The following is a 72,089-nucleotide window of genomic DNA, read 5'->3' as shown; positions in this document are numbered from 1 at the left end:
TTAACTTCTTGAAGTTTTTTAGTTTTTGTACACGAATTGTGAGATACTCATATTTTCCTACCTACTTCCCTGGGTGGCAAAGAATTACAAGCAAGAAGATATATGTGGAAGTATTCTGAAAACTACAAAGTACTATAATCTAAAATATCTTTATCTTCTTCATGTCAAGTCAACATCCTAAGTTGAAAGTGTGTGCAGAGTCAGCAGAGTGCCTGGGACACGGTAAACCCATAAAAGGAAATGTTAGATGGTATTTTGATAATTCTTTTTTATATTATTCTTAGTTTAGAATTAGATCATCCCTCTACTGGTATATTATGCTATAAACTAATACATAAGTAAAAATTAACCATTGTGTTATAACCATCTGTGAAACCACAATACAAATATGCCTTCCAAAATTGCATAAAGTACCTTTTTTTCACTTCTCCATTTCCTTGTTCTCTCCTTCCTGGCCTGATTCGTGGAAGTCAGCCTACATGGATAAAGTGCACTGTACCCCCACGAGGCTGGAAGTCAGTGGTTAAGCAAATGCCACCGGGTTTGTGGTACAGGGTAGATGTGGGAGTGCGACAGGGGCAGGGCTCCTGGACTCTGCACGGTACCTTATCTTGAGAGCTGGGTTTCTCATGCTATCTATGTATAGTGACTCTTGGCTTATTTTAGGCTTTTTGTCATTGGTAGATTAGCTTAGCTGGACACACAGGTTGAAAGTTCAATTCATTTCATCTTAATACAATCAGAATAGAAGGTGTCTGGGGCTCCTTCTGATACAAAATATCAAACCTATACTCAAAGGAAGCTCAAGCAAGCTAGTAAATGTGCTGTTTCAGAGAACTGGGAGTCCGAGATTGCTCTGCCTTCAGGCACAGCTAGCTCTGGGGGCACACGTGCAGGTTTTTTCCTTCTCCTCCCTCTCTATCAGCCTGGCTTCCCCCTTTGTGTTGTTCTCTCGTGAAAGATCAGCCTCCTTTGTACACCCAGGGAACTGGTCTTTAATAGGCTCAGACTCCTCTTCTTTCAGTTTATTAATCCCAGTGAAAAGAAAACTTTCACTTTTCAGTTGTATAATTAAATTCTAGAAGGACTGCTATTAGCCTTCCTTTCATCATGTGCTCACCTCTGAAGTAAGTGCCGTTCCCAGGGAAATTACTGTGGCGCTGTTTGGCTAGTCTGAGTCAAATACCCTTCCTGTTAGTCCAGTGGGTGGGATGGGGTGTGAACGGGGATTGACAATCTCATTAGAGCAACCTGAAATAGGCTATGTCATGTTCTGCAAGGGAACAGATCCTGTGTGAGAGCATCAATATGTGCCTCTCACAAGCAGAAACACCACGTAATCATGTCTCTGAAACACTATCAGCACACTCATATTATGCTGGATAACTGTCAAATTGCTTCCTTTGTGCCTTTACTTCTGCTAGGAGCATAATCATCCCTCTTAGGGTAACTATTCTCTCTCTCCCCAACCCTGCGGTTAGCACGGGAGCTGCATTTTTCTATAGATCCCACCCATGTTGCTGCATTAATTGGTCTCACAATGGGCACCTGACTTATGCAGGACCAATCAGAGATCTTTCCTACAATTCCTGTATGTGGGACCAGTGAGGGCATAAATTAGTTACTTAGCAATGACAGGTATGACAAAATGTAAGAGTGGAAATGTGTTACTGTGTTCTCTGTGGTGTCAAGATGAAGCGGATACACAGGAAAGTCTAAGTTAAAGTGGAAGCCCTGTGACATTAGAACAGTTGGCTTCAGTTGTTGCCAAGGCTCAGCCATGTCTTTGCCCTTCCTACGCTTCCATTCTTTCAAATGACTAGAAGAGATGCTCTAGCATCTTTGCAGTTTTTGCTGAGGCTGGTTCTTGTTTGTTCAATTTGCACACAAGACTCCTGGCTAATTTACGTGTGGGCTAATCAGTCAGAGGTTGAAGAAAAATCTCTGTAAAGACAGATGGTGTCCCTAAGGCTATTTCAAGACCAGGCCCAAAGGTGGGCCTTTGAGAGGATCTAATTTAACACATTAGTTTTTTTTTTAAACTATACCAAGGAATAAACAGTGGCTTCAATAGGTTGAATGGTTTTCCTTGTTCAAAAGTAAAACAGTAAGCTAGTGGGGTGGGTTAATCACTTGACTCCTGATCTTTGCCATAGTAAGACTGCCATTTCCCACAACTGGGAGTTCTGGAACCTGAATAGTATTGTCCGATGGAAATCCAGTGCACACCATAAATGTGAACCTCAGATGGAATTTTAATTTTCTTAATGATATATTTAGATACATAAAAAAGTAAAAAGACACAGATGAATTTGATTTTTATAATGTATTTTATCTAAGCCACCAACTATTATTTCAAAATATAATGAATATAGAGTACCACTGACACAGTTTACATTTCTTTTTTCATACCATCCTCAGTCTTTGCATGCATTTGACCTTTATGGTACATCTTTGTCTGGATTAGTCACATTTCAAGCACTTAGCAGCTGCATGTGTTTACTAGACAAGATGGCACAATTCTAGAGATGGGTCCAGAAAGATGAGGATGCTCCGTGAGACATTGCAGGCAAATGTTTACGTCCCCTGACATCCTTCCTGTTATCAATACATTTGTCAAATGCCTACAAAATAATTTCTTTTTTTTTAAGATGAGAAATATGTTGATCCTCTTTTCATTGTTTCTTAATATTCTAGAGTGTAAGAGCTATTTTGTTGTTTTGTAACTTTTGCTGCTTTACATTTTCAATAGCACTTACTTACAATTTCCCCATTGCTTCAATGCCTGCCATTACACACATTTTAGAAAATGATAACATGATAATAACTGTATAAAGAGTTTCTTTTTAAGATTGAAAAAGACACTGAGAGCAATATTTCTTCCTTTTTAGTGGTGAATATTTACTGGAAGGTATCTTAATACATGACAGTTTAACCATTTAATAATTTTTTTATTTATACAATATTTAATTGGCTTTTTACCACCTCTCATGAAAATGTGGAATTGCAGTTAAAAAAGTTGTAAAAATTGTTTTTCTTTCCTCTTACCACTTAAAGGGAAAAGAGTATCTTAGCTAATGCTGCTTTATGTCACGGTAAGCGAGGCATTATGTAATGAGAGCTGAATTATCTAATGAGAGCACAGTATCTGCTGTGATACCTTCAAAAGGACCTACTGTAGCTTAATGACCAAATCCACCTATTTCTTTTCATTCACCCATAATTCTTTGAAGCAGAGCTTAGGACAAAATGTCATGGAAGTTTTAGTTTATTCATTCATTCATTAAGAAAAAAGTAGCCTTCCATAGGTACCCTGAGAAAGGGTAATTTGTCCCTTTACTCTATATCCCAAATGTCTAGAACAGTTTATAATCAAAAGAAGACATTCATTACATATTTGTTGAATGAATGCAATAAGTATAAATAAAAGGCTTATGTAAAAGTGTAAGTGGAAAAGAAATACTATTATTATTATCATCACTATTGTTATTTTGTAGTAGGGAGATTGAACCCAAGTGTGTTCTACCTCTGAGCTACATCCTGGCCCTTTTTATTGTTTATTTTGAGATAATCTCTCTCTAAGTTGTCAAGATTAGCCTCAAATTTGCATTCTCCTGCTCAGCCTCTCAAGTTGCTGGGATAATAGGTGTGCACCACAGTGTGCAAGAAGTTATCACCTGTGAGCACATACTGTGCCAGGCTCTCTGTGAAGTCTATAATGCACGCTATAAATGAAACTCTTCCGAAAGTCCTGTGAGACAACTTTTATCCTCATTTTACAGATAAGCAAACTGAGACATAGAGAAGTGAATCAATTTCCCAAACTTATGTAATTGAATGTTGAAATAAGGATTGACTTCAGTTTCATCTGATCTTAAGCTTTACTCTTTCATTCAGTTAGTTTCTTAGGGCTCTAAAACATATCACAAATTAGGTGGCTTAAAATGGCTGAATTGTATTTTCTCATAGTTCCAGAGACAGAAGACCAAGGTCAAGGGCCATGTTCCCTCATTTATTGCTGTCATCCTTGGCCTCTGTTGGTCTGAAATGCAGCACTCCTGTCTCTGCCTCCAACTTCAGTGTCGTTCTTCTTCGTGCCTGCCTCTCTTCTTCTTATAAAGGTGGTAGGCATGTTGGATGAAAGGGCCATCCTACTCCAGTATGATATGGACTCATTATATCTATAATGACACTATTTCCAAATAAGTTCACACTTTGAAGTCCTGGGGGTTAAGGCACCCAGATTTATTTTTAGGGGACACAATTCTCTCTTAGCAATCACCACACTTGATATTTGTCTAACAGATTTTTATTAAACCTGAGAAGTCCATGGCACTGGGTTGCTCACTGGTGAGATATCCAAAAAAGCATACTGCACCATTGCTTCAGTTTATTTGGGGGAAAGATGTTACCATAAAAATAAATGTCATTGATAGACAGTCTAGACTTGTTGAATTGAGGTAACATCAGTAGATGAGGTAACATCTTGCAGAGGTCTAGAACTTAACTGGAAATTGAGTTTGGGAGAAGTGAACACAGAGGGCAGAGTGAAGCAGTGAGAACTGGTAGCCCCAGTGGTCAGTCAGAAGAGAACTAGGCTTCTATCAAGAGAATCAAAGCAGAGTCAGTCTTGGAGGAGAGAGGCCACAGCACAGACAAGTTCAAGTGTGGCAGCTTCCATGAAACAGAGCAGAGGAGGATGAGGAAAAGAGACCACTGGACGTTAGAATATTTGGGAAACTTTTAATTGCAGGGTTTCAGTGGCATAACAGGGCAGGAAGTTAGATTGCTTTGAATTCAGGTTGTTGTGGACAAAAGTGAGCTTCGGAAGTCCACCAGATAATGGTATTGAGCCTGGGCTTCCTCCTAAAGAGCTGCTCTAAGTGTGATCTCCATCGTCAATGAGGTTTGAGTCTACCCTTTAAAATTCCGACTGTGAACGGATGAATTAGTTTTTCAAGTGTTGTTGAGCACCAGTAAGGTGCAGGCATTCTTGTTGCAACTGTAACAGGGAACAAGGGGGGCACTATTCCTGCCATCACCGCACTTCTGTTTCCGTGAGGGAGATAGACACTGGTCAAGCAACTGAATAGAAGGTAATAGAATTTTCTATCCTAATCAGAGCTAGGAAAAAGAAATAGAGCAAGAGTGTCAAGTTCATGAGTGACAAGGGAGATGACAGGAAATAATGAGCTATGATTCAATTTTTCCAGTTATGAGTTAAACGCAACATATATATTTAGTTCAGACTTGCATCCAGGTCACAAAGGAAATACCAGAACAAATTCAGAAGACTTATTGTGTGATTTTGGTCAGTTTATTCAAACAATTTTTCTGTATCTTCTAGGAGAAATGATGCAGGCTGGATGAACTCTGATTACCTGTTTTAATTGTATCATAATATTTTTTACTGTTCATCCCATCTTGGTGCCAATCACAAATTCAGTGTGTGTCTTTTGTATACTAGTCCAAAAGTATTATGAAAATAAACCTTGAGAATTTGTGAAGTAAAATAATTGTCATGCTTTAAATCTAAATGATTAAATATAAATATCATTTTGAATAATTATGAACTCAGGGTGAGGGAAGTGGAATATTAACACTACCTTTATGTAATAAGCTAAGGCCTAATGTAATGGAAGAATAAAACATTGTAAGGAAAGTAACTTTTTTTAAAAAGTATTTTTGTTGTTTGTTTTCCAGTGACATCCTTTCTCCAGAAATGGCTGGTATGTTGACTTTAAAGCCACTGCAGGCTTTGCCGTGATCCTCAAAAGGATGTCTCTTTGCATGTGTGGAAGTGACACCTGTTTAAAACTCATTGTTACAGGGTGTCTTTGTTGAAGAAAAGGGCTGTAGTGTTTCAGTTCAAACGTTTGTGGGTTTCTGATTCTGGAGAATTATTTTGATGTCAGAGACATTTGTTGCTTTGAAAAACCTGGCTGACAAATACTTTATGAAAAACAAAATCATTACTTGGTTTTTATGTCTAACGGGTGATAAATTATGTCTAGATATTTCATTGCTTACAGCTTCCCATTTTAAAGTTTTGATATAAACTGGTTTGCAAAGGCCATCTCCAGCATGCATGGTGATATTGTGATGAGGACAGAAGAGGTGGCCAGTGGCTCTGCCCTACTGAATGCAGTGGAGAGGATAAAGCTAGACAGTGTGCTGGGCATCCCCCACTCCCTGGATCCTCCAAAGGAACTTACTCTCACACAACAGTGCCAAGGAAACAAGGTCAATATGCATCTAAATAAATGACCAAGGACCCTACTGTGCAGTAAGCAACCAAGCAGCCAAGCCTGGAGGAGCCGTGCTGGAATGGAGTTATCACCACATGCACTGGCTCTGGGGGAGGACTGCCTTCTATTCTTTGCTGTGGAGCTGCTGCTCTTCCACTGCCATCTTTGCTGACAAGATTCAGAGTGACGGTGGCCTGTGGCTTCATCAATTGAGAATGAGGCAGAGTCAATTGGCAGTGACTGTAATGGGGAGCATGTTTGCTTCCCTGCCTGACTCCTCGTGGAAAAGAACAGGAGTCCATGGTCATGTGTGCCTTGTTCTCTGACTTAAATGGTCAAATGCACCTTGTCTATTTACCTGTTGATGATGTTGGTTGTGTCTCCCTTGATTGCCTCGGTCTGTGGTGATAGGGATCTTAAAGACAGAGAGAAACACAAAGTGAGATGCAGGCACTCACTCACATAGCCAAGGTTGACCGTCCAAAGTACCAGACAGATCACATTTGACTTTGTAGTAAGGTTTTATGTGTAATCATGACAGATGTTCAGGGAGATTATCCTTTTCCATCTCTACCCTGCCTCCTTGCAACTAGCTCCCATATGACTCGCTCTAAAATAGCCTCTCATATAAATAAACAGAGCTTGCGGCCTTCAACAGGACGGAGACAACATCTTGCTCATCAAGCATTTGTTTCTCCAACAGATAGATACTCCTGTCCTTCAGGCCAGGAGCAGAAGTGCTGTTTGGCTTTCTATGCCAAGAGCTAACTGATGCCAACCAGAGGCAACTTCAAAGCTACTTTATGTCATAACAAAACTTTAAGAACTTGTCCCCTGTAACAATTGCATACTAGATAGTAAAGATTTTTTTGATGTGTATTTACTTTGTCGCTAATCTCCCTCCAGGGGTTTAAAAGTGAACAGGCATAATAAAATGCTTCTTGCTGTTTCACTTCAAATTTAAGGATTGACTGCACCACATGCCTCCTCCAGAGTTATTTGGTTATCTCTAAGTAAGGCTTTTCTCCCCCAAATTCTCAATTCCCAGTGATAGTTGAAGACTGTTCTGTTTGACAGAGGCATTTCTCAGTCAAATCGTGACACCTTATGACACCATCTAATGTCAGATGCATCTCTGTAAGACTGGAAAAAGGGGAAAGAACAAGGACATAAAGATCTCTTTGGAAAATTCCTTAAGGCAGGGAGTTATGGAGCTATTTGGGCTGGTAAATAATGCCTCTATTCTTTTTCTATTTTGTATTGATTATTATTCCTTTTAAAAAATTCCCTGTTTTGTGGCATTTTCTTGTCTTTTGCATTTTGTTAGTTAAGGAAAAGGTACACCTAGTGCTTATCTAAAAGACATACACATTTAAGTATTTAAAAATTTCCTTATGCAAACAAATTTAGGATATGAGGAAAAAATAGACTATTGAGAAACAAGGAATGCTTTCATAATTTTGGTGTGGTCCTTATGGGGCTAAGGAAGCAAATTAAGAACATCTCATTGCTTCTGTGGGCAATCACCTGAAATACAGAGCTGAGAGAAACTGGAAGTACGAGGTAGGACCCTCGTCAATGGTCTGAGTCCTGTCTCCATGAAGCACCCCAGCTGCCATTCATGCACAACACTGTACAAGTTTCTAAAGTGTGAGTGAGGTTAGGAATCCTGTGCTTGGGAATTTAAAGTTCTGTGAGCTTTTCTCAGTTCAGTTCAGATGACAACGAAATGTAAAGGGACTGAGGCATTCATACACAGACACAGAACAAATTAGTAACTGTATTAGGAAACTGTAACCTCAGATTCCTTGAGTTTCTTCCTTCAAATATCAAAGGAAATTATTCCTAGATTTCTTTTTTTTAATTTTGAGGTCTCAGTACCATGCCATTTAATATCTGACATTTTCTGAACTGATAAATTATATGGTAAAATAAGAGATTCATATAAACCCAATTTGATTGATAATTTTTTTTCCCTATGAAATCTCTTCATTCTTGATTGACTTTCTCATAAATTAAGCACAACTTGATTCTAAGTAAAATCAAGCTGTAGGGAACATTTCTTAAGCTTATTTGTCAGTAGTTGCTGACACCATGGTCTAAATAAACCAAACAGTCTGGATGGAGAAATTGAGGAAGTGATAAAGACTCGCCATGGATTGGAGGCCTTTGCAGTTACTGAGGCTGAGCTACGAGCTGGGGAAGCCTCGCTCAGCAGGCATCACAGCAAACTGTGGTCTGAGTTCCCCCAGCTCCTGGCCTCATGCTGTGTGCTGGAGCTTGCCCTTCCCCCAGTCCTTTGTCTCAGACTTGTTGCCGGACAGAATCACTTAGGGATACTTGGTTTGTTTACATTAGTACAATGTATAACTTACGTATAGGTTGGTTCTATTATATTTTAACAAGCGTCTTAACCTGATTGATAATGTGCCTATATATGTCTTGTACCATTCTAAGCATAATTAGATCTGTGCCTTCCGAGCCTGGTCCCCGATGACTGTTTACTGGGAGGCATCGTTCGTCCTCACTCTCAGCAGACCCCCCTCTCCAATAACAACATCAAGCCATCTGTTTTTGGCTTCTAAGTATCTATAGTGGAGCCCACATTCTAGGAAGATACTGTATTACCTGGTCTTTGGGGGAGACAGGATTAGATGTCATGAATTCTATCCTAATGACTTCCTAATTTTAGGAAGTGATAAACTTTTGAGAAACAATTAAGTGGTAATCCAAGATGACATGTAGCAAATGCTAGACTCACGGAAGTCTTCATGGAGAAGATGTAACTTAGGTAGATTTTAAAGAAAATGAAAGAGTGGACCAGAAAAGAAAGAATATTATGTGGTTAAAGGTGGCCCACAGGACCCAAGTGTGGTTCTACAGTCTTTATGGTCTGATTTTCCTTTGTTCTAGCTCCAAATTTCAAAATCGATTACTGTGTACTGAGTTCTTAGGAATATTATCAGACAAACCAATCTGTAGGATTGTTTAAATACTATATGCTTAGCATTTGGATTAAATTAAATTAAGAATAAATTATATTCAAAGTTCTCTGATGGAATGAAAGACTTTGAGGTCCTCTCTCTTTTTATAATTTATGATTTATATTCATTGGCTGTGATGATGTGTCTTTAAGAGTGTTGATCTAATTAAGAAAGTTAGTTCAATCTTTACATGACTAGTTGGTTTCCCTTGATTTTATGGCCATTGTTTTTAGGTCAAATGTCTTATCAACATGTACTCTTAATTGCAGTGGACTTTAGATGGCAGGTACAAATGACTCAATGAAAAGGAATTATCACTGTTACAGATAGTTCCCAGCAGTAGGATGTGAAGAGAGAAAATAGGACACAATGAGATAAGCAGGCAATAATGTTCCTCCTAAGAAATAAAAAGGAAAAACCATAAAGAATTCAAATGTTTTACAACATACTTTATATATTGACGACCCCTGATGTTGTCAAGGGTTTGAAGTTCTCTTGAGTCTATTTACTCTTGAATAATGGGCTCGGTTTCCATGTCTTTAAAATCCTTGTGGTATCCTGGAGGACATCATTAACCTGAGAGTAAGAACAGCTGGCCAATCCCCTTTACCAGTAGATCAATTAAATGAAGCCCTCTTCATGTCCAGCCTGCTTAAGAAGTCTGTTTATTGAATAATCAAATAGGAAAGTTGACTTTTTCTCCTTTCCCTTCTTCCAGTCCCTACAGGCCCTATTTTGAATAGTGCCTGGGGCTTCCCTCTAGTATGACCCCCAAAGATCCCTATGGCCTACGGCCTAGGACTCAAGCCCTGTGTAATCATCTCCACTTAAGTGTGTGTGGGACCTGTGACTTGCTTCCAAGTCATAGAATACAGCAAAGATGATGGATGTCACAGAAGATTGTAACTTCTGTTTTGCCAGCGGACTCTCTCTTGCCAGTGTTAATGACACAAGAGCAAGAATGGGCCCTGTTTTATGGTGAGACCCATGTGGCAAAGCTGAGGGCAGCCTTTGACTGACAACCAGCAGAGAACTGAGGCCCTGACTCTAGCAGTCCAGGAGGAACTGAATTGTTCCAACAGCTGTGAGAGTGTGAAAGAGGGTGCTTCCTCATTTGAGCCTGAGGTGAGGCTTCAGGCCCAGCTTACATCTTGATAGCAGCCTTTTGAGAGGCCCTGAAACAGAGGACCCAGCTAAGCCCTGCCTGGTTCCAGATGCATGGAAACTCTGAGATAATGAATATGTGTGATTTTAAGCCAGTTTATGGTAATTTGTTACACAGCAATAGATAACTAACGCATTCCTTGTTATCAGTTGAGAATGAATTGGTAGCTGCCCTTCTGAGTTATTTGCATGCTATGCTGGATCCCTTTATAATCATTCTTAGGCAGAGGCAAAAGAGCCAACTCAGGTCTCTATACAGCTTCCCAAAAGCAGGAAACTATCTTAGAAGCTCCCTTTTGTCAGTTTTAGCTGTGTGCTTTCAGTGTTCCACCTCCAATGACTGAGGCTAGAGAATGAAGCAGTCCTGCAGGTGGGGACAGAGGAACTGGGGGCTTAGCTTTAGGGGTCTGAGAAGAAGGGCAGGTTTCTCCTGGCAAACACAAGAGGAAGCACTAGCAGAAGAGAGAAAGTCCACTTAATTGTGAAATTCACATGTCTGTGTCTTAAAATGTTCCTCCTGTGACCTCACTGGCTTTTACTACTTCTGCAAGTAGGAGATACCACAAGCTTATGAAGAGCAGAGGAATGCATTTAGCATAGTACACCTCATTTATAAGCTAGGAACTGGAAACTTCAGCTCTCACAATAAACTGGTAAAAAGTTATTCTGTTTGGTAATTCTAATACCTACTTGGTTAGCCTCAGAAGAATTTGCAGAGGAAAAGGGCAGTGAGCATTGAGCTATGTGAGGTAGCCCCTAGCTTTATACTGGCATTAGTTTGAAGCTTTCTAGCTAGTACTTTCCACTAAGAAGCCTGAATGTCACAGACATTATAGGTTGTTTTTTCTATCTCTGAGTTGTTTTATTTATTTATTTATTTTGTCAATTGCTCTCCTGAGAGAAAATTGAGTGTATGACAGGAAAGACAAGCATGAAACCTCTCATAATCCACGCTGGTGTTCTCAAGAGATTGTCCTTGATATACGAAGCTGCTCATTGAGTCTTCCCTAGAGTTTATTTTATTTGACCATATTCCTCCAGAGGTAAATGCCTCCATTAATCAATACTGAGCTTCTCCACACTGAGTCTGCAGAGCTCATCAAGATGTGAACCTTTTAATTTAAAAAATTTTTAAAAATCCCAGCTATATGCATAATCCTTGGAGAAATAACAGGTCTATTACTGACTGATGATCCATCCGCTGACACTGGGGTTTTATTTTTGTTCCTTGTTTTAGGATTACTGATGAAACTTGGTTGAGAAGGAAAGGGCTTACTCAGAAATGTTTTAAAGACAGTGGGATTCTCCATGAGTTTAGCCAGGGCACAATATAGTCTTTGTTCATTGTCTCACTCACTCAATGAATATTTGCATACTTACTATGTTTCTGGAACTGTGTGCTTGGCTCTTGAAATCTGATGTGCACAAAACTGCTGCTATTGACAAGAAATTGATGATAGAGGAGAAAGACACACAGTGAATGGTCAATTATAATGGAGCTAAATAAAAGTTATGGCAAGAATAAACGCAGAGACATTTAACCCTGTGTGTAAGGAACTACTTCCTGATATGAGAAGAAGCAAAGCCAAAGCCAAGGAATCCCAAGTTTCCTTGATGTGTCATAGGTCATGAAGTGAAACTGAGCCAGTGCTTTATAGACCACACAGAGTACAGGCTCTGCACCAGCTGTGCTAGAAGGAGATAAAGCAGAGGTGAGAGGGATGAGGACTGGCCTGAAGCATTCCTGTTGGCTAGGAGAATGTCACTCTTTCTGTGACTTTTTATTTTTTTTTATTTTTTTTATGATGGTGCTGGGATTGAACCTCAGGTCTTGTACATGCTAAGCAAGTGTTCTACCACTGAGTGCTCTTCCCCAGCCCAGAATGTCACTCTTCATATCATTATTTATTTCCAGAGCTGTTTAGTTTAATTTTTTCTTTGTTTTCAAAATAAGCTGACGCTAAAATTAACAGCCATAGCATGCATCTTGACCTTGTAGCACTAATCAAAGAAAATGTCATTCATTCAATCACTATTTACCAAGCCCTTCACTGGTACCTAGAAAGAAGATAGATACTGTCTTATTGTTGGGAGACATTTAATTCTTAAAACAGACATAAACAAAGTGTAAAGGCAGAATCATGCCACAAAAAAAATTTTTTTTTTATTGTAAACAAATGGGATACATGTTGTTTCTCTGTTTGTACATGGCGCAAAGGCATACCATTGTGTAATCATAAATTTACATAGTGTAATGTTATTTGATTCATTCTGTTATTTTTTCCCTTCCCCCCCACCCCTCCCACCCCTCTTTTCCCTCTATACAGTTGCCACAAAAAATTGTAAACAAATATGTGGCTGCCAAGTGTGGTAGTTTTCTGGTGTATTCACTTAGCTAGGCCAAACTGTGAGGACGAGAGGGGAAGGAGCCATTTTGTGGCACACACACCTCTCACAGTTGTTCAAACAAGCATTAATCTAGGTGCTGCTTTGAGGGGATTTTTCAGATGGAATTAAAGTCCTTACTGAGTTGACTTTAAATTGTGGAGATTGTCCTTGGTAGACCAGACTTTTTCAGAGAAGCCCTTAAGGTCCTTAGTTTTTCATGGTGAAAGTGATTGCTAGTAGTCTCTGGGTTTATAGTTATTCTTCCTTTGCTGGGTCTGCTTTTTCCTGACTGCCTGTCCTGCAGTTCTTTGAAATACTTAACTAGTCTCCAAAATCCTGTAAGCCAAGTCCTTGTAATAAATCTGTCTCCCTATCTCCCTCTCTGTGTCTCTCCTTCTGTATATATGCAGGCGTCCTTTGGTATCTGTGGGAAATTGATTCCAGAACCTTCCCCTGGACACCAAAATCTGAGGATGCTCAAGAGTATTACAAAATGGTGTAGTGGTTTTATATAACTTACCCATATCCTCTGGTATACATAAAATCATGTCTAAAGTATTTGTGATACTTAACAATGTGAATGCTGTGAGAGTAGTTGTTATACTGTGTTGTTTAGGGAGTAACAATGAAGAAAAGATAAGGAAGACTGACTGTAGGTATCTATTTCCTTACTCATGCACTGAGGTCTCAAAAATACTGGGGCCTCATTTAACATGTTTTTTATGCTCAGAACAACTATCGTTGCTTGTGAATATAAAGCATTAATCACAAATTATGCAAAAATAACCCATATACATCTCGTGAGGTCTGGTCAGCCCACAATCCGTTGTCTTTGCCTAGCATTGTGGTTAAACTGTGAAAAGGCATCTGTCCGCTGGGTGAATTGCCTGCGTGATTCCACCACTAACACTTGCAGCCTTTTCTGGCTCTGTTCTGGAATGGTGGTCTGTCCAGCTGGCTGACTGGGAAGCAGCATGTGCCAAGCTCTGCTGGAACGTTTTAAAACAACATTGCATATAACATCATTAGGTAGGGCTGACTGAAGACTCGATGCCTTCGCTGCCTAGAGTTGGGTCTGCGCTGAACCCAGAGGCTTCATCTGTGTTTTTAAAGAGGAAAAAGTAAAATTTGTGGAAAATGTTGAACATTGTTACAATCCTTTTGATTCCATCAAAATATACAGAATTCTTCCCAATTAATTGATTCAATTTTTTAACTGTACTTTATTGATTATGAAAGTAGTATATATTCAGAGAGGGGACAGAGAAAGCGGTTGGGAGAGATGAACAAAAGGATTTAACCCCCCCTACACACACACACACACAATTTTCTACTAGAGTTAACTATAGAAGCAACTATACTTTCCTGGGGATTTTTCATGCATGAATAAATCACACTTTCCTTAATCTACTCTGTATCATAGGAGGCTGGCCTCTGACACCAGTTCCCTGGTTCCCTTGCCAATAGCTTCTGATTGTTTCAGCCAACAGAAGGCCCAGGTGAAGGACTTAGCCCTTCTCCATCCTCTGTCAAAAACTCAGTATTTCTTTTTTTTTGAGTTTTTTACAGACTGCATTTTGATTTATTGTACACAAAGGGGTACATCATTTTGTTTCTATGGTTGTACACGATGTAGATTCACATCATTCTTGTAATCATACATGTACACAGGGTAATGATGTCTGTCTCATTCCACCATTTTCCATACCCCGCTCCCTCTCAGTTCCTTCTACATAATCTAATGTTCCTCCATTCTTCTGTCACTCCCCACCCTCCATACCCCCATTACATAGCATCAATCACTTTTCAGGGAAAACATTCGGCCTTTGGTTTTTTTGGGGATTGGTTTATTTCACTTAGCATGATATTCTCTGATTCCATCCATTTATTTGCAAATGCCATAATATTATTCTTATTTATGGCTGAGTGATATTCCATTGTGTATATATACCACAGTTTCTTTATCCATTCTTCTGTTGAAGGGATCTACGTTGGTTCCACAATCTAGCTATTGTGAACTGAGCTGCTATAAACATTGATGTGGCTGCATCACTGTAGTATGCTGATTTTAAGTCCTTTGGGTATAAACCGAAGATTGGGATAACTGGGTCAAATGGTGGGTCCATTCCAAGTTTTCTGAGGATCCTCCACACTGCTTTCCAGAGTGGCTGCACCAATTTGCAACTCCACCAGCAATGTACAAGTGTGCCTTTTTCCCACATCCACACCATCTATTATTGTTTGTGTTCTTGATAATAGTCATTCTAATTGGAGTAAGATGAAGTCTTAGTTGTTTTAATTTGCATTTCTCTAATTACTAGAGATGTTGAACACTTTTTCATGTATTTATTAATTGTCTGTATGCCTTCTTCTGTAAAGTGTCTGTCCAATTCCTTGGCCCATTTATTGATTGGGTTCTTTGTATTTTTGGTGTAAAGTTTTGTAAGTTCTAGATCTTTCCAGAAAGTCCCACACTTTGTGTTGTTCTCACTGGGTAGCCCCTGTGGTTATTCTCACTCCTCTTGGGTGACCCCAGCTCCTAGATTTTGATAACACACTCACACACACACTCCCTTCCCTTCCCTGCCTTCCCCTCCCCTCCCCCTCCCTTTGATACATGATTTCCTACAGACTTATATTGTAAGGCCTACATCCTATTGTCATCAGCTTATTGACAGTCAATTTATATACGATAACATTTACTACCTTTCAGTGTACAGTTTGATGCGTTTTGACAGATACATGTAATCAGTACCATATTCATGATATAAAATGTTTCCAAACCCACACTCAAATTTCTTCGTGCCCTGTACAACTACTGATCTTTCGTCTAAAATTTCATACAGGGCCACATGCACTATGTTGTCTTCTGTGTTTGACTTCTTTCATTTTTCACAATGCTCTTGAGACTAATCCATGGTGTTGCATATGTCAAGGTTTGTTCCTTTTCACTGATGCATAGTGCTCCATTCTATAATAGAGCATGATTTGCTATTCACTCACTAATTGTAAGACATTCAGGATGTTTTCAATTCTTTGGTGCTATGAAAAAGCTTATGTCAACATTAGAATACAAGTTTTTTTGTGGACATGTGTTTTCATTTATTTTAGGTGAGTATGTAGGAATGGAATTGTTAGATCTAATAATTATACGTTTAGCATTATAAGAAATTGCCAAACCATTTTCCAAAGGGCCTATAGTGTTTTTAATTTCCACTAGCAGTTTTTGAGTTTTTAATTGTTTCTTATCCTTGCCAACCCTTAATATTGTCAGTCTTTGCAATTTGTTCATTCTAACAGGTATTTAGTGGTATATTTTTGAGGTTGTAATTTGCATTCCTCTAATGACTACTGATGTTGGAAATCTTTATCTGTTTGTCATTTGTATATCTTCTTTTGTGAAGTGTCTAGAAAATATATAGTTCATTTTTAATAGAGCTATTTATTTTCTGGTTGAGTTATAAGAATTATTATATTTTTATACAAGACTTATAATATAGATATATGTATTTTGCAAATATTTTCTCCCACTCTGTAGCTTGAATTCTTATTTTCTTGATACTGCTTTAGAAGGGCAAAATTTGAAATTTTTTTACCTACATCATGTACAGGGTAAATAGTATTCCACTTTATGAATATGACATATTTTGTTATTAGTTACTGTTTTCACAGCTTTACTGCCATACCAACAACTTTGCTCATTCTCCTACCTATATCTTATATACATTAATTATGTTAATTTTTTGAGGAATGTACAATGATAATTCAAAATTGTTATGCTTTTGTATGATATAAAATTAAATATTTTTAAATCATCAGACTTTCTTTATATTTTCATTTTTCATCCTGGCACATAAAAACAATTCTAAATCACTTGAAACTTCTAAGTTAAAATACACTTTTTCTCCCTCCCTTCTTCCCACCCATTTTCACCTGAGATCTTGGAATTCTTATTAAAATATGCCTTTAATACTATGAATATCACAAAACACTTTAAACACTTTTAAATTACCTAATGTGTCTGGATAACCACAATTAGTGGATCATTTGTATTCATTTAATTAAACAACAAGAAATGAATAAAAAATTATAGGACCATGGGATCAATAGAATGAGAGGAAAGATAACAGAAGGCAAGGATCTAACAGGAATTTCTTCTTCTTTTTTTAATATGGAAATCATATGGAGAAGTAGTAACCAACTAGCAGAATGGAGGAAGTAACTCCATCAGATTTAGAGGGAGGTAGACAATGAGAAAACAGTTGGTTTCCTATGCAGAACCGTGGAAACTAAGAGTTAACTAATGATTGTATGTTTATTTACCAGATATTTGTAGACTGCCATATAATGTCAACATGCAGAAAAATGGGGATTTTTGTCCCCAGAAAACAGACAAACCCCTTAGAATAGAATATTAGATACTGTATTTTGTATGTCTCTCTAGTGGGAAAAGACAAACAACAATAAGAAACTCAGCTTTACAGTCACGACGGTGAAGTCCCTTCCCATACTCCTTCAGTGTCTGCTGTCCTTATTAGTGCACCAGGTTAGATATTAACAAAAGCCCAAAGATCACAGATTTTTTATTTTTGGTACCAGGAATTGAACCCAGGGACACTTAATCACTGAACCACATCCCCATTCCTTTTTAATATTTATTTTTGAGACAGGATCTCACTAAGTTGCTTCAGGACTCCCAGTTTCTCAGGCTGGTTTTGAACTTGCAATCCTCCTGCCTCAGTCTCCCAAGTTGCTGGGATTACAGGTGCATGCCACCACCCCCAGCAAGAATGTAAATCTTAAAAGACAAGTCTCACACAATGAAAGAATGAAGCCTCTATTATACTATATTATTATGAAATTTTAGTAGCTTAGGCATAAAATGAAGATCTTTAGCCTTCCAGAATGGAAAATAAAGTTCACATATAAAAGATCTGAATGGAACAAGATCTTTTACCAACAAAATTGGAAACATGGTGATGACATTCGTAGTGAAAATTATTTTTCACTGATCATCCAGGGTAAGAATAGAATGACGGTGTTTTCAAGCATGAAAATTCAAAACAGAACTTTTGTGCACGTTTTATTTTTTTCCAGTACTGATAATTGAACTCATGCTAGGCAGATAATATACCACTGAGTTACAACCCCAGTCTTTTTTATTCTATTTTGAGACAGTTTCATTAAGTCCTGGGTTGACCTTGAACTTATGATCTTCCTACCTCAGCTTCACAAGTAGCTGGGATTACAGGCATGCACCACCATACACAGCCTTATGCACACTTTCTTAAAAAGTCACTGTAGCTGGGACCCATGGCACACACCTGTAATCCCAGTGACTCCGGAGACTGACGCAGGAGAATCACGAGTTCAAAGCCAGCCTCAGCAGTGGTGAGGCACTAAGCAACTCAGTGAGACCCTGTCTCTAAGTAAAATACAAAATAGGGCTGGGGTTGTGGCTCAGTAGTTGAGTGTCCCTGACTTCAATTCCCAGTAATCCCCCCCACAAAAGAAAAAAATCACCGGATACACTTCGGAAAAATATTGAATAACTTTATAGACATTGGATTGATGAAAAGAGGGACCAGTACAAAAGGGGATTTAAAGATGTCAACAAAAGGGATTTCCAGGACCTCTTCAAAGCAGCAGGGCCAGACAGCAACCAGTCCAGACTGAAGAAGCAGTCATTGAGGGGCTCTGGAAAGAAAACCACAAGAGACAAAAAGCAAACCAACGCATGAGACTTTATCAATGTATGTATGTGTATGTGTGTGTGTGTATCACTCAGCCGTACATGTATCACACACATCCTGACATGAAACTGTAATCACTAGCTTTTATTTAATATAGATTAACATTTATGAGAATATATTATATATTTAATGACAATAATATATATAAAATTTTATTTAATATATTAACACATACCCATAAATATAAATTGTCCATGGTAGGAAGGAAGAATAGCCTATATATTTGAAGCTATTGAATTATGTTAAAATATGTCTATAATATATGTGCATGAATGCAGTGAGGCAGTAGTTGAATAGGTAGGTTGTGAGGTGATGGTAATCTAAGAGACATAATTCTTTATCCACTATCCAGATAATGCCTGCAACTGAGAACTTAAAAATAATAGTACATGTACACTCTGGAAGAAACAGCTAAAAGAGTAGAAAGTTGTTGGTTTTTGGAGTTTTGGAGAGTGGGTATTGATAGAGGGGAGAAATGGGGTAGGATTTGCTATTTTTTATTCTAAACCATGTATTACAATATAAGAAGTTATGTGTATAAATTATTTGAAAAGTTCATGTAAAAATTTGGAAATGTTAATGATAATATATATGTCCTGTTATCACCATTAATTTATGACTAACAGGGAGAATACATGAAATAAAATGAAAATCTTTTGCTCCATCTTAACTATGTTTACTTAACACTGCTTATTATAGAGCAGTAGAATTCTTTTAATATATTCCTTATTTACTATATCATTGTTATGCTTTTAAGCCGGTCACAAATTCTAATACCAGATTCATTCAAGTCATTTGGTTTAGTAGTTTAGACTTGATTTCTGTAGCTTCTTTCAAGGTATAGACGTTTAGATTCCTACTGTCCCTTGACTGTGATATATGGTAACATTTAACTTCATGTAGCATATGTGACTAAATCTTAGCAATCACCCAAAATTGTCCATGGCAGGAAGAAAGAGTAGCCTATATATTTGAAGTTATTGAATTACAAAAACGGTGTTATTTCTTTCTTGGATATGGAGTGAAACAGGTGCAAAACCCTCATGTGTGGACATGATGATGAAGCAGGTTATATTAACCTTTTCAATAAGACATTTGGGACAGGAAGTTAATCCATGAAGCCATCAACTGGAAAAAGACATCACCAGCCTTACTGCTCTATTGAGGAACTGTCTAAAATGATATATATGTGTATAAATTTGGGTGTTAAGGAGTAGAAATAAGACCTCTTTTGAAAGTTAAAGTAGAAATGTCCTAACCTTATTTGTCTGAAGTGGCCATAACAGATTCCTATTTGATGGGCGTGTTTCTCTGCTGTGTCTGTTGTTGGAAACAACTCCTAATTAGGTATTCCACCACAAGAGGACTTGGTAACTGGTAATCTGCAGATATGGCTGTGTATAATATTATTTATAAGAGTTGGTACTGGAAACCACTTATTGGCAACTTTCAAAGGGCAGGGCTTTGCAACTGATTAAATGCAAGTCTTGATTCCAGACTAACTTTTTCCTTATTTCAAGACTTTTCTAGGTCATAGTGACCTGGAAGAAAGTTTTATATCAAAAGAGATGTAGCCCATTCTGAACTATAGTTTTCTTAAAGATTAATGCAACTATTGTATCATGACACAAAGATGAAGAAACAGAATTACTGTAAGCACTGGCAGAAGTGTGCTCGTTGTGGTTATAAAGCCTGAGGAAAAGCTTTTCAGTGGATAAGGGAAAATGCCTTTATTTCTTGAGAGGGGAAGAAAACATTTAGTTGGAGTCAAAAAAGAAAAAGGGGGGCGAGCATTCAGGAAAGGTCTAGAGGCAGTCTGAAAGGAGGTTGGAGGGCAACGTTCAAAAATCCAGAACTGATGAGAAGAGAGATGCAATTTTAAAGAAAGACAAAATCAAAAGTTGTTTTAAAAGTTTGCTTGACTTGTGGACTCTGGTCTTCATTGCAGTATTGCATGGTTCTTTAACTCAGTGGATAACAGTGCAAATCAGAGTAAATTCCATATTAGGGGATAGAGCACACAGATTGTTTCAATTTGGAGTGGCTCAAGTTGAGGCAGAGAATTCCATCTGTGAATTCCTTCCTGTTTGCATTTTTTCCAGGTAAGGAAAGATTTTCCCAATATCTGAAACCTGACTATTTCTGCTGATAGATTGTTGTCTGCTCATTTCCTGAGCGTAGGAGGTGGCCTGCTTAAGGTTTAGGGCATATGGAGTCACAAAAATCCCAGAAGAACACTTACAGGTTTGTACTGGCAAACCTCAAAGCAAATGCAAAATGTAGCCTTTCTGTAACTTGAGAAGCAAAGCATCTGGGGGACATAAAATGGACAGTTAATAATAGGCAAATTCAGTATGCAAATAAAATTATAATACCGTTTACCAGATTTGTCTCAGGAATGAAGAGAACTATATGCAAATGTTAGGATCTAAGTGATCTTGTTCAATAGCTGTTTTCAAAAATATTTTGTTAAGATAATGTAACTGCTTTTCAACGATTATAATTTCTTTATTACAAAACATTTGGATGATCTTTAGGCTAGAATTGTGTGATTCCAAATCTATGCCTTTTCCATCTTGGGGAATAATTAAATAAGAGGTTATCACTGGAATGCACTGGGACCCATACCAGGCTTTTTACCAATTCTTGAGAGTCTATGGTTTTGGGTTACAGTGGAATATCTTTATGGACTGATCATCTATTATATTCCCCTTGTTTAGTCTAAGGTTCCCTGAAAGAATTAAGGTCTTTCAGTACACTAGATAAATGTCAGTGAGTCTCTTCTCTTCTCTTCTCTTCTCTTCTCTTCTCTTCTCTTCTCTTCTCTTCTCTTCTCTTCTCTTCTCTTCTCATTTCCTCCATTTCCCTTCTTGCATGGTCTAGATTCACAACAAGTGTAAGTGAATATTAATAAAATAGTATAGATCTAATAATACAGAGTCCAAAGGAGATTTAATATTTAAAATGAATTGGTATGAATTTAGAAAGACAAAAACATATGAATACGTAGCAACTGTGTTAGTCAGCTTTCTGTTATTATAACAAATACCTGAGAAAAATCAACTTATAAAAAGAAATGGCTTATTATGACTCACAGATTTGGAACCTGGGCCCCATGATCAATTGGCTCCATTGCTTTGAGCCTCTGGCAAGGCAGCATATCATGGCAGAAGTACATAGTAAAAGAAAAATATTCTCTTCTTGACCAGGGAGCAAAGAGAAAGAGGAAGGGGCTGGGTTCCCACAATTTCTTAAAGGGCCACCTCCAGTGACCTAAAGGCCCTCCAGTAGGTCCTACCTCTTAAAAGTTTTTACACCTACCAATAGTGCCAGACTGGGAACTAACTCCTCAACAAAGGCATCTTTGGGGACATTCAGATTCCAAATTATAGCAGCATTTGCACTTTACTAATAGCTTGACATTTTCTGCTTTGATCAAACAGCCTGGAATGCCCATACAACTCAAAATATTCATTTAGCTCGTTCTTCAAATTTGCTGTCTAATTTGTTTCTTAAAAGTAACTTCAAATTTTTGCGACATCTTTTCTTTTCATTTGACTTCACTAAGACACAAGTATAGAAAGCTTGAGCTCTTTAAAGCACAATAGGAATATTTTGGCACTATTGAAAGTAATGGAATGTAAAAAAATATATGAACAGGGTGGCATGAGAACGTTCATTCCATGATCCTTATATTTTCTGAGAGTTTAGATCATAGAAGGAACTGACTGAAGGGAGAACTAAGAATACAGTATAATATTGCATCCCATGAATGTTTAATGCTCCAGGTTGGCTGAGGCATCACTTTAGTGGTGTAGTGAAACTCAAGTGGATTCCGTGCCTTCTAAACTTCTGGCAGACATAGGTTATTGCATTTGTTTTGTGTTACCTGGTGCTGGGAGAAACCATGACTGTAGGGGTGATTGGATCCTACTCTACTACCCATTCCAAGTAGAGATAGCTTTTGAAAGGGGCACAGGAATGTGCTCCTTTTAAAATACTCCTTTGGTCCCAGAATTAATGTTGACAGGAAGCAGATTTTCAGAGGGAGTAAATTCTCTAAGTACTGCTTTCATCTGAAATGGGTTTTTTTTATTAATATTTACTCATGCTTTTAGAAGAACAAGAATCTAAGTTATATATTTGCCCATTTTCTGAATTACCATTTAAATCAACAGGGATGGTTGTTAGTGAATTTAGAACATCCCTCAATATAACCCAACAAACAAAAAAGGTGTTTTCCTATTTGGGTCAGTAAAACACATTTTCTTCCATTTTTCTTTTACCTGACTTGCCCCTCCTCTGAACTTTTACTAGTTTTTATTTTTATTTTTTTTGAGGAAAAAATCTGTCTGTGTAGTTAAGCAGAGACATAGTTGATCAAAACTGGCTTTAGTCTTTCTGAGAAAACAGACTTTTGAACCAAAATTTATGTGTTATAGCTTCTTGTCAAAACACTAAATGAACCTTTCAATATTTGCTATTAACTGTCATTATAAGAAAAACATGACATTGCAGGTTGAAGTGTCTCAAAGTTAGACAAAGAAATACTGCAGTTGTAACAATACTAATACTTGAATATGTGGTCAAAATATAATGCATCATGGCCTACTTTTTAATTTATTATGAGACCTTTTTCTGTCACAGCCTTCAAGAGGCTGCACCCTTTTTCATGTCTGGATCATGTAAGAATGGTGCCATTTTTTTCCTTTAACAGACAGTGAAATGTCACTGGTAAATCATTACCCTCATCACCTCAAATAACTCAAAGCACACCTGTCAAAATGCAGGAAAGAATTCACATGATTACAAATAGGCTTATCTTCACCCATCTCAGGAAATAGTGCATAGTGCCAAGTAGACAAGCATACCAAGCTAAGTTCAGGCCAAGACGAGTCACTTCTTACCAGGTTGAAAACGTTTTCCTTGGCCTGACAGTAACCCTTCGGATTCCATATTGCATAGGTGATGCCCTTTATTTTTCTCATTGTGACTATAGAGATAAAATGAGTCACAGAAAGTATCCAAATCAGCCCTTCTTGATCAAACATATTAATTAGTTAGAAATCTTGGCATCTTTGTGTCAAGAAATGAACAGACTTGTGTGGACCCTCTGGATTTGTCTTCCGGTCCACTAACATCTTGGCCATGGCCCTATGGCGTATTCATCTTCATTCCTAAGGCATGCAGCAAAAGCAGATGAGATGGTTCTGTATCTAGTTCCTTGCAACTATATGCTAATTCTCTTCAAGCCAGAATGTTGTTAATTATGCCAAGTACATATCTCTCGTTTGGTTTTTCCTTTGCATAATTTTTCCAGTTAAAGATTCAAATGAATCTCAGTGTGGGTTTATATACCTGTTTGAAATAGCCAGTAACTTTTTCACTGGTAAATGTGCCTTTCCATCTGTACAAGAAGCCAAAAACAATTAGTATTCTAGTTGAGTTCCGATTATAGCAAATGATACAAGCATATGGCCAAATATTCCTTTTATGCCAGATTCTACATACTAGTTTTCACTTCTGGAGTCAATAAAGAAATCAATTCCATTGAAAAGGAAAATTCAATAAGAAAATCCTTTACTATATAACTGTAATTATAGATGAGCAATTTCTTTTGTAAAAGAAAAAAGAGCAGAAATATAAATAGTAACTCTCTTATAGATCATTCAGAAGAACATGAAATAACTATGCAAACAAAAATGAATATATTTTCATTATTCCTTACATAGCTATTCACAAGGGAAGGATTTGAACATTCTTTTGTCCTGACTAAATCATTGTGGTATGTCAACATGGTAATATATATACAGGAAAGGAAAAGTATTATAAATATGTTGGATAGAGCAATAATTTAAAAACTGGATGCTCTTCCTCTAACACACTGATTCAATCATTAAAGCCCCCATCTGTGAGCTGGTCTAGAAAATATTGAACTGAGTTGCCTCTTATGTCTTTGGCACTGTAGAAACTACATCCTCACTGTCTAGGATACCATTTAATGATGTGATTACCAGCGTCTGTTTCAAGTAAATTCTACTTCAACATATCCAGGTATTGTGGACTTTGTATGAAAAATAGAATTATTTTCTAGAAGGTATGGTTATATTTCATATAATTTTATTCTTTTAGATATTTTTTACCTTTGATATACAATTTTAAATTATTTTGTAATTCTGTTTTGATTGGAATCTAAATTGTGAATGTAAAAATCAGTTATTTTATTTATATACTAACTGATAGGATTAATATGGTCAATAAGGTGCTGAATTTTTGTAGAGTTGAATCCTAGTGACTTTTTACCTTAAAACTCTTGTTCAAGAGAATTTGCTTATTTTCTAGAACCTTCTTCACCTGTATGGTCATCCCACAGACTTCTAACAATGCCTTTCTTTAGGGAGGAAAAGAGCCTGGTGGGCTATAAATACAAACAAAGAAGGAAAAAAAAAAAGAATTGGATACTCACTACTACAGATGCATGTGGACAAATCTTATTTAAAAAAACAAAACAAAACAAATTGAGACTCAAAATGTCACTATAAGGTATTAACAGAAATGAAGCAATTATAAAATAATTAAGCATAAAATTGAACATTCATAGTGTTTTAAAAATTTTATTATCAGAGGATAAAACTATTAGGCTGAATGGGTTAATTCACTCACACTTTTGACCTTTATTCTTTTAAGAACTATGCTTCATTCATGTTTGTTCTCTTGGGAGAGGATTAATGTGAACACATCTAATTACTTGAACAGAGAATCTTAATGTCGAATCTGTTGTCCCAGGGTCTAGGGCACTGGTGAACTTTTACTAAGCTGTGTGTGGTTCATGCTTTTTTCCTAGTGACAAAGTCCATGAGTTCCTAAAGTGTTTAGGGCCTCTGCTTATTACCAGTAGAATATTGGGATAATGGCAATGGTCATCCACATTGTTACCAAGTCTGTAAGTTCATTAGCTCATATTGGTGTTCAGATCTGAAAATATACCCTTTTGGAAAGAATTTATTATATTATTTCTCAGTTACATCTCTGTCCCCCCACCCCCACACCTTTATTACCAGTTGTTGAGGAGTTTAAATGGGCCCAGTGTCCTGAACTAGATATCTGGTAGTCATCTTCACCTTTTTCTGATTTGTCATTCCCAACCTCCAATCAACCAACTGTGCTGTATGAATACAGCAGTATGCATAGCTCTAAAATTTTGCGACTTCTATCTTCAAATATCTCCTTCACGTTTCATTTTCATTATAGAATTCTCTTCCACATGGATCTCTGCCTACAGTCCAGGACAAGCAATTTTTCTAATGTAAAAATCTGATTAAATCACCCCTCCTGCTGTTTAAAACCTCTATGCCTTCCATCTGTTCTCTAACAGAGATGTTACCAAATGGCACAATTGCAAAAATTCTCATAATATAATGTGTGACATAATGAAGAACTCTTTATGTTTTCATTCTCTTGCTGTTATTTTGTGAATTAATTTATGATGATAGAAAGGCCTGTGTTTCATTTCATCATGACTTCTAAGTGATGTTTCAATATGGACACAGATGAAAAATTTTGTCAGGTGGAAAATAGCCAAAAAGCCAACTTGAACAGCTAGGGCAAGATTGTTCCCTGTCATGGCCTTTCAGAGGAAGTGGTATTTATTTAGAATCTTAAGGGGAGAACCATGTGAATAGAAGAAGGGTATTCTAAGCAGGGAAATAGTGTATACCACTTATCATACTCTGTTACCTGGCACATGTTTATCTGGAACACTACACTATATGTTTTTAGAGGTTAGGGATAATCTCATATTAAATGTTCACTATATACTCATGGAGTTTTGATTAATTTGTGGTGAACTGAATAAAAATGATCACATCCTCTCTATATTCACATCCTTTGCAATACCTCCCATTAAAGATTGAGGCTATCACCTCTCATTTTGATGCTAGGCTAATTTTGTGACTTTCTTTGAACAATAGAATGTAGTGGAAGTGATGTGTGAGGTCTCAGGAGGTTTTGTCTCTTTCCCAACTGAAACCCTACCCCAGTTGCTCCATGAATAAGGTTAGGCTAGTTTGCTGAAGCTGAGTTATGACAGAGGATCAGAAGTGAATCTTTCCAGCTGAGACAATCCTAGACCAGAAAGACCTCAGTTGACTGACCATTGGCTATAAACACATGCATGGACTTGGCCAAAACCAGAAGAACCATCCAACTGAGCCTAGCTCGAATTGTCATTCCAAACAATCATGAGCTAAGTAAGCCCTGGGCTTTGGGATGCTTAATCATGCTTTAAAACCTGACTCAATACACTATATAAACTTGTAAAGTAAAATCAGTCTCGATAAATTAATATTATGTTTGTTTACATAAACAAATAAGATTAAGTTGTTTGAATTATTTATGATATTCATGCCCTACTGCCTGGGTTGAATTTAGTCAATAAACTTATACTGTGGATATGGGAAATTGATTGATTAGTAGGAAGTCAGTTTGTCTTTCTCTCTTTTTCCCTATAGAAGAATATTTTATACTTCTCTTTTTTTTTATTCATCATTACCTGGATATTTAGGGCCCGGTGAATTTTGATCAGGTTTTTAAAATTTGACAATACTGAATATCAAGGAGTATTTTGAAAAAGAAAATTTTAATATACACAAACTGTTACTAAATCCAGTAGCAAAAGCAATTTTAATTAGCAATTTATGTATCTTAATCTTTCAATTGTCAGTTAACTCACTAATTAACAGCTATTAATTCACTCCTTAACTGACCAATTAAGTAACCAAGAATTTATTATGAACCAAGTATAGTGCTAGATTCTTCTTTAGTGGCAGTAATGAAGATAAGGATTCTCCTTTTATAAAGCTTGTAATTTATTTTGAGTGTCAACATTTGACCTTGAAGTATAAATTTTGAATCATGATCTTGAGCTTTGGATTGTAAAATATGATTCCAAGCAGAATAGATAAGGGTATAATAACAGATAGAAGAGGGGAGTGAAAAGGAAAATTATTTGTCTGAAATGATTGAGAAAGACTTTATGGGATAGTTGGTTTCTAAACTGCACTCTGAATGATTAATGATATTTTCATAGGAAGGGAAGGAAGGTTGAAAAGGCATTCTATGCTAACATAACAAAGCAAAATAAAACAACAACAACAACAACAAAATATCATGGAGAGTTTAGAGTATGTGATGTGCTCAAAGAGCAGTGAGATTCAAGAGTTAAGGAGTTAAGCAATGGTGGAAGACTGTTGTTATATGTTGACATAGTTTATAATTTTAAGAAGTTATTTTAATTTTAAGAGATGAATGAGAGAAAATGGTATAACCACTTTTTAAAAGAAGACTTGGGGGAAAGAAAAGTAGACCATTGACCTGCTTGGAAGGGGATATAGAAAAGAAGGAGGAGGAGGAGGAGGAGGAACAGAAGAAGAAGAAGAAGAAGAAGATGATGATGATGATGATGATGATGATTTTATGAAAGGAGATTTTACAGCACATCAAAGTCTCAAAAATATGGTCCAGTAGATGGGGAAAGACTGAGGATGAAGTTGTGAGAGATAGCCCTTTGGAAGAGAAGCTCAGAATTAGGCAAGGGAGATGGGATTCAGAGCACAAATTAAAGGATCTGTTCTTGTAAGAAGCTGGGGCAGTTCCTCCATCATTACCAGATGGAAATTAGTTGAAGTTGACAGAGTAAGGAAGTTTTGTAGATTTGGTGGTGGGAAAGTATAGAAGTTCCCTGGTGAACTTCTAGAGGAGAATGGGCCATCAGACGCATTTATATTTCAAAGTCTTTGCTTAATTGCAACTGCTGTCTCCTACAGTGCCCTATAGTGAATTGTTCTAGGAGAAGAGTTGGTTATAAACTTCCTGATAACTGCTGCTCCTGTCATTCAGAATGACTTCCCATTCCCCCTACTTTAATTCAGGTCCTCATTGTTTTTCTCTGAATTACTTTAGTAGCCTTGTTTTACTCAGCTTTTTTGCCACTGTGAGCAAAAAGGCCTGACAAGATCAGTTCGAGGAGGAAAAGTTTATTTTGTGGCTCATGGTTTCGAGGTCTTAATCCATAGATGGACTTATCTCAGGGCCAGGAACAAGGCAGATCATCATGGTGGAAATACGTATGGAGGAAAGCAGCTAGGGACAGGGCATCAGGAAGGAGAGGGAGAGAGAGAGAAAGAGGGAGAGAAAGAGAGATCTTCTCCCCTCAGACAAAATATAAAGGGCACGCCCCCAGGGACCCACCTCCTCCAGCCACACCCTACCTGCCTATAGTTACCATCCAGCTAATCCCTATCAGGGGACTGATGCTCAGATTAAGTTAAGACTCTCATAACCCAATTATTTCACCTTTAAGCCTTCTTGCATTGCCTCACACAGGAGCTTTTTGGGGACACCTAATATGTAAACCATAACAATCCCTCTAATTGTTCTTCTTGCCTCTATGTTTACCAACTCTCCTCCATACTGTGTACTGATTTTTACAAAGCACATCTTATCAACCACTTTATTGCTAAAAAAAATTATGAAAAACTCTTTAATCTCATAAGATCAGTTCAAATTCTCTACTATGGTTCCTAAAACTATTGCTAGCCACCTTTTTCATCCCTACCACCTCCTCACTGCTCTGACACAAGTGAAAATCAGACTGATATACTTGCATTCTCCCCAGTCTCATGCTCTGATATGATTGGGTGCACTTGCTTTATTCTTCCCTCATCAACAATGGCAGGTATCTCCTTGACTATAGGGTTGAACTGCTCTCTCTAGAGTCAAGTGTTATCTCCTTAGGGACACATTCCTTGCCCTTCCTGGAAGAGTTAAGTAGTTGCCCTTTTGTGCTCACATAGTAACTTGTCTCAGTTGTGTTATAATAATTGATTGTGGGTCCGTGGAAGGTAAATATTGAATTCTCTTTCATTTCTGTATACCCCATTTAGCATAAGTGCTCAGGAAATAACTTCAGTTAACTCGTAAACCAATGAATGAGAGAGATTGAGGTTTTGATATTTCTAGTGTAGACACAGGGATTCAACTGAAAATGGTATTAACCACACAGGATATTAACATTTGGGTTACGGGAAGACAAGTGATGAAGACTACTAAACAAACAACTTAGGGGTTTGAATAATCAAAGCGATTGCAGAGAGAGGGAGGAAATGTGGAAGGGTAGACTGGATCAGTAGCTCCAGGACATATGATCATGCTACTGAAGATGGTCACAACAATTCTTTTGCTAACTGTTCCTGCTGATGTTAAGTTTGTAAGTTTTCACCCTACATGGGGCAAATTTTTAATTAAGTAGCTACATTAAGTCCAAAGTTTTCAATTCTACATAGAACAATGGTACATAATGGGTTAATATTATATCAGATCTGTCAACTCACATATTTTATTGAACCTTAGAAATACATCAGATTTTACAAACTAACTTCTTCACAGCAAAGGAAACAATAAAGTGAAGAGAACCCGCAGAATGGGAAAAAAATCTATCCCATGCGCTTCAGATAGAGTATTAATCTTCAGGATATATAAAGAATTTAAAAAATTTAACACCAAAAAATCCAATAACCTAATTAATAAATGGGCTAAGGAACTGAACTTCACAGAAGAAGAAATACATCGATCAATAAATATATGAAAAAATGTCAAAAATCTCAAGCAATTAGAGAAATACAAATTAAAACTACACTGAAATTCCATCTCACTCCAGTCAGAATGGCAATTATCAAGAACACAAGCAGCAATGAATGTTGGCAAGGATGTGGAGGAAAAGTAGACTCACATATTGCTAGTGGGACTGTGAATTGGTGCAACCATTATGGAAAGATGTATGGAGATTCCTAATAAATTTGGAATGGAACAACCATTTGACACAGTCATTCCACTCCTAGGTTTATACCCAAAGGACTTAAAATCAGCAACTACAGTGATGCAGTCACATCCATGTTTATAGTAGCTCAACTCACAATAACCAAGCTATGGAAACAACCTAGGTGTCCTTCAACAGATGAATGGATAAAGAAACATATATGTATATCAAGTGTGTGTGTGTGTGTGTATGTACATACACACACACACACACACACAATGGAAAAAATATCACTCAGCCTTAAAGAAGAATGAAATCATGGTATTTGCCGGTACATGGATGGAGCTGGAGAATATTATGCTAGGCAAAATAAGCCGATTCCAAATAATCAAAGGCTGAATATTTTCTTTGATATGTGGATGCTAATTCACAATGGGAGGGGGGGATGAATAGAGGTATTTTGAACTAGACAGAGGGGAGTGAAGTGAGGGAGGGGGTGAGGGAGTAGGAATGATAGTAGAATTAATTGGACATTATTACTCTGTGCTCATATATGATTACATGACCTGTGTAACTCCACATCAAGTACAACCAGACAAATGAGAACTTATACTCCATTTATGTATGTTGTGTCAAAATGCAGTCTACTTTTATGTATTAAACAAAGGAAATGTACCATATTTTAAATTTTCCTTTGACTCATGAAATATAATATTTTCTTGTGAGAAAAACAAGTTCTGAGTTTCTAAAATGTTTTTATTGGAAAAATCCTACATTTGTGCAATAAGTATTACTAACCATTTATACTATAAAGATGTTGTATATTTTTATTTTGCGTGTTTTTCAAAATGTGGTGTTGTGAGTCTACATTTAAAAATGACATGCATATTCAAATGCAGTTTAGCTTAGGAGGAAGTATCAATGGTAGAGGTACTTTATATTACTGGTTTTCAAAAGTATTATTGTTATATCCCAAGAGTAAAATCATCTGTTCAAATAAAAATTTATGAAGAATGTCAATTGATGGAAGAAACAGAGCAGAACTAACCTGGTGGAGATATTGGAGGGCAGAACCTGCTACTAAACATTAACTCCATTCTCCTTGGCACAGGAGGTCTTTGAAGAACTTCTATGGACCCATGGAACACTGCAGAACAATTTGAATAAAGCACTGCTCTCTAAGAGCACTAATTTGAATTACACTTATTTCCAGATTCTTTTTGTTGACCAAGACCATATAGACCATGGCTTAGGCCACTCTACTCCATTCTTGATGCAAAGAGATAGAGGTGAATCAAGGATAAAACTAGGAATAAAACCTGCAGGGGCAGAGCTGCATGTTAAAATTTTTTTTGACATGAAGTACCTCGAATAAATCATTTTTTTTCCTTTGAAGCTCTTGAGAAGCTTGTCTGGTAAAACAGCTCACCTGGAAAATAAAACCTTGAACCCTCAAAAAACTAGTGGGTACCAGCTTTGGTGCCTTTGAGAAAGAAGGCAGAACATAGACCATGGGAGAGAAACTTAAGACAGTTAGATTCTAGGCAAGTCATTTGCACATTTTTTCCAGTCTTGTGAAATATAGGAAAAAATGTCAATAAAAATTACCATTCCTTTATAAAATTATAGTGATAGTAAGTAGTATGTCCTTTCTTGGTTAAATAAGTAGATAGCAATCCTGTAGTGGTTTCTAAGCTTATTTTTTGAGGATTACTAGAACCATTCAACCCCAGTGTTTGGGAAATTCCTTTTACAAACCACAGGAGTCAGTAAAGTTATTAGACCTACTCAGTCACTAGATTTACAAGGAATCCAACTGCATTTGTCCTAAGGCTTTGTTCTTTCTGTGCAAGATGACTGGAATTTTCTGTCATGCTTACTCTTTCTAATAGGTCACCATCTTTATTATGTGCCAGCCAACGATAATTCACTTTTTATACTTTTTTAGAAAATCTTGGTTACTGAATTCTTGTGTGTGTGTGTGTGTGTGTTTGTAAGGGAGAGGAGCATGTGCTTGGTCCGTGAATTGCTGAGCTCTCAGTAATTGGAGTTTGCAAGTTGCCTGAACCTGTTCATAATCCTCTTGCCCTGTGTTTTCCTCTACTACTTACAGGAAAGGTAGACATACTGAAATTCTCTTGCAGCTAAAAGCAACAAGTCACCCCCATTCTGATGAGATATAATGAGATTTCTGAGTGTTGCTTGGGGTAAATATCAGACCCTGCTGGTCTGTCCCTCTGTACACAGACCCTCTGCCCATCTCCCTCCTCATCACAGAACATAGATACTCTAGCAAGGAATTCATTAGTGCTTTGTCACCAGGGAGTGAAAGTCAGGATGTTGGCCAAGCCCAAGAGGAATGGCACATGCAGTTAGAACATCCCACAAGAGCTTCACAAGTGTTGGAGCTCTTCCTTTTTCACATATTGTCCTGTGAGACCAGTAAGTTCATTTCTGCCCAAGTAACCACTACCTGAATTTTCTGCTAATTATAGTAAAATGTGATTTCAAACCATGACAGGGTTCATTTGGGCTGAATATCAGTCAATAGTCAACCTTTCAAAAGTGTAAGTTTTAAGTGACTTTTCTCACATTAATATGCATATTTCTTATTTTATATAGAATGTTCATGATACATAGAGTATTTTTTACTTGAACATAATATTTGGTAAGGTCACAAGCACATGTACCTTCAAGGTTGCAAGATAAGTACAAGTACTTATTGCATAGATAACATATATCATACTTGAAGAGTGGAATGCAAATGGTTTCAAGACAACAACGTGCAGTCTTGGGAATGTTTGTAGTTATCTTACTTTTGGTGTAAGATCTGCCTTTACTCTCACATAACTGAGTCTCCAAGTAACTACCCGATTTGATTTATTTATGATAAAGTTACTGTTTGCCCTCGTGTAGCCATGTTTTTCTTTCATTGTCAGAGTAGTGGATCCAGGAAGCTAAGAACACTGTCCTGTGAGATCTAAGGAGAGGTTCAAAGTAATTGCTTGGCCTGGTTCTCACCTAGGCTTTAAACTTGTTGCGTCAAGATGTTCTTGTTCGATTAACTTGCTGATACATTGGTGTTTGGCATCAAAGGCATGAATGAGAAGAAGTAGAGCAATATGCCTGTGTGCCCTCTACACAGCCCTCATGGAAATTTGCTACAGGACAGTTGCTAGGAGAGTGAGGATTGACATTTTCAGTGATGTGAATAAAAGGTGAAGACATGCAGAGGACTGGAATTTGGTGAGCAGACTCTTTGTGACCCTGAAACTTTAGGAACAGGTGTAAATTTCATGCATGATGTTTCAGTGATGTGAATAAAAGGTGAAGACATGCAGAGGACTGGAATTTGGTGAGCAGACTCTTTGTGACCCTGAAACTTTAGGAACAGGTGTAAATTTCATGCATGATGTTTCACATGGAGAGAGTATAGCTCTTGTACCAGAGAGGGGATGGGTAGAAATTTCTGTCGGCAGGGAGAATTCACCCTGGTGCCGGAACAGACTCTGCAAGAGCAGCTGCAGGTATGCTGGTTGTCTCCAACATGGAGCAAGAAGAATCTCTTCTTGGGAGGAATGAATATTTGTTTAAATGGCCGAAGAGGGCTCATACCTAAACTAGAAAGCTTCCATTGCACATTTATTTGGATCTTCTCATTGGCATGGACTTCATTATCCTGGATTATCTTTTCTGTGCTCCTGACTTTTAGCCAGTGATGAGAGGTAGGCATGTGTTTCAGCATTTTGTACAGAAGTCCAAATTTGGAAATTCAGACTGTCAACCATAGAGGACTCTTGTTACAAAGAGGATTTTCTTGATTTATTTATCACCAATTTATTCATTACAACTCACAGCCCAAAGTGGACTTTTAGAGAATCAATGTTTGGAATTCTTTGCTGCCAAGACCAGTTCCTCCAGCAAGAGTGATCTGTATAGGGCTGGGTGTGGTGGTGCACGCCTGTAATCCCAGCTGTTTCAGAGGCTAAGACAGGAGAATTGCGAGTTCGAAGCCAGCCTCAGCTATTTAGCAAGGCTGTAAGCAACTTAGGGAGACCCTGTCTCTAAATAAAATATAAAAAGGGTTGGGGATATAGCTCAGTAGTTAAGCACCCCTGGGTTCGATCCCCAGTACCAAAGTGGGGAAAAAATAAAGACCCTCTTGACCACCAAGCATGGTTGGTTGTGAACAGAAAGTTGTTTGTATTTTGAAAGGAGAATTCTGGGAATTTAGGAAGAAATAGGATCAATTAAAATAAATTTTTGAAGTCAGTACAGAAACTGGGAAAGCAAAAGCAAAGAGTCAGGAGACTTTCAGATTCCAAAAGTGGGGCTCTTGCTACTCTAACTTGAGTGATTTGGAGTTTACAAAACCCAAATGAAGTGGTAAGAAAACATCAGGAAGAACTAGGACCTCAAAGGAATCAGGGACTTACTGCAGCTGGAAAAGAAGTTAAATTAGGAAAGTGCATATTACCATCAAAATAGGAAATGTTTGTTCAGGTTCCAGTGAATCTCAGAACTGAGGAGAGCAGTTTGGGAGGGTAGTCTGGGCATCAGAATTTTCTCATGGTCCCTTGGGAAGCAGGCTTGGAAAGAAGGAAGAATGGAATGCCAAGTTCTGACACCTCTGGGGTGGAATTCCTCCCAAAGGTGGAAATAACAGGAATACTCTCTCAGTAATTGGGAATTACAATCTGAAAATGAATCTGAGCAAGTGTTAAGGTTATGGGAATGGCAGAATTGGTCTGACCTGGTCTTTTTGTGGAGAAGCACTGGAAAAGCTGAAGACTGGGATCACAGTGCATATAAGGGGATGTACTTTAAGGATCACATAATATACAAGTGGTCTATTTGCACAGGAGAGTGGAGATTTCAGAACAGAGGCTTCTGTCCATTCCACATTAAATTCAGGACCAGAGGGGAAATAGTTACTGTAGTAGGGTCAATGGGTAAAGAAATGTGTCCCAGGTACAAGTGGACACATTCTGCATATGAAACTATGGTCTCATGAGCACTGATACCAGTCAGGAAATAGAGCTATCTTGGTCTCGACTTAGAGATAATAGAACTATGCTCAAGTTACAGGCTGCTAAACTGATTATGTTTAGTGCTGAGATTTGGTTGTGTTTCCAAATCTTATGGGTGTTATTTATATGTATTTTGACAGCTCCCGGGAACTCTGAACAGATTGTGCTCAATTTGGAGGAGTCCGTCATAACTTCAAATGGAAGCGTTCGAGGCTGCAATCACCTCAGGCTGCAGTTGCTTGAGAAGAGAGCCAGGAACTGGGGTGAGACCCTTCAAGCTGAAACTGAGCCACAGAGTGAGAAAATTTATTCAGCTGGTATGTGGAGGGTACCTGCTTTATGTTGGGCACTGTTTTATGTTCTGACAGCCAGGATCCTTGTACCCTGGAGCTTATGTTCTAGTGGGATGTGACAAACAACATACAATAAATATAGTAAAAAGAAATGTGTGCTGTGGAGAAAAGAAAGAGTAGGGATTAGGACTCCAGGGTGAGGACCAGGGGCAGTTTGCAGTGTTCAACAGGACACTAAGGGTAGGCTTCAAGTAGAAGTTGGCATTGGTGTGATGACCTCAGCCTTCTGCAGCAGGTCTCGTGCAGGGTGAGCCTTCCAGACAGAGGTATGTGGGGTGTTAGAGGGTGTTAGGTAGCTATGAGACACCACTGTGGCAGGACCAGAGTGAGAGAGGGAGAGAGTAGCAGGGAACGGACCTGAAAGGTATTAACGAATACTGTAAGCAACAATAAGGATTTTTGAGTTTTACAGTAATAAAATGGGAATATAGAGGAGGGATTTGAATGAAGGGATGATATGATTTGACATACTTAACAAGGATTATGAGTTTCTGTGAAAAATAGACAGTAGGGGAGCAAGAGTAGGGGGTGGAGGCTGTGCCTTATGAAGCAGCAGTGGGGATAGAAGTGGCTGGATTCGGGATTGTCGTGAAGGAGGAGTGATAGGACGGATTGATGTTGAGTGTGCGAGAAAGATGACAGTAAAGCTTTTTCATGTGAACATCAGGAAAGATGGAATGGCCATCTACCTGGGTGGGGCAGGATGCGTATGTAGCAGGTTTGGAATATGAGGAAGATCAAAAATTTAGTTATAAGAATGTGATATGTTAGATGCTTTTGCCTAATTCTGACACTTACTTGTAAAAAATAGGGCAAAGATTTATTTTGTTGACACTTCATTTTGTTGTGGGAACAAGAGCAATGCTAGAAAAAGTGGGAGGAGTTGAGCTATTCTAAACGTTGGCATATTTATTTAGATGATGTCATCTCTCGAATTATGGAATTAACTCTCAGCTGTACTATAAACTTGCTTAATAAACCTGATTTTGTTAAAAATTAATCAAAGAAACAAAGGAACTTGATTTTGAAACCTGGAAATTACGGAGATCCCAAGAAACGTTAAAAATTTTCTTTAAAGAAATGCTTTGCAGACATTATTACCTCATGTACATATATGACTGCATGACTGATGTGATCCTATAATATGTATAATCAGAAAAATGAGAAATTACATTCCATTTATGTATGATCTATCAAAATGTTTAAATGCATTCTACTGTCATGTACAACAAATTAGAACAAATGAAAAAATTTTTTAAATTAAATGTTTCTGAAGATCTGTGGGATCACACTGTCCATTTTGTGGGTCCTAAGAATAGTGGGGGTAATTAGAATAGCAATGCAAACTTGAAGGATGGTAAGAAGATTTTTATGATTTGATAACTCATCTCCCTCTATAAGGAGAATGGAAAGACTGGCTAGCTTATCTTTTAAGCCCATTCAGCTGAATAAGAAGTGCATAATTACGGAGGAGTGTCAAAGGCATAGTGTGAATTGTAGGAGGAGAGCTCAAGACCTCTTTTATTGTGTCTCTGGTAAGACATGGAAGAATCAAATCTGGGCTATAACACAAATGAGTGCAGCTTTTTATGGGAATAGCAAAGATGATATAATCCTTGGCATCAGTATAAAATGCCTTTTTGGTCATACACCTCCGTTGAAATCCCATGCATATGATATGGCAAAACGAGCTGGGAGTCTTTGTCCTGGGAGGAGCTACACTCATCCTGGGGAGCTCAGCAGGCAGAAAATTTAAGAGTCAGGGAAAGGGGGTTTTGGTCAGTTGCTTAGGGTGATTTATCTCCACATCTCTTCCTAATGCCAGAAACCAATGTAAGGAATCAGACTCACACACAACCCTGTCTTCATCATTAGGTGTATAGTTAGATCCAACCCTAACTCTACTTCCATAAACCCCTAATGAACTATTGCTATGCCTTTAATATTAGTCACAAGTTCCAGTAATGCAATAGAATAAGAGATTAAAAATCTATATGCATTAAAACATTCTGGATGAGAAAAATTACATTTTATTTAATTGCAGATTGCACAGTGCATAAATATGTTAATATTTCTTGGTTTTCTAAAAAAGATAATCATTGGACTAGAAACATACAAGGTTCCAAATTAGCTACATTAGAACAAAAGCACCTTCAATTTTAAAGTAGATACAATCTGCTATTAAACTTACAGTGGCCAATATATTTCTTCTTAAACCTTCTTGTCTGATTTTTTTTCTCTCATCAGCATTTTAGAGGCAATAATACACATAATTCTAACCACAGGGCTCTTGCTAGCAAGATTTAAAGGGACACAGTTAAAAGACCTCCCACGTATCTTTGAAACCTTAATATTCAATACATTCGAGTGCTCCACAGTCATTAGCCATAGGTAATTAAATATGGTTCACTTGGTGACTGTAGTCATATTCTTAACTATTTGGAAGACTCAAAACTCCCTGTAAATAAAGGTTGGTTTATTTTCATTTCAAAGACCAAAGCTCAAAGGAGGACCCCACAGGTAGTCTGTCGCCCACTAGTTTGCACATATGACTGTATAAACATGACTTTCTGAGGATAAAGATCGATGATTTTCTTTAAAGAAGAACATAGGGACTCAATAACTAATTAGCTTTTGTCTCTCTGTTCTTGTAATTGCAAACCATGCTGGAATCAACTTTCTGAAAGTGTGAAATAGCTATTGCTGTACACGGCTTGCTTCTACTGCCACGCTCTATTTTTATACTTGGGATCTGTCTTTTCTATGAACCTAATTCAGCCAAACTTTTTTATAAGAATTCTCCCTCATGTCCAAAATATAAATATAATATTATTCTCTGGGATGAAACTAACACTTGTTAGAGGAGTAAGGGGAAAAGATTGATCAATGAACTGAATATTAGACATCAAGAGCCCTAGACTCTATTTTCAAAACAAAACTGTGTCAATCACAATCCTCATTCTGGAATAAGCATCTCACAGCTTAATTCATTTTTGGACCTAAAAATGGTTCACTACAATCCCTTCTTTTTTATCAAGTCAAACTTATTGGAACAATACATGAAAATGGTTCAATACTATCTATATTTTATCAAGTCAAATAATTTATGCAAATGTATTGGTTTAGGAATTGAGTCTGGTTTTATCTTAAGTATTATTTAAAAATAGATAGCTGTGTGACTCCATAGTAACAAAGATATCCTTGTGTCTCTATGAGAATTCATTACAATTAGATGTAAAATGGGGGGAAGTGATTAATTTGATCTGCTTAGTAACAAATATTTTCACCCATTTGTATTGATAAGAGCAACAGGGAATTGTCTTCTCCAGCCATTGTCACTATTGGCTGACAGTGTACGTGAGCCCAATCTGATGTGTATTAATTATCTCATAATCTTTCTGATCAAAGCAACATGACTTCTTCTCACTCCTCAGGTCTTAACTATTGTGTCCTTGGAGACATATCTGTAGACACCATCCAACCTAAAGAAGCCCTCCCTCACCTCTGTCTGAGCACTTTCTCTCTTACTTACCACTTTATTTCATCCCTTCAGAACATTCACCATAAATTTTAATTACCTTATTTCTGAAATGTTCTTTGGGGTCATTTGTCCATTTTTCCCTCTGTAAAATAGAAGTTCCATTAGAACAGGGATCTTGTTTATCTGGTCTATCAATACTAACTCATCACTCAGAATAAAATATTCAGTAAATAATTGCTAAGTGTGTGGGTTAATAAAAGCAGAAAGCAGAGTACTGTTGAGGCCAATTGATACTGCAAATGATCAGCTATACTGATGTGATGGGGAATACAAAGAATTACATGTCCTCTAGTAACTGGTATTTTAATTACACGTATCAGTGATTTGTAAGAACATCTGGTTGGGCCTGGGTATGTAACTTAGTGGTACAGTGGTTGACTAGTATGAATGAGGCCCTAGGTTTAATAAAATAAAATTAAATTAAATTAAATAACATAAATAAATGAGTAAATAAATAAAATAAAGTAAAAAAATAAATAAAACAACAAAAAACACTTGGTTGTACAAATGTCATTCTATAAACTGGAGATGAAAGGACAATGACTTTTAAATTCCAAGCCTAATTTCTATAATGTACATTTATTCAGCTTATGTAAACACAATAAAAGCAATTTGGTATTATCCACCATTGAGTTATATTTAATTTCTGGTAGATGTCATAGTGAAAAGGTGTTCAATAGTATAGTTGCCATTGTTCAGCCACGTGACCCCAAGTGAGATGCCTATCAGCCACTATTTGACGTATCCTTTCCAGATAAAATACTCCATGTTTCTGTACTGAAATCTTCCTCCAATGTGATCTTCTGCCACATAGTTGAAACTTACTCATTAGTACGATGCCTGTATTTTGGTCTTGGGAATACAAAAATACAAAGTAGAAGCCTAGTAATTTTTAATGGCTTAAAACAGCAACCATTTATTTGCTCTCAATTCTGCAGCTATGCAGTTTGGGCATGGCTCAGCCAGTATGGTTCTTCTCTAATTTATGTGGTGTTGGTGGGACTCAGTTATATGTCTGTGGCTATGTGGCAGATGGGTGAGGACTGACTTGTTCTGAATGACCTCACTCACATGTCTGATATCTGACTGGAACTGTTCACCGGGCGCTCAGTTCCTCCTACTGGGCTCTTTCCACATGGCCACTGGGTTCCAGGAGGCCATGTTCTAATGTGGAAGCACTAATCCACATTCTGTTTGCATTACATTTGCAGATGTGCCCTTGGCCAAAAAAAGTCACAGGACCCATCCTGGAATCAGTGAGGGAGGGAATTCCACAAGGATGTGGACAGTGGGAAAGTGAGTCATTAAGGGAACAGGCTAATGTTTGCAGTAAATAATAGACTAGCAGCTATATCCTTTACAGACTGCTGTTCTTCCCCCAGATGGGGTTAAGACAAACCAAACCAAATATCACATAATTAGAATAGGGAGTCACAAGATGTCTTGGTTTTGCATCCAAAACCAAGGTCACGAGGCAGTATTTTCTGATAACTCATTGTTAGAAGCACCAGTATGAAATCCAAGGCTTGTTAAGTATGTCCTTGCAATAGTAAAATGAAGCCACCAAATATTGGAAATAACAACGCATATTCATTCAGAGGAACAAAGAGAACACATCAGGAATTAAAGAAGCATTTGTGGCTACTTAGAAAATCATTAGCTTAGCAAATCTTTCTTATGTAATTGATATTTGAGGCAGCTGAGTGGAAAGGGATGTTATTTTGCTTTTATTATGCATCAAATATTTAATGCATCCATATAACACACTTTGAGAAAAATCACCCTTATCCAAGAGGCAATCTCAACTGTGCCATGCTATCAAACTTTATTGCTCATTTGCAGTCATGAGGAAGAGTTCATAGTTCTAATGAAACAGGAAATATTTTGATTAGCATAGCAATTTTTATTGAAACATTATAGTATACGAAAATGATTTAGTTACAATAATTAATGCCATATTCATTTCTTATTGTAAAATAAAGATGGTTATTATCCTCATGCAGTATAAGATAAAATGGGTTGCTTTATTTAGAATCAAGTCACAACATAGTACACATTGTAGAAAGTCACTTCCCTAATCTGTTCCCTGATTGGGTCAATGTTCCAGTATCCTTTAGTAGTGCAAACATCACACAAAGCTTTATGTTTACTGGAGTCTATGGATGAGACAACACCTCCAGAGGTAGAAAGCATAAGCAGCCTGATGAGGTGTATCTCCCAGTGACTGGTGAAACTGGAGCAGATTATAAGATACCAGTATAACCTTCAAATCTAATCACCTAAGAATCATCATTTGAAGCCATATCAGCATAGGAAAGAAAAACATCATCTAATGTGAGTATTTGCTGCATGTCAAAAAGTGGTCTGATAACTTCATAGGTATTATTTCTTTTAGAGAGGAGAACTCTACATCTTCTGACTAATTCGCGATATCATTTACTAACTAACAAAGAAGTTTTTGGAATATCTATACCACACTCTATGTAGAACCAACTGCAAAAGGAGAAAAATAAATGGAAAATTAAAGATGGAAAGAAATGATTTTATAGTCCTTCTCCTCTATGGCCATCCATTGTTAATTACTTATTAATGTGGTTCTGATTTTCTTGAAGTGAAGCTGTCTGCTCCATAGCTATGTTTGCAGACCATAGGGTAAAATAACTTTTTAATTTTGCTTTTATATTGTCATCATCAAAATTACTATGTAAAATCTACAGCTTGGTCACGGATTTTACTTTGAACACTATATGCTATACATTTGGCAAATAGACACTATATAGCTTACAATTTGGGGACATCGCAATGGTTATGCTGTGAATATTCTTATGTACCTTTATAGAACAGAACACATTTCTATGCAGATCAGACAATGTGCAGATGAACCGCTTTGGTAGACAATGTTAAACACCATTTTCCAAAGTGGTTGACTCTACTGTATTATCACCATCATGTGTGAGCATTCCGGTTGATTAACATCCTTACCAACTTTCAAATTTATTTTTTCCTATTTTTCACTTTATCCATTTACTTGCATGTGCAATGATACTGCATTGTGGTTTTGATGTTCTTTTCCCTTAGGACCAATGCAGCAATTACCTTTTCATATGTTTACTGGCCACTTGTCTATGCTAGGTTGGAGGGTTTTGTTGTTGTTGTTGTTGTTTGTTTGTTTGTTTTTGTTATTATTTTGTTTTGTTTTGCTTTGTTTTTTGCATAAAGAAAAGCTCCTGGGAGAAATGATTGTGTTTTTCACATCCACAGCCAGAAAAAAATCCAGTGTCCTGTTAATCCAACCTATTCATTTGTCCATATTCAGCAAATAAACTTGGTCAGCAAGATTATGTCCTGTGATTGACCTGCCTGTGTCCCATACGTTCTGCTGTGACCAGACATAGGGATGAATGGTGACTGGCAGCTTCCTTCAGAGCAATTTGGTTGCAGTGGGGAAAGACCGCCTTCCTAAAATATGTGGTACAGTAAAACAGTAGTATCTGTTATATTTAGGAAACAGTTCATTAAGTGCCCCTCTTTATAACACAGATGTACAGTTATACCCATTGCCTTGAGTTAAATGCTATAATAGAACCTTTTATGGCCTTGAAATGGTCATTGGATCAATGTCATTAGAACCTCTCAGAGGAAGGAACTGAGCTGTCCCAACTGAGGTTCATCAGCAGAAAATAGCTCCATTGGCCCCAAAGGAGGTTAAGAAATACTGATTACCCAGGACATTATTACAATAGTGGGCATGGCTGCCCTAGTAATCCTAGGTTAGTTAAGAAGCAATAGAAACACAAGCTTGGGCTTGCTACTGGACTGATCCCTCTCTAATATGCCCATTAAAATGGTGCTTATAGCACAGTTGTCTAGCTTTGTTTTTATAGTGAGATTGTACCATACTTATTTTCTGCAGTTTTTTCATAGCAATAATATAGATTCATTTAATTCGATTTTGTGATTAATAGTATTCAGAGTACTTTATTTCATGGAACTTACCCAATCTCCTTGATAGTCATTAAAGTTATTTCTATTCTTACACTATCATTAAGAAATGTTTCCATTAATATTGTGAACTTGTTTCTGTGGTTAAATACCCAAAAGTGAAATCCCTGCATCAAAAGCGATACACATTTAACATTGAAAATTGACCAGATGCCCTTCCAAAAGATGTCACCAATGCAATATAAAGGATTATTTGTTGGTAAATAGAGTGTTTTAAAATTTTTTCTTTTAAAAATACTATAATGACAGTTCTTAAAAATACACCTTTGTACACATGTAAACATTTCTGAAGGAGGAATTCCTGCAAATGCAATTGTTTGGTCAGAGGGTATGCACAGTTTAAAACTTGGATTAATGATTCTGGATTATTCTCCCAAAAGTTCTATCTTTTCATTCACCCTCTCCAAATGTTAATAATGCCTGATTTCTCATGAAGTGTTCAATAGTAATTATTTTCAATCTTTATCATTCTCGCAGTAGGATGGGTGAAAAATTAGTTTTTGCCTAATTGTGAAGGTGAGAATCTTTATATTTTTTGTCATCTAAAGGTATGCATCAATGTTTATATATCTGCAAAGTATTAGATTGCCCTTTCCTGCAGAAAAATAATTTTAGATTAATTTTGCATACGTGTAAACATGATTCTACATTTCTCCTGAGAATTTTTCTTTTTCTTAAACTCCAAATACAATACAGGTGACAGAGATGATGACCTGTTTGTCTCTTCTCTTGTTTATACTTGCAGGCTATTTTCCTGTTGCTTTGTAAATATGCACATTAATTTTTAGATCATCGAGATATATTTTTGATGGAAATTCATTTCATGGTCACTACCCTGCATTCTAGGTATCCCAGAGGGCTTGCCACTTCAATCGATGCCCTCATTGTAGAGGGGCAAACAAATACATTTCTTCAAATTTGTTGCAACAGTAAAAATATATTCTTATTTTGCTTTCTGTGACTAATGCTAAGTGTTTCAACAAAAATATTTCACAAAACATGACGTAGAATCCTTTCTCCAAATTCTGTGTGTGGATACATGATATGGATATTGTGTTCACTCAAAAGAGATACTACTAAATTATTAAATAAGGGATACACCTAAGACTTTTGAAAGAAGGAATTGTTGTATGAGATGTGGCTATAAAAGGAACATAAGTTTACAGACCACAGGGTGTAGATTGAGGACACCCATGTACTGGTCCTCTTTGGCTTCCTTTTACTTATGGTATGTGTGGGTTGCATTTGATAGTTTCTATGGTTCCTTCTTTCATCACCTTCTGTGTTACTATAATTTTATACATGGTACTTTCTTAGCACGTTGTTATCCAGACTGAAAATATTCTTTTGAGGTCAGTGAAAGGCTAGTCAGATGTCTCCAGGAAAAGACATGTGATCCAGAGGAAAGTATAAGGTATGACCATAGACCATGACCATTACCATCCAACACAACATTTTTTTGATTCTTTACTTAAAACAGCATTTTTGTAGAGATTTTAAGACTATATTAAACATGCCAACTGGTAGTCAGATTTATAGAAAATTTAAAGCTTAATTCAGCTGTGAAATTTGTCAGTCAGAGTGACTGACATGCTAACAACTCCAAACCTACGTTTTAATTTGTCATCTGAAGGCCAACTATTCCTTGTCAGTTTTAAATTGACTTGATACAATCTTTTAAACCTCAAAAACTGTAAAAATATAAATATAAAAAATAAAGGTGTTCTCTTTTGAAATTGGTGATTCAGATTCAAAAATGTTTATTAAACACTTTAAATGAAAGAGTCCGTCAGTTGGCATTCTTAAATTTCTAATCTTGAGCTCTTTGTATTTGCTACAGTGAACCTGATTGCCACCTTTAGGTCTCTGCAGCACATATAAATCACAATTCTGAGTGAAATTACAAGACACAGAGAGGATAATTTTAACTTTTAAGTCATATAAGATGCAGTTGCCAAACATGGAAAAAATCTACCTATGCAGATAAATTTACTTCACTGAAATTGTCACTTTGACGATGGGGATAATCCAGTGGCGAGAAGCACAGGAGGACCCAAGTATGCCCTGTAACATGAACATCATAGGTACCTACTATTTTTGAAAAAGGTCCTATTTTAGTAAAAGGCATATATTTTACCCATCTTTTATGTATTACACAAAAAAACTGCACATCTCATGTATCTATTAAATCTTTGTGTAAAACATCAAGAACCCTAAAATTTGAATAAATTCCTTTTTTTTTATTGTAAACAAATGGGATACATGTTGTTTCTCTATTTGTACATGGCGTAAAGGCATACCATTTGTGTAATCATAAATTTACATAGGGTAATGTTGTTTGATTCATTCTGTTATTTTTTTCCCTTCCCCCCCACCTCTCCCACCCCTCTTTTCCCTCTATACAGTCCTTCCTTCCTCCATTCTTGCCCCCCTCCCTAACCCTAACTCTAACCCTAACACTAACCCCTCCCACCCCCCATTATGTGTCATCATCCACTTATGAATAAATTCCTTTAAGAAGATGTATCTCAAGTAGTCCTGTTAAGAAATGTGACAACTTTTGGGAAAAGCAAAATCAGTGCTATTTATAATAAGCTCCCTGATTATGAAGAAGTGAGAGGAAATTGTGAATTAAGAAATACGTCAGTATTCAACATCTTTTAAAGGAAATGAACTTTGCTTCATTTCAAGACTGGCAGCATATTAGAGGGTCAAGGACATCTGAAAAACTGTTGGGAGACATACATTCCTTCTGATCTATGTCACCTTAAAAAAATAATCTTGGTCATCTGTGGTTTCTTTATTTGTAAATGAGGCTCTGGATGGCTCTTGAAGATCTTTTTCTCTCTAATATTCTGATTCTAAGACTGACATTCATCCTGATGAATTCTCCAGTGCATAAGTCCTAACTGTAGGTAGTCGACACACTTTTAGGAGCAACTCTGACATTCCATTTCATTCATTTATTCATCAAATATTATTAATTATTTAATATATTTCAGGTACACTCTAGGTATTGGAAATAGAAGATGAATGAAATATGGTCCCTGGTCCTTTCTGTAGCCAGAAGCAGCAATGTAATAAAAAAGTGCTACAAAATATGGTCGCTGTGTTACGGATCTGTACCCAGTATACCGTCTACAGGGTTCACATGGGGGGGATATTGGCACTACTATTTGGCTGGGCACAAGGGCATCTGACTGGAAGAGCTCCACAGAGAAGGATGTCATGGAATGACCTCTCAATCGAGTTCATAGAGAGATGGGGGAGGGGAGGGAGAAGGTAAGAATGGAGAGCCGTGGGGTTACTGCAGCCAACGTCATTTACGTACAGGAAGTTACAGCTTTATGCTCAAGGAGACATAGGTATTTGGTGAATTAAATTCCACTTTGGATATTGAAATCAAGGAATTATGGTTATGAATTAATGCATTGATTGCCTTTGAGATATAGGAAGGTGTTCACGACACAGAAGAAAGTAGTGTCCTTTTTAAAATTTTTTTGAAAATCTTTATATATTTATTGCTTTTATTTATTTTTTCTTCTCTTTTAAATCATGACTTTTTAAAATATTTTTTTATTTTTACAGACTGCATTTTGATTCCTTGTACACAAATGGGATACAACTTTTTGTTTCTATGGTAGCGCACCATGTAGATTCATACCATTCAGGTAATCATTCAAGTACAGAGGGCAACAGAAAGACACTCCTGCTATATCTATTTTTGAAAACTAAAGAATGAAGAAAATACATTGCTTATTGCTATACTGTACCTCTGTACTTACGTATATATACACCAAAAGATAGGCTTGGTCAAGTCATAATCCCAAAATAACTAATTATGACTAGGATGTTAATGTTTGTTATTTAACATCCCAAAGTAAAAAGTGGGCACCAATTTATAGCAAACTTGTCATTAACCACTGTCATTTCTCTGGGCTGTTGGTATTATGTCATGAACGTACATCATGGAGTAACAGTTTTGTATACAGTGCGCCTTCCATTTACCTTACCTGCTGCTCACAGAGATGGCCCTTATATACTGCAGAGATGACCTTTATATGCCTGCTTACTCAAAAATATTGGAAATGGTGACAAATCTCTCACTCTTTTTGAAATCTGTGTCCATCATTCTGTTGAGAGCGTACTTGAATGTGACATGGACCACAGTGACAGGGTCCCCGAACTCCTCGAGCTGCTCAGCTCTGGTCTCTGTGATGCAGACACATGTCTTGTCTTCCAGACTAGACCGTAGGCTGTTTTTAGGGTATGCCTGTGTTCTGTTGATTGATTAATTTTATATTATGCCCTCTTTCTTACCTCAGATCCTGATGGAAGGCTTCAGATATTCAAAAGATACTACTCCATTGTTTGCCAAAACAACAGTACAAATACCTGTATGAAACACCTCTATGTGAAACAAGTTAGTGTTCTATATTTTTGACAAAGGAGTTTCATATGAATCAGCAGCTTAGCTTGAAGTTAGCCAACTTAGATTTTGAGTCTGGTTCTGCCCTTTGAGAGTTGGTAAAGCAGAGGCCTGTTTATATTCTATACACAGCATTCTAAACACATCATTTCATTGAATCCTTATGGCAACCCCCCAAAATATGCTCAGAACTCCCTTTTCTAGGTGGAAGAACTAGAGCATAGGCACGATAATTCCTCAGTCCTGACAGCTGGTACTGAGTGGTGTGGCTGGCATGGGGATGTAGGAATTCTTCAAATCTTGTCGATTTCTTCACTGCCCCTGTTCTGTGAACCACAGTGCCTGTGTGCCTCTGGGTACGTAACTAGTGTCTCTGAACCTAAAGTTTCCTATTGCTCATGAGCTGCAATGGTCAGTTTTACGTGTCAACTTGGCTAGGCTGTGGTGACCCGTTGTTTAGTCAAATCCCAGTCTGGCAGTTGCTCTGAAGACATTTAAAACATCAGATTCACATTTCAACCAGTCGGTTTTGAGTAAAAAAGATACCCCATGATAACGTGGGTAAGCCTCACTGAGTCTGCTGAGGCTGTATGAGGAAAACCAAGGCCCCCAGGAAGGGAAGAATTTTCCATCCAGAAGCAACCCAGAAATTCTGCCTGTTTTGCAACCTTTACATTCCAGACTCCAACATCAACTCTCGCCATAATTTCTAACCTGTTCGCCTGTCCTTAAAAGTGCACAGTTGCCAGACCTCGCCATTGTGTGAGCCAGTTTATTAAAATAAATCTCCCTCTTTCTGTTTCTGTCTCTGTGCATACACACACACACACACACACACACACACACACACACACAGAGTTGCTTATTTTCTGGAGAAGACTGATTAACATAGAGGTTATTTTGTGAGTATAAATATAAGTATTAAATGAATTTATTCATGTAAAAACATTAGCAGTCTTATCTGTTTCTGTCCTTCCCTGCCATCCTCTTTCATTTTTTTTTCAAACTTTCCTCTCGTCTTTATCTTTTCTTTGTAATGAAACACGTTCTTTAATGCATCCAAATTCACTAACTATATCAGCACAAATATTCTACTAGAAGTAGAGTGATATTGCCGGACTATTAGTGCCTACAGTGACATTTACACATTTGCTTTCACAAGTGAGTAATGGTAATTTATATCTACCACGTGGCTCTGAATAATGGCTCCTTTCTGAAGATAAAGGTTAGAACAGTCTGTAGCCATCATAAGTTATTCAGTGTGTGTGTGTGTACAATTTCAAAATATATTTCCCACAATGTTGTTGCTCTTTCTGTCTATTTTCATCTTGATATTCTTCATCTTTATGCAACACAAACTTTACATTGGAAAAGCATTTTATTATTGATTTCTTCATTGGATAAGTAGGATGGTAAATTTGACAATTCACTTTTTCCCCCATAGAAAATTAAAAAACACTGGGTTTGTGAAGTCATATTGAGAATGTGTCTAGGGATATAGGATGAAAGAGAGCAAGAGAGAGAGGAGGGAGGAGGAGAGATCTGAGGGGACACCAGGGAAGGGCTCTTTATTTCTTAAACAGTCACCAGCATCTAATTACTGATACCTGAAATGTCATCTATCAGGAAGCCTTAATTCTAAATACTCTTAGAAAGGCAGCACAAAGAATTCTCACTAAGATGTTGATTATAAGCTCTTTCAGGACCGGATCTGTATCTTGATCACTGTTGTAGACTCAACTGTTAGCACACAATAAATGTTTAATAAGTGCTTTGATTGAATAAATGATGCTAGAATCAATTCTGGAGACTGAATTTGATGAGTTAGGTGTGAGAGCTGCGTAATAGGAGTTTGAGAGCCGAACTGAAGAAATTGATGATGTAGGAAGGGGAAAGTGAAACATTAAGAGAAACTGGAGTGATTACTGGAAACTTTACACATTTTATCATCCTGTCAAGATCAGATGACGACATGGTCACCTTTTCTGTCTCCTTTTGGCTCCTAGGTATTGCAATAGTTAATTTTATGTGTCAACTTCACTGGCCATGGGGCATCCACATTCAATATTATTCCTGGGTGTCTTTGAGGGTGTTTCTATATGAGATTAGCATTTGAGTCCATGGATTCAGTCAAGAAAGTTGCTCTCTCTAGTGGGTATCATCCACACCATGGAGAGCCTCAACAGAATAAAAGGAGGAGGAAGGAGGAATTCTCTCTCCCTTTTCCCTTGCTTTGTCTTATGAGCTGGGACATCTTATCTCATCTTTTCTGGTCCTTAGATTGAGATTTATACCAATAGGTCCTTGGTCTTCAAGCTTTTAGACTCTGAATTATAATCACCAGGTTTCCTGGTTCTCCATCTTGCAGAGAGCATATCATGGGACTTTTCAGTGTCTGTACTTGTGTTACTCATTTCCTCATAACAACACCCCCTGAAACTGTCCTCTGATTCTGGTTGTTTCTCTGGAGAGCCCTAATACAGGTATGTATGGCCATGTTGGGTCGACTGGTCAGACAGCTGTGCTCCAGTCATAGTCAAACTGAGTGTCCCCAGCATGCAGCCTAGGAGGCAGGCAACCTTTCAGGGTGGCAGGAATCCAGTGGTCATGCTCCCTTGCCTCCCTTGGCTGAGGTCTTGTCCTGGCCAGAGAACATAACTTCCCTGCCATCCCTAAGGCAGTGTCTCTACTCACTGCCGCACTGCTATTCTGAAAGGGTTAATGCAGCTTCCATAAGGGGACTAATTTAGAACCTGGCAACAGCTTAGCTGCTGAAAGAAATATGGCTCATTGCATGCCAGGTGATATAAATTAAAGTTAATGTTATATATGATGAAATGTCCTTTTAGATATTATGTGTAATTTTCAGTATTAGGAAGTCCCAGTAGGCTATTTTTTTTTTTTTAAGAAACTAGTCTACAAGATTTCTCCCTATATTCCTTCTTTTCAAGAAGGCACCAGGAAAAGGTTATATGAATAATCATATTTTAAGCATGGCAAGTAGACTAAACATAAAAATTTATTAATAATAGACTGTGAAAATATCTGTCACAAAAATAATAGGCAAAAGGTTAGCATATATTATATAAATTTTTTTGGTTAAAAAACATATATATGTATTCATGTGTGTGTGTGTGTGCATGCTCACATACCTACACATGTGTATAACTCCAGAAGTCCAGGAGATATAATTTGTTTTCCTATGCTTATAGAAAAAATGCCTAACTTGGTTACAAAGAAATAACACTGATAAATTTTACCTCAGAGTCTAGCTATGTGACTCTTAAAAAATTAATTAATCTTCCTCCTTCAGGTTTTTCATCTGTCAAATGGGATGGGGTGAAAATATGACACAGGTGTAGTGTAAGATTTTAAAATATTTTATGTAAGTATTAACTGTACATGAAAAGTGCTGAAACATTATTTGGTTCAGAATAAGAATTGTTAAGCTTAAGTTATTATTATAGCTTCAACATTTTTCAATCTATCAACTACATGCTAAAAAACATGGTCAGAAATGTTCATATGACCTTATTTTAACTATCAGTATAAATGGGAATAACCTTTTTGGAAATCAATATGAAAATATGGTTAAAGAGTTGCAAACCTTTTTGCTTTTGACGCCTAATTCCATAAGTTTATTTATCATAAGAAAAGAAATTCAAAAAGAAAATAATAACTATGCATAATGTATGTACCTCTTATACAACTAGAATGCAAAAAAAATTTTATGTAGAGAAATATGATACAGTCATTACAAATAATAACTATAAAGATTAGTCAGCCAACTAAAGAGCATTACTATGATAAAGCAAATACTGTAAGCAGAATATAAAGTAGTCCTTGGAACAGAGATGATGTTTCATGATTTTTCATTATCAGTAACTTTTTCTTTTTGTACCCCACCCATCCTTTTGCTCCAATATTAAAGACAGGGCAGAGGCTTTAGGGGAAGGAATAGGAAGTAATATGGAGGGCAGGAAAACAAAACGAATTCCCAGTCCTCCTGTTCTCGTGGAGACAGAGCAGGGATTAAGGGAAGTACAGTAATGAGGTGTGCTTGTCATGGCCTCTCCTCTGAGTTAAAGTATTTGAGAGTGTGGTACAATGATGGAGATTAGGTACAGTGATGGAGAAGCCAAAAGCACAGAGGCTTTTGTGTCCTGCTCTCTATTGGCATTTGGCGTGGTAGGGAAAGGGGCAACATGACAAAGGGTATACAGAGGGTGGGCATCAGACAGGCTATTCAGGACCTGATCAGAACAAAAGCAGGAGGAAGAGAAATTCACCACTTTGGTTTCCTGCCTGCTTTAACTGGACTTAGCTCTTTGACTTTCTTGGGACTGGGATTCACACCATCACCTCTCTTGGTTCTTGGACCTACAGACATGGACTCAATTATACCACTGACTTTCCTGGATCTCTCATTTGCCAATATCAGATCATGGGACTTAGTCTCCTTAACTACGTGAGACAATTCCTCATAATAATAGCTTTGTACGTGTATATCCTATTTGTTCTGTTTCTGTGGAGAACTCTGACAAATATAAGGACCTTTCTTGAAGAGTTTGCATGGAGATAGAAAGACCTGACACAAAATCCAGGGGAAATTCAGCTGAACTAGGAACTACTTAAAAACTGGGCCTCAGACCCAGGAAAATAAGAACTAAGGTCAGCGTTAAAAACCGAGGAAGGTTGCCACCCTTGATATGAGGCAAAATAACTAATTGCAAATGCACCACCGCTTGCTCAGTAGACACCAATGTCAGGGACATTTGACAGAAAATTGACCCTTCCCATGCTCAAGATGTCCATATTCTAATCCCTGAAACCTGTGAACATGTAATCTTAGTTGACAAAAAGGATTTTGCAAATGTGATATAGTCAAGTGTCTTTGGCTGGAGATTATCCTGGACTCTGTGGGCCTGATGCATTCACAAGGTGACAAAGCGAGGCAAGAGCTTCAGGAGCCAAGAAGAATGGGGAGATTATGGAAGCAGTGGTCATAGTGATGTGACTGGAAGCCAAGAATTGTGAGAAGTTTCTAGAATCTAGAAAAATCAGGGAAACAACATCTCCCCTATGGCCTCTGGAAGGAGCTCAGCCCTGCTGATACATTGATTTTAGGACTTCTGACCTCCAGGACTTTGAGTTCATATAGTCACATTGTTTTAAGCTACTAAATTTGTAGTTGTTTGTTTCAGCAGCAATAGGAAATCAATCCACAGACCAGGTCAACCTCCCTTCAGCACAACCAACAGGCATACAGAGGGCACCATGTGGATTTCAAGTCCTCAGTATGCTGTGGCCATGCCCACACCCCAGGCCCTGTCTTGGCTAGCAGCAGGATGCTGGAGGTACAAGTGGGGAGGCTGAAATTCAGAGTATTTACCAGAAAGACACTGACTTAATGAGATGGTTTATCCCAAACAGGCATAAACTTCTCATGATCGTCACATTTAATTTTTTTTCTCTTGTTACTTACGTGGAGAAGTAACAAGCTTACAGCAAAACAGAGTAATGATGTAATTAAACTGAGAAAGGGGAGGTAGATACACTGTGGAGAATTCATGCCATGACAGGTAAATCCAGTGTTTTCACTGAGTTTGCCTCAGATGCCAGGCACCATCCCAAGCTCTTTGACTCCATTAGCTGTGTGAACACTCACAACCATACTGTGAGGAAAGCATTAATATTACTGTTGCCTTCATTTGCACAGATGTAGAAATTGAGCTTTTGAGAAATCAGACCATTTGCCAGAGGTCTTGTGGTTCTTAAGTTGCTGAGCCAGAATTTGAACACAACCTAGCCCAAAAGAAATGCAGAAAAATAAAAACAGATTAATTCTATTGGCAGGATTTTGGATTGGTTCTTTTCATTTTAATTTTTGCAAATGGCAAAATAAACCCATGATCACACCTTTTAAAAAATTAAATATTGGCAATTTCCAATCTGTGAACAAATAGTATCCTGAAATCATCAGCCAGAGAAGTTTGAAAAGCATACATTTTTGAGCTGTGTCTAATTGGGCAACATACTTAACTATTCTGAGTTCCAGTTTTCCTGTTTATGAAATGAAGATAATAATACTGTTAGAGCATTTTGTGAGGACAGTGACTGAAATGTAATCATGCAACAAGTGTTACTTCCTGTCCCAACCAAAAGTTTTAATTTTGATATTTTTCAAAACTAACCACCTAGTTTGCTATCTAAAACAAATAATGTTCTTGATGGGGTAAATGTATATCAAAACACCATGCTATATACCTTGAAAATATACTATAAAAATTGCAAAATAAAAATTTCCACCAGAGGTTTTATGCTAGAAGTGCTATTTCAATCACTCATCAATCTTAATATTGCTTCTATAGGGAAATTAAGTCTGAGTTACAACTTGGGACAATAGGGATATATGTTATCATTCTCCACTTATCAAGGGAAAATGTTCGGCCTTTGGTGTTTTTGGGCTTGACTTATTTCACTTAGCATGATATTCTCCAATTCCATCCATTTATTTGTAAATGCCATAATATTATTATTCTTTATGACTGAATAATATTCCATTGTGTATATATACCACAGTTTCTTTATCCATTCATCTGTTGAAGGGCATCTAGGTTGGTTCCACAATCTAGCTATTGTGAATTGAGCTGCTATAAACATTGATGTGACTGTGCTACTGTAGTTTGCTGATTTTAAGTCCTTTGGGTATAAACTGAGGAGTGGAATAACTGGGTCAAAATGTGGGTGGGGGGGTGGGAAGTGAGAGAAGAATGGGGGAACTTTAAATTATATAGAGGGAAATGAGAAGGAGGGGGTATGAAAATGGTGGAGTGAGACATCATTGCCCTATGTACATGTATGATTACACGAATAGTATGAATCTACATCGTGCACAACCATAGAAACGAAATGGTGTACCCCATTTGTGTACAATGAATCAAAATGCAGTCTATAAAAAATTAAAAGGTAAATAAAAAAAATAAGGGTATACGTTACTGACCCCAGAAGGGAGGCCTTCCCCTGCTCTCCTGTCTTCACTGCCCCTGAGCCTTAGCAGTGAGCTCTCCATTAATATTGTTGAAAATGTGCTGCTGGGGTGAGCAGGGAGTGGGGATGGGGAGTCAGGAGAGGTGTAGGAGAGACTGTCTTCAAAAGGGTGTTGAATAGGTAGTATTCAATTTTAATAAACTCAGCAGTTGTAAGTGCACTAAAGAAGATAAACATTGGCCTTGTGGTCTTATCATGACTAAAGGATCAGTTCCTTCGACACACAGAAGTTATCAACAAAATACACTTAGAATGGATTCTTGCATGTGGTTCAATATGCAAAGCCTTTCTCCAAGCTTAGAGACAAGTATTATCTGTGCACTTAACCATGAGAAACTACACTGTGGCTAAGTGAATTTCACTGTTTAGCAACATGACTATAATCACTGGATTATCACATTATTACCATTGGGTGTTTTAGTCATATTACTCCCAAAAGTTGCTTTGTTTTTTAAAAAAATAAAAAGTGTCAGGTTAAGATGATAGGGAAAAAAAGAAGAAATCATCAAGAATAAATGAATGCATTCAGCCATAGGGCCAGTAATGAAAACTGAACAAAATTAAAAGCTGGAGAAAGGGAAGAAGCACAGAGCTAGATGCGCTCCGAAGAGATAGAGGGTGATGGAGTGCTAATCAATCACGCTCTCTGAAGCCGTCCTCCAGCAATGAATTCCGATATTTTTGCCCTAAGGTCATTGCTGTAATTTCATAAAAGAAAGAAGGTAAATAGCATTGCTGTTACATTAAGAAAAAAAATAAGAATGATTTCACTCCCCTGACACCAACTGATCCATAAAGATCTCTGTTACTTCTCAAAAATCTTAGGTTGACATCATCAAATGAGTTTTTCTTTTTCTTTTTTTCTCCCTGACTAGAGAACCAAGTCCCTCTATTTGTACTGTTGCCTTTATCACTGTGATTACATTCCTTCAACCGAACAGCTTATTCATGTGAAACCATAAGGCATAAAATGAAGAATATCCCACTTCCCATGCTTCTCATCTTCAGCAAATCCACGACAAAAATAATGAAGACAAGACTAATACAAAATAACACTGGGAAGCTAGTTTTAGTCATTTGTGAGATCAGTGCGCTCTACCATTTTTGCTCAAAGCATCCTTTCAGACTGCTGCCTTAGTAAATCCTGGACAGCTGGCATTTGGGTTGATTACATAATAGTTTGGGGGACACAACTATGGAATTATAGCATTAGAATTTAGCAGACTTGACACACAAAGTAATCTTCAGCAGGAGTCCGTGAATTGTATGAAACTTGCTCTGTACACACATCCTGGGTGTTGGTGGGGAAGGAGCACCCCCATATCAAGAAGATTAGCACCTAGAGGTATATGAAACATTTCAGTGAGTGCTGGATTAACACTAAGCCTCCGTGTGAACAGCATGATGGAATACAGCAATTTTCCACCTCTCACACCCAGCCCTTACCGAACTGTAATGCTGACAAGGAAGGCCACAGAGTCCTCAGAACACACCCAGCTTCTCTCAGGAATCTGTCTTCATAGACTTGCTGTGTTTGGGAGCAATGTGAGGATGCAAGTGAACATGAAAGACAAATACTAGAAACTAGGTCAGGGAACTTTGAGTGTGAAATTCTAAAGTCCAAATGGATTATTTAATCCTCTTCTTGTAGTTCTGCAGTCAAAAGATCATTTTTATACTGTAAACTTTTTATAAATGATATACTAATATGAAGAAAAATTACCTTTGGAATATTGTGTGCTTGTTTTAGTTAACCAAGGAGTAATGAGCAAATAAAGGGAAGAGAATATGTCAGGATCAAAATTTTGAATTTCTTTATCTCTCAAAATTATGTCCATGAGTGTTTGGAAACAATGGTTAGTGGTAAGCTTGCATAATTTGAGAGCAGCTAGGTGGAATCTGCCTTGGCTGTCTAATCTGCATGGCCTTTGAATATTTGCAAGTATTGGTTATTGTTCTAATTATTCTTTCTTTTCTAGATACTTTGAATTTTCTGAGTAGAGTCACTGAGTTAAGTTCATAGGTAGTACAAAATGAAATGGGTAAATATTATTTGTGCTCATAGGACCTTTTAACATAAGAGGAGGTTAGTGATACTAAATCTGGAGTTTGAGGGAGAGACCATGAATACATCTTCATATTATTTTTCCTTAGCCACTGTTGGATCTTTTGAGCTCAGAGAGTTGGTTTTTTTTTTTTTTTTTTTTTTTAACTAATTGCTGGAGGTAATTTTTGCTGAGTAGACAAATAGAGATAGAAGGGTTGAAGATAACCAACCACACAACATTTTAGAAAGATTCCTCCTGTAATTAACAATATCACACAGACATTAAAAACAGAATATTTTTCTCAAACAAAGCTTTTGGTGACTTTGCCTTTCATGTTGTATTCATTGATTTTAGCAACATGAAGATGGGAGAAATGACAAAATGTCTATCAGAAACATGTCCAATTAAGGAAAGGATAACAACATACAGCAGGAATAAAGCTTTTATATTTTCATGCCATTGCAGAATGAGTAGGATTTCCACAAAGTTCCTGGAGCACCTGTTAAGCACTTGGTGCTGTACTCCATGCTGGACCATGAGGGTGCTATGAATTCACCACTGTGCCAAGAAGACGGTGGAAATAACGCAAGAGGTGCCTGTGTCTAGAGAAGCCTGGATGTCAGCAGGAGCTATGAGACCATGGCTAGGGCACTGAGTGCCACGTCTCCACCTCCTTCAGTGGGAAAAACTGGAGAAGTTAGTTTTAGGAGAAGTTAGTTTTAGGAGGACAAGGCCATGTGCAAGCACTGGGCTGAAGAAACTAGTATCATAACGCATTTCTTACATCACTATGATCACTGTTATCTCTCACTGTTATCCCACGGGATTATTTTGCCTTTATAATAATAGAAAAGGTAGGCAATGACCCTGAGAACTTCAAATAAGAAACTTATCAAGGGCTCCCCTATGTCACGAAAGGCACTCAAATCATGCCAAGCATTTCATTAAGAAAACAGGTTAGAAGAGAATGTTGAGTCCTATGTGTTCCTTCACACAGTGTTCTCTTGGAATTAGTTTGAGGGCGAGTTCTGAGTGCAGACCTGATGATGTGGGAGGCAAATGTTGGGAGAATGCAGGTCTAGAAATCAGAGAAGAGGCATTAATAAGTGCAAGCAGGACTGTTGGAAATGTTCAGGAGGTAAAACCTGTATTTGTTATGTACATTTCTTAACATCCGCTCTTCGAAGATGCATTTAGGAATTAAGATTTAAAGCACTCAAAAGTGTCTCCAAAAGATCCAGATGGGAGATTAAATTCCAAATTTTGGCAAAAAAGTACTCTGATCATTACTGTTACCAACTGAAGAAAAAAACTAATTCCTTAAGCTAAAAGATGCACAAAATCTGTAACTCCTATTTCCCCAACTGCATTAAACATACAATACATTCAACTGACCTGCTGTCATTGTGTTATGTCATCACATGGAACATCACCAGGTGAGCATATTTTCCTCTCCCTGAGCCTTTAGGAATTTTTTAAATGCTTCATGGTAGATATTTTTTTTAACAGAGTCATATTAATAAATGTGATAAAAGGTAAACAACTTTTACTTATTTGGGTTTTACAAAAACACCATCTCATTTCCTTATGACTCTAATCTTGATTTTTCAGTTGCCAAACCTGGGTAGGGGCTGGGATTTCTTTGTGGTGCAGTAAAATAAGATGTTAGTTTATTGCAGTGCCAATGCCTGCCGAAGTGGGTACCAGACAGCCTCCTGATGGGGAACTTACAAATGAATTTATGGAGAACTTGCCCTCTGATTCTCAGATCACTCAATCAGATCCAGAATACAAAAGGAAGTTAGAGTGGAAAAAGGAAAGTATTTAGACACAGATTTCTTTGTGTAGGTCAGCTCTAGTCCTTACTCCGCAAACTCAAGGAGGAGCCTCCCATGGAAATACTTCACAGCTCTTTGACTATATTCCCCATATCAGTCCTATACCTGCAGAAAAGACATGGCTGTTGTGGGTCTCCTACTTTTCTGGAGTCTGTCAAGGAAAGGAATGAAGAGGTGCTGTTCACAAACCAAATATGGATGAAGAAAAGAGGGAAATGGGTGGGGTTGCCTTGGTTCCAGAAGAATGGTGCCAGTTGGAGGGACGGAGGGCTCCCAACAGCAGGAATCTAGAGCTGAATGCTCTTCCTCACCAGGTCTGAGGAAGAAGTCACAAATCAACTCCCAGAATCCACGTGGGTCAAGGGACTTTTTCAGAGATGCTGAATGGGGATTATCCAAGAGTGGGCTTAGGAGCCGCAAGTGTCCACATTAAACCTACAAGGCCAGTGTTTCTCAAAACCTGTGTTTAATGGCATCAGAAAGGTCTTTTCAGCCCTCTTCACTCCTTCCTACACCTGTTCCTAGGGATAAGAAACAGACAAGCAAGCTGGGATGTATTTGAGGAGAGGGTGATCATAAAGTCAGAAGGCAGAGAAATCAAGAACAAGGGTAATTCTTTACACTGCATGCTTCCAGCCTGCAGCAGGGACAAATCTCCAAGCATGGTTTTTGCCCTTAATTTTATTTTTTTCTAAATGAAACTGCACATTCTGACTTCTGAATGGGATTATGTTTGCAGTGGATCTTTGGGATGCCTCTTACCTAAGAAGGAGATGGTCCTGACATCCTGGGGAAGCTGCAAGTAACCCCCACTTGTCAACTATAGTTGACAAGGAGGGTGGGAGATAAAAATAATTTGTGTTTTGATTGTGTCAGGAGTTGTGCTGGCTGCAATACTGAGGACCTGTGTCATAATTTCTCCAGATGTGTTGCTGCTTGTTGTTTCAGATCCTTGACTCAAAAGACTTCGGCTCAATTATAAGAGGACCAAGTTCAGTGTCAATGGCAAAGGAAAAGTCAGTAACACTGGTCTTGTCTTTGTTGAAATTTTGGAATGTTTTGTTCATCATGAATATATTTGCATTCGTTTTGACTTTTTAAAATATTGTATAAAATATTATATTGGTTCAGTTTCTGTGCTTCCTTAAATTCGTGGTTAAGGTGAATGTCATAGTCTCCTCACCCAAGTCCTGACCCTGTTTGGAGCAGTTAATTTTTCCAGGGGAAGAAAACTCAGTTTCTATTATTTATAGTAGCTGTCTTTTGCTTTCCCTTCCTCCCACATTATTATTTTTATTGCCAGATTTTTTTTGTCTTTTTTCTAGACTCCTCTGGAGAACTTCACTTTCCAACCTCCCACAGAGCCTTTCCTGGGCATCAACCCCAATAACAGACTGCAGAATTATTGCTTGGAATAATGTCATGAATTTACCAAAAGGTAATAGGAGTTTTTCTTTTTCTTTTTCCTTTCCTTTTTCTTTTCTTCACCTCTAATAATAGAGTGTTTTGCTCTGTTGTTCTAAATCAGGGAATGGTAAACTTTTCCTTTAAAGGGCTAGATGTGAAATATAGAAACTTTGAAGGCCATATGGTCTCTATTTCAGTTTCTCAGCTCTGCCATTTTAACTCCAGGGCAGCCACAGTAATATGTAAATAAATTGGCTTGGCCGTTCCAATAAAACTTTATTTACAAAACAAATGCAGGCTACATTTGGCCCATATTAACTTGTGGGCCAAAACTCTGTTCTAAGCTGTGTTGCTTTATCATTCCCCCCCACCCTTTCCTCCCTAGATTCAATTTAAAAAGAAATAAGAATATTTGGGATGATTGCTTTAGAGACCTTTATGGCACTAAGATGTTTATTACTGCGAATGCATTGATTTAGCCTGATTTTTAAAATTCTTCTTCTTTCTGACATGTAAAAACATCTATCAGATGATACATGGGTTGCCTATATTTTATAATAATAACTTCCATTTATATATGTATGTTGTATAGATTAATCCTTTAATCAACTGAGCAATTGTTGTTATTCCCATTTTAAAGAAGAGATAATAAGGACCACAAAAACAATTTGCCTAAGGCTATGGAGCCAGTCTTTAGATTTGAGATATGAAACAAGTCTGCCAAAGGCTAGAGCCCATGTGAGTTCCCATGGCCCTTGACCTCCACTAGTGTCCTCCTGCTGGGACAGACATGCAGGGCAGCTTAATTAGAGTATATTTTAGATTAAACTGGAAGAAGAAAATAAGGAAGCCATGGCCTTAAACACTGCCAGGCCACCCAGAAATAGGATCAGCAAGCAGGGGCACTTATTTTGATGACCTTGCATTGAAGGTTGACTGAGGATAGTTTTGATTCTCTGTGCTTGGAGAGCTCAGATTGGGGCCTGGCTACTTCTTCTTATTGAAGTCATTATCTTGTTCCTACTTACAGTGGAGGTGGATGACCCTGAGCACTTACTTCAGTGTTCCCTCAGGTGACCTCCTCCCTTTTCTGATTACCTTAATTATTTTGGTGGAGAATGCCTGAATTAGTCTGCACTTCCTTGGGCGTTTCTGAAGAGACAAAAGCTAAGGGAAGCCTACGGAATATACAGTTGATCTCCATATTTGGAAAAGCAATAGATACACACTCATGTACACACACACACACACACACAGTTGGTACATGTTATGTGTGTGAGTGTGAGTGCAATCACTTGATCTTTGGTAAATACTTTACTTTTCTTGAAAATATATTCTTGCCCTTTTGGGATTAGTTGTTGCAAGCTTTTTGCTTTTCAAAACATTTTTAACCTCCAAACTCCTTTTGATTTTAAAATGACTTCATGAATTAGTGGATTATTAATTAGTAGGGTGACAATTCAGCCTCAATTTAAGTAGAATAACCACACTGACCTGCTTTGCTCTGTCAGCCTGTACACAGTGCCTGGTATGAAGGACAGTGGGGAGGAAGGTGTGCATCCCCGTCCTTGGAGTGTATCCTAATGCAGGTATTGTTTCCAATTTTCTTAAAATAAAATTGCTTCCTTTGTGTCATACAGAAAAAAAGGAAAGTTCACTTTTTAACAGATTGCTGTGATATTAAACTGCTATCTATATGTCTATTTGCAAAAACCCTGAAGGTTCAGGAAAATGAATTTGTGAGAGTAATTAGGGTAAAATTTCTGAGGAATAAAACATTTGGCCAAATATGAGTTCCTAAATAAAATAAAAAGTCCAAGCAGTGAATATTAAAGAGGGCTGGGAAAGCAAGAGGGTGACCTTTCTAGCTAGTTGGCTCTGTGATGCGCCATCTAAACTTTTAAAGCTCTCTGGTGGCGGGGAAGGTCCTACACAAATGGATCACTGATTGTATTAAAAATGAATATCTTAAAATGCTCATTTTAATGTTTTAACATCATCGGGCGACTTCATTAAACACAAAGCAAAACACCATCTCACATTAGTTTAGCAGGGCTGTGGCTATTTTGTGAGCATTCTTGACCCAGGTCATGTGATCCCTTCAAAGACTTCTGTTGTTTGCATTTTAATTCATTATTTAGAAACTTTGTTTTGATGCTGCCTTTTCATTTCTGGTATCTGTCTACTTCTGTATGCATTTTCCCTAAAAATGTTTCAACTACCAGGAAAAAAAAATTTCAAGGATGTCTGAGAAAATTAAAAATGCTGAAGAAATGTCTCAATATTTTGCAAAATTATATCCAGCATTCTTTGGTTTCAGATTCTTACCCTTTTTTCTCTCTCATGAGATTGATAAGAACAAATAGAAAACATGAGGGAGTTGATAAGACCCTGCTGCAGTAATCCTTTCTTTACTTTCTCTCAGGAATGAAAAGATTTTGCAGATTAGTAAGAACTGGTCAAATTTTATTTTATCTTCTATTTCTTAAATTTGTGGCAGAATGCTAATAATGTTCTAACAAAGTGTTCTTAATATTTATGTGCTTATCTCTAAATAGCAACAAGAGACTCCATCCGTCCATGCCTCTGTAATATGCCAAGTCTTCCTGCCCAGGCTTTGTACCTCATGTGGTAAATTCCTTGAAAGTCCTATGATAAGATTCTCCCAAGCCTCTGTGCAACCAGCAACCTCATTTACTTTAAACATGTTCCCTGGAAGAACTAACCAATTAACTTGATAGTAATCATTATCAAATATAAATTGATTCATTTACAGCTGTATAAGTTACAGGAAAATCCTGAGCCAATGGGAAATTAAAAAGGCAAATTGCAATGAAGCAGACACTTTCAGAGCAGTCCACCTCTGGGCAGGAAGTATGGGGGAGGCTTTGTGGAAGGAGCCCTTAATTACAGCAAAAGGATTGGTGGTTTGAATCAAGTGCCGGACATTTTGGGTGTGTGTTCATCTGAATTTCTGTATATTTTATTCACACAGTAAAAGTGTCTTTAGGTGGTTTCTTCCACCCATCTCTACAAAGGCAGAACATATTTGTGTGTAGTCAGAGGACAGATAAGTCTTCCAGGTTTAGGGAATTGTGACAAGACCCCTGTCAAAGTCTCTGCATCTGTTAGTGTTACCTGTGGTCTTAATGGCTTTTCTCTGAGGTGACAGTACTGGAGATGTGAGATGTGTTCTTTTGGATGTAATTAGTGAGGCTTTAGTATTACTAACTGTGAACACATAAGTCTGAAACCTCTCAATTTCCCTCAGGAGCTGTGACCCCAAATCCAGCAATCAACCTATTGGGGAGCAGGCGGAAATAGCAAGGTGACAAGGATGGGGAGATCCACACCCAACTTCTAAAGTGAGGCCAAGCGGAGGGGGTTTCCTTGCTTCTATGTGTTTTTTTGTTTGTTTGTTTGTTTTTGAATTTCAATTATTGTTTTGTTTTATTATTTTATCCATCAAAAGCTCATATTGGGGATATGCCCTTATTCTTAGGCCAAGGTTCCTGGCAGACAAATACCTTAGAAGCAAAAACCAATCCAAACCAATGGTAAGAGGTGAAACCAGAACTGCTTCCAACTTTTTTCCTTCCTTGTCTTTTGTCCAAGACTCTTAGGTTACCCTCATTGCTAAGCGTCTTTTTAACCCTTAAGAAATATACTTAATCTCCCATGTTCTTGGATAGGAAGAATTAATATTGTCAAAATGGCCATACTACCAAAAGTGCTATACAGATTCAATGCAATTCCAATTAAAATCCCAATGATGTACCTTACAGAAATAGAGCAAGCAATTATGAAATTCATCTGGAAGAATAAAAAACCCAGAATAGCTAAAGCAATCCTTGGCAGAAAGAGTGAAGCAGGGGGTATCGCAATACCAGATCTTCAACTCTACTACAAAGCAATAGTAACAAAAACGGCATGGTATTGGTACCAAAATAGAAAGGTGGATCAATGGTACAGAATAGAGGACACGGACACAAACCCAAATAAATACAATTTTCTCATACTAGACAAAGGGGCCAAAAATATGCAATGGAGAAAAGATAGCCTCTTCAACAAATGGTGCTGGGAGAATTGGAAATCCATATGCAACAGAATGAAACTAAACCCATATCTCTCACCATGCACGAAACTAAACTCAAAATGGATTAAGGATCTCGGAATCAGACCAGAGACCTTGCATCTTATAGAAGAAAAAGTAGGTCCAGAGCTTCAACATGTCGGCTTAGGACCAGACTTCCTCAACAGGACTCCCATAGCACAAGAAATAAAAGCAAGAATTAATAACTGGGATAGATTCAAACTAAAAAGCTTTCTCTCAGCAAAGGAAACTATCAGCAATGCGAAGAAAGAGCCTACAGAGTGGGAGAAAATCTTTGCCAATCATACTTCAGATAGAGCGCTAATCTCCAGAATCTATAAAGAACTCAAAAAACTCTACACCAAGAATGTAAATAATCCAATCGACAAATGGGCTAACGAAATGAATAGACACTTCACAGAAGAAGATATACAAGCAATCAACAAACATATGGAAAAATGTTCAACATCTCTAGTAATAAGAGAAATGCAAATCAAAACCACCCTAAGATTCCATCTCACCCCAATTAGAATGGCAATTATCAAGAATACAAGCAACAACAGGTGTTGGCGAGGATGTGGGGAGAAAGGTACACTCTTACATTGCTGGTGGGGCTGCAAATTAGTGCAGCCACTCTGGAAAGCAGTGTGGAGATTCCTTAGAAAACTTGGAATGGAAACACCATTTGACCCAGCTATCCCACTCCTTGGCCTATACCCAAAGGACTTAAAATCAGCATATTACAGAGATACAGCCACATCAATGTTCATAGCTGCTCAGTTCACAATAGCCAGATTGTGGAACCAACCTAGATGTCCTTCAATTGATGAATGGATAAAGAAAATGTGGTATATATATACAATGGAATATTACTCAGCCATAAAGAACGATAAAATTATGGCATTTGCAGGCAAATGGATGAAACTGGAGAATATCATGCTAAGTGAGATAAGCCAATCTCAAAAAACCAAAGGAAGAATGATATCGCTAATAAGTGGATGATGACACATAATGGGGGGTGGGAAGGGTTAGTGTTGGGGTTGCAGTTGGGTTTAGGGAGGGGGGCAGGAATGGAGGAAGGAAGGATTGTATAGATGGAGGGGAAGGGTGGGAGGGGAGGGGGGGAAGGGGAAAAAATGGCAGAATGAATCAAACAACATTACCCTATGTAGATTTATGATTACACAAATGGTATGCCTTTACGCCATGTACAGACAGAGAAACAACATGTATCCCATTTGTTTACAATTTTATAATAAAAAAAAAAATTAAAAAAAAAAAAAAGTCAAAGGGGAAAGGTTATCTTCTAATAAATTAACCTATGGTTAATGCAAAAAAAAAAAAAAAAGAAATATACTTATTAGAAATAACACATGGCAGTCAGTGTTCTAGGTGCTGGGATGGAAATTTATAGCCCCATCTCAGAAAACCCAATATTTTTTTTAACCTCAACACCTAGCTCTGTGTGTTCAGCTTAGATTCCCTCTAACCTCTGCTCTCAGTATTTTTTTTTTTTGAGCCCCAAATTTGCTGAAAGAGCATACTCACATCTGAACTTCTACAACTTGCAGTATGTACTTCTCACTCCAATCCCTTGCTTCATTGTAAATGTAGTTACTAAAGTCACCAGTGACCAACTAGATGCCAAATTCAAGGTCATTTTACAGCCCCTGCCCACTGGCTTCTCCATTACATTTACATTTTTGGTAACTCTTTTCTTGAAACTCTTATGTGGGTTCTCCTCTCATTACCTTTTTTATTTGTTATTTTTCCTTTCTGCCCTTTACTTAGTCATGAACTTCAAGGTTCTGTTATTGTCCTTCTTCTTTGATTTATAGCTCTTTCCTAGAAGATCTCACCTACTTCCAAATCCATAAGAATAATGATTAATATATCAATATTTACAATATTTTAATAATTTACCAAATTATTGATACAGTATATCAGTGGTATATGAACAATTCTTGTTTATTGAGTTCACCACTTAATCCTGGGTGATAGGCATTATTAGTTGCTGTCACACATACACACACACATACACACACGTACACACACGTAAATTTAGTTCTTTTAAGAGTGTTCAATATGCAATGATATTCTTTTCACTACACAGTTGAGGAAACTGAATCTCACTGAGACTAACTTGCTCTAACACACATAGTGAGTACCTGACAGAACTGGAATTTGAGATCATCTCCTGCTGTTCGCAAAGCCCATCCTCTTCCCTTCAGGACATGTTATGGCTCAGTTTATGCTCTACTCTAAAATCTACTCCTGAATTTTTGATTGCCCTTTGCCGATCAGTTCAATTCTTTAGTTAAGCAAATATATTTTTATTAGTGCATTAGAGTTATACATAATATTGTGGTTCATTCTAATATATTTATACAAACATGGATTATAACTTGCTCCAATTCAGTCCTCAGTACTTTCTCTTTCCCTTCTCTCCTTGCTTCTCTAGTTCCCTTTCCTCTACTCTACTGACATTTCTTCTATTTATGTACAGATTTTTGAAAATCAGTGCATTATACATACATAAAGGTGAAATTCACTGTATATTCATGTCTGTACAAAGGTACTTTGGTCAGTTTCTTTTTATTGTTCCTCCCTTTTTCCATTCTTCCTCTCCCTTGATTTTCTTTCCCTACTCCATTGATCTTTCTCCTATATTCATAGGACCCTCCCCCCCTTAATTATTTTGGTTTAGTTTTCACATATGACAGATAACATTCAACCCTTGACTTTCTGGGTCTTATTTCACTTAGCATGATGTTCTCCAGTTCCATCCATTTACCAGCAAATGCCATAATTTCATTCTTCATGATTAAAACCCCATTGTGTATATATGCCACATTTTCTTTATCCATTCATCTGTTGAAGGGCTTCTGGGCTGGTTCCATAACTTGGCTATTGTGAATTGTGCTACTATAAATATTGATGTGGTTGTATTGCTATATCGTGCTGATTTTAGTTCTTCAGGATATATACCAAGGAGTGGGTTAGCTGAGTAATAGATTATTGGTTCAATTCCTAGTATTTTGAGGAATCTCCATAGTGTTTTCCAGAGCGGTTATACTAGTCTACAGTCCCACCAACAATGTATGAGTGTACCTCTCCCCCACATTCTTTCCAGCATTTATTTGTATTCTTGATCATTGCCAATCTGACTGTAGTTTTGATTTGCATTTCCCTGATTGCTAGAGATGTTGAACATTTTTTCATATATTTGTAGGCCATTTGTAGTTCTTCTGTTCAGAAGTGTCTGTTAGTTCTTTTGTTCATTCATTAATTGGGTTGTTTTTGGTGATAAGTTTGTGAGTTCTTTATGTATTCTGGATATTAATCCCCTGAGAAGCAGGTGGCAAAGATCTCCCATTCTGTAGGCTCTCTCTTCACGCTTTTAATTTTTTCTTTTCTTTCTTTTTCTTTTTCTTTTTTTTTTTTGCTTTGCAGAAGCTTTTTAATTTGTTGCTGTCTCACTTATTGATTCTTGGTTTTATTGCTTGCACCTTAAGAGTCTTGTTAAGCAAACACTTTCATGTGATGCCGGTAATGCCAGGCCCTGGGCTGGGTACATAACAGGGAAGAGGCTTGATTCCTCCTAGGAGCTTTCCCTTCCCCAAGCAGCACATGTGTTCTGTTCAGAAGGAAAGCTCTCTTTTTCCTTCACTAGTCAAAAGAGCAAATTCTCCTCTATTCCCTATCTCAGTGTTTCTTAGTCCTGGGTCCACAGCTACCTCCCCAGGAGCCTTGGGAGAAAAACGAGGGTCTGGCTTTCTCTCCAGTTTTGCTATTTCATCCGATTACAAGGTGGGTTCAGGAGAATCTGTATTTTCATAAAACTCTTCAGGTATTTTGATGTATAAACAAGTTAGAGAATCTTCTCATGTCTCACATCGTGGTATTATCTGCTCCTTTGGAGTTACTCTAAGAATTTCTTCTTTTGACCCCTTGTATATTCAGTGAGTCACAACATTGTGCGGATGCCATTCCTCAAGTCTTCTGAAGGCATTACCTTCTGTTTATTCTCTCCCTGACACTGCTGTATTTCATATCCTCATCGTTTTTGTAGATACTGAAATAGACTTTAAACAAAGCTTTCTGCCTCCCCTCCAGAGTGATATTTTGAGAACTCAAATTTAACAGTGGCATCATCCAGTTGTAAACCTTCCTTGGCGCCTTTTGCCTATAGGATAAATTCCAAACCTGCAGCTTGGCATAGAAAGCCTTCAGCAATGTGTCCGTCTCAATTGTGTTTTTGTAACCTGCCTCTTCTCCTACCCAGGTGTTCACTTTACTTCAGTGTAAATGTTTGTCTATTTAATGAGTGAAAAAAGAATGACTTTTGATGTAAGCACACTATTTCATTGTTTTTTGCATATACAGTAGGACAAGATGGCATGTGATTATCAACACAAGTACATGCCCACTTCTGGAAGCATTTGGAATACGTAGCTTTCTAACAAACCTATTTCTTTTATAGCCAGAAGATAGTGTTATTTTTCTCTTCTAGATTTATGGAGGTCTAATTGAGAAATAAAAGTTGTATACATTTAGGGTGTGTACTATAATAATTAAACACATACTTTATGAAATGATTACCTCAAATGATGAACACATTCACATTCATCCCCTCATATAGTTACCACTGTGTGTGTGTGTGTGTGTGCGCGCGCGAGGACACCTAAGATCTGCTGTACTGGCAAATGTCAAGTACACAAGACAGTATCATTAACTGTGGCCATCATGCTGTTCATTAGATCCCCAGAACTTATTCATCTTAAAGCCAGAGGTTTATACCCACTGACCAACATTTCCTATTTCCTCCACTCCCCAGTCCTTGACAAACACAGTTCTATTCTCTGCTGCTCTGAGTTTGACTATTGTAGATTCCACATGTAAATGGGATCATGTAGTGTTTGTCCTTCAGTGTCTGAATTATTTCTACCAACATAATGTCCTCGAAAGTCATCCATGTTGTTAAGTGGCAGGATTTCCTCTTTTTATGGCTGAATAATACCCTATTGTGTAGATACACCCATTTCTTTATCTATTTATATGATTCAGCAATCCTGCTTCTGAGTGGATTCAGAAGTTTTCACAACAGTCAAACCTTGGAATCAACCTTGGTATAGTCTTGATGCTTAACAGGATGAATTCAGGTTCTGCAGACAGGGTGACAAGGATGGTCATCCCCGTCACTGCCATAGAGAGGAAAGGTGAGCAGCACACTGGAACTGTTCAATCACTTCTCCACAGCTACACTAATACAACTACACTAAACAACAACGATAACACCAACACCCTTTGGGGTGTGTAAAAATGTGTTCCTTCTCCTTTACTCTTGTTTTCTGAGGTCAGGGCTTATGCTACTGTTTGCTCCAGCTGCTTTCCCACCCCATGATCCATGTCCTGCATGTGGTAGACATTCACAAAATACTTTTAGCTGCCTACCTGATCTGCATTTACATAAAATATTTCTAAAGAGGCAGTTGTTGTCCCCCATTTGTTTCTTGGTAATGCTGATTCATATAGAAGACCCTAATTGTATCTCTGAGATTTTGGCTGAGTGACTTGTATAAAACTTCCAGCTATTACTCCATTGCTCTTTTCACTACTGTGGAAGCAAGATGATGAACGAAAAGAAGATTTCCATTGATTTTTGGACAGTTTAATAAATGTGTTTTTTATATCATTTATAAGTGAGTCCCAAGTTTGTGGACTCCCATAATATGCTCCAAGCATTTGAATATTGACACATTGGACCTAGAATTTTCTCCCCAGTAATGGCTTAAACCTCCATGATTCAGAGGAAGATTTATGTATATGACACATTCATTCAATTGTTAGGTCTTTTATAAAGGGGGAGCAGTTCCTTCTGGTGCTGACTGAAGTCACTGGTTTGTAGTCTGATGCCAGTGATCAGATTACCTTTCTCATTATCTTTGCTTGCCAAACTCAGGAAGTTATTAATGGACACAAAATGATTCAGTCCTTTTAAAAATCCAGTCACTGGACTTGTCCCATGACCTCTTGCTGCAGAGAATCCCATAACCCAGCTAATGAAGTATTACCTATTATTAGATCTAAATTTACTGCCTACTAATTTCATTGAGTATCTCTCTGCTCTCATATTATGGAATAGGGTAAGAGGGAAAAACTCATTTTTTTTCACTCTGCTCTTCATTCTTTGGAATCCCTTGTACAGACTCCTTCCCTTTCTAATTTTCATGCTTAAAAGTTTGTTGGTTTGCATTTTGAAGAGGGACAATTATTATCATGTTTTTTAAAAAGTGAAATGTAACAACAAAAGCTCTTTCTTCTGTTTGTTTCTGAAAAAAAAAAACACTTATCAGAAAACAAAAATTTTGTGTTAATTTAGATTTATTTCTGGGAGGCTTGGACTGCTATTATGGTAGAGCAGCATGCTTTTTTGCTGGTTTTCACTTCTGTTTTGGATAATGTCTCTTCTGTCTTCTGGAAGGCTGTCAAGTATCATTAGGGGTCTTTCAGCAATGTTTCATTATTCATTTCATGTCTTTTATTTCCCTAGTAAAATTCTGGCCACGTAGAAAATGATTATGGTGCTCCTTTCCCCCCTCAGGGATAGAAGGATCTACAGCTTTAGCTTTGTAGAATAAGAGATGGACAAAGAGGACTTGTATTGAGAAACAACTAAATTTCAGCCAAACCAAATTTCCATCATGGTGAACAATAGATTGAAGACTAGATAATTTGTTACCTTCTGAAAATTTGGGGAGGCAAAGATTGTGCACCATTCCTTGGTGGAATACTACTGTCTGGAATTTTTTTTAAAAATTGGTTTTTATGAGAAAATCATATTTTGCTTTGGCAGAATTCTCCATAAAGTGTTCCAAGAGTCTACAGCAGAGATACAACTAGGTCTCCAGATTTTTCTCTAGTCTATTAGAATTCCTCATCCCTAGAAGGTGCTAATCTTTCTAGAGATAGTATTGCTGTGAACTCCTAAATAGCCCAAATATAATAGAAATCATATTGAATATGAAGAAAACAGTTAATCTCATTAAAGTCACAATTTTCTTTTATTCTCTCTCATCTACCGATTTCTGAAGTTGTAACCCATGTAACACTGACTATTCGCCAGGGGCCCTCCTGCTGTTGCCTAGAGGATGTGCTACTGTGCTGCTTATGTGTGCTGCTTGTTCTTCAAACAGGAAGCCGCTAGTTCAGATTAATGTCAACTCTGTAGAGTAAATGCAGCTGAGATTAGACACAGAGAGAGATTAAAAGAGAGAGCTGCACTCCCATCCAAGGACTAAGCAATCTCATTTTTGGGTATTTATCCAGAAGAATTGAAGTCAAGATCTCAAAGAGCTATCTGTACTCCCATGTTTATTGAAGCTCTATTCATTGCCATGATGTGGGAACAATCCAACAACAGGACATACATACATTCATTATTTACTCACCTTTCTGTCTGCTTCATTGAGCCAAGGCCCTAACAATGACTCATCAGGCATTCCAGCACTGCCTCTCCCACCTACCATACAATGTGTACAATAGAGTATTATTGGGCTTGAAAATTTCAGGGAATTTTGCAATGTGACATGGACAAACCTTGAGGATATTAAGACAGTCACAGAAAGACAAATACTATGATCCACTTACAGAAAGTCAGATGCATAGAATCAAATCATTGATTGATAGTTGCCAGGAACTGGGGAAAGGGGAAGTGGGCGTTGCTAATCACTGTGCATAAAGTTTCAGTTAATCAAATGAGAAAGTTCTAGACATATGCTCTAGAGAATCATACCTGCAGTCAATAACACTATGTTGTGAACTTAAAATTTTGTACAGAAAGTAGATCTCATATTTGGTTTGTACCATAATGAAATTTAAGAAAGAAAATGACTTGTTAAGCATCCATGCCAGCACTAACAAGAACTTGTGAACGAGATGAGGAG

Source organism: Sciurus carolinensis, chromosome 15, assembly GCF_902686445.1.
Source record: "Sciurus carolinensis chromosome 15, mSciCar1.2, whole genome shotgun sequence".
Classification (NCBI taxonomy): Eukaryota; Metazoa; Chordata; class Mammalia; order Rodentia; family Sciuridae; genus Sciurus; species Sciurus carolinensis.
The sequence above is the reverse complement of the archived record's forward strand: the minus strand, read 5'-3'. Positions refer to the sequence as shown.